Source organism: Theropithecus gelada, chromosome 14 (assembly GCF_003255815.1).
Source record: "Theropithecus gelada isolate Dixy chromosome 14, Tgel_1.0, whole genome shotgun sequence".
NCBI classification, from domain to species: domain Eukaryota; kingdom Metazoa; phylum Chordata; class Mammalia; order Primates; family Cercopithecidae; genus Theropithecus; species Theropithecus gelada.
The window spans coordinates 10,284,975-10,348,987 of NC_037682.1; the positions used below are offsets into that span (position 1 = coordinate 10,284,975).

The 64,013-nt window shown below is 56.6% G+C and overlaps 8 protein-coding genes across 19 annotated transcripts in view; 2 read left to right on the forward strand and 6 right to left on the reverse strand.

The window, feature by feature from the left end:
• Positions 1–8,778: 8,778 nt before the first annotated feature.
• On the reverse strand, positions 8,779–12,867 carry PRDX5 (peroxiredoxin 5). 4 transcript variants are annotated; one of them, XM_025355609.1, is made up of 6 exons: positions 12,569–12,867; positions 11,097–11,231; positions 10,196–10,327; positions 10,085–10,123; positions 9,920–9,981; positions 8,779–9,005 (listed from the first exon to the last, which is right to left on the reverse strand). In XM_025355609.1, exons 1-6 carry the CDS (start codon positions 12,740–12,742, stop codon positions 8,900–8,902), a joined length of 648 nt encoding a protein of 215 aa, XP_025211394.1. In that variant the 5' UTR covers positions 12,743–12,867; the 3' UTR covers positions 8,779–8,899. The 4 variants fall into 4 exon arrangements, with proteins under 4 accessions (XP_025211394.1, XP_025211395.1, XP_025211396.1 ...); XM_025355610.1 differs by lacking the exon at positions 10,196–10,327 and having other exon boundaries at positions 8,780–9,005; XM_025355611.1 differs by lacking the exon at positions 11,097–11,231 and having other exon boundaries at positions 8,780–9,005; positions 12,569–12,864.
• A 6-nt stretch (positions 12,868–12,873) lies between these two features.
• On the forward strand, positions 12,874–14,401 carry TRMT112 (tRNA methyltransferase subunit 11-2). Of its 2 annotated transcripts, none has more exons than XM_025355614.1 (4): positions 12,874–13,515; positions 13,595–13,696; positions 13,827–13,901; positions 13,991–14,401. In XM_025355614.1, exons 1-4 carry the CDS (start codon positions 13,438–13,440, stop codon positions 14,096–14,098), a joined length of 363 nt encoding a protein of 120 aa, XP_025211399.1. In that variant the 5' UTR covers positions 12,874–13,437; the 3' UTR covers positions 14,099–14,401. The 2 variants fall into 2 exon arrangements, with proteins under 2 accessions (XP_025211399.1, XP_025211398.1); XM_025355613.1 differs by having other exon boundaries at positions 13,812–13,901; positions 13,991–14,269.
• Positions 14,220–24,611, reverse strand: ESRRA (estrogen related receptor alpha). The gene is made up of 7 exons (XM_025355607.1): positions 24,395–24,611; positions 22,614–22,950; positions 16,872–16,988; positions 16,571–16,699; positions 16,049–16,216; positions 15,690–15,959; positions 14,220–15,253 (listed from the first exon to the last, which is right to left on the reverse strand). Exons 2-7 carry the CDS (start codon positions 22,936–22,938, stop codon positions 14,994–14,996), a joined length of 1,269 nt encoding a protein of 422 aa, XP_025211392.1. The 5' UTR covers positions 22,939–22,950; positions 24,395–24,611; the 3' UTR covers positions 14,220–14,993.
• Positions 24,612–25,349: 738 nt separating this feature from the next.
• CATSPERZ (catsper channel auxiliary subunit zeta) lies at positions 25,350–29,408 on the reverse strand. The gene is made up of 5 exons (XM_025356447.1): positions 29,360–29,408; positions 28,802–29,129; positions 26,538–26,617; positions 26,252–26,318; positions 25,350–25,579 (listed from the first exon to the last, which is right to left on the reverse strand). The coding sequence occupies exons 1-5, from the start codon at positions 29,378–29,380 to the stop codon at positions 25,476–25,478; spliced, it is 600 nt and encodes a 199-aa protein (XP_025212232.1). The 5' UTR covers positions 29,381–29,408; the 3' UTR covers positions 25,350–25,475.
• On the reverse strand, positions 25,353–38,419 carry KCNK4 (potassium two pore domain channel subfamily K member 4). Of its 4 annotated transcripts, XR_003115619.1 has the most exons (11): positions 37,736–37,793; positions 36,333–36,598; positions 32,837–32,960; positions 32,541–32,701; positions 32,154–32,340; positions 31,559–31,698; positions 29,360–30,448; positions 28,802–29,129; positions 26,538–26,617; positions 26,252–26,318; positions 25,353–25,579 (listed from the first exon to the last, which is right to left on the reverse strand). XR_003115619.1 is itself a non-coding variant. In XM_025356444.1 (7 exons), the coding sequence occupies exons 1-7, from the start codon at positions 37,487–37,489 to the stop codon at positions 30,068–30,070; spliced, it is 1,341 nt and encodes a 446-aa protein (XP_025212229.1). In that variant the 5' UTR covers positions 37,490–37,503; the 3' UTR covers positions 29,701–30,067. The 4 variants fall into 4 exon arrangements, 3 of the variants coding, with proteins under 3 accessions (XP_025212229.1, XP_025212231.1, XP_025212230.1); XM_025356444.1 differs by lacking the exons at positions 25,353–25,579; positions 26,252–26,318; positions 26,538–26,617; positions 28,802–29,129; positions 37,736–37,793 and adding an exon at positions 37,408–37,503 and having other exon boundaries at positions 29,701–30,448; XM_025356446.1 differs by lacking the exons at positions 25,353–25,579; positions 26,252–26,318; positions 26,538–26,617; positions 28,802–29,129; positions 37,736–37,793 and adding an exon at positions 37,956–38,419 and having other exon boundaries at positions 29,770–30,448.
• A 1,875-nt stretch (positions 38,420–40,294) lies between these two features.
• On the reverse strand, positions 40,295–45,005 carry GPR137 (G protein-coupled receptor 137). 3 transcript variants are annotated; one of them, XM_025357012.1, is made up of 8 exons: positions 44,397–45,005; positions 42,907–43,278; positions 42,774–42,823; positions 41,842–42,067; positions 41,573–41,722; positions 41,319–41,447; positions 41,066–41,184; positions 40,295–40,752 (listed from the first exon to the last, which is right to left on the reverse strand). In XM_025357012.1, the coding sequence occupies exons 2-8, from the start codon at positions 43,261–43,263 to the stop codon at positions 40,593–40,595; spliced, it is 1,191 nt and encodes a 396-aa protein (XP_025212797.1). In that variant the 5' UTR covers positions 43,264–43,278; positions 44,397–45,005; the 3' UTR covers positions 40,295–40,592. The 3 variants fall into 3 exon arrangements, with proteins under 3 accessions (XP_025212797.1, XP_025212800.1, XP_025212798.1); XM_025357015.1 differs by lacking the exon at positions 41,573–41,722; XM_025357013.1 differs by lacking the exon at positions 44,397–45,005 and having other exon boundaries at positions 42,907–44,289.
• A 61-nt stretch (positions 45,006–45,066) lies between these two features.
• BAD (BCL2 associated agonist of cell death) lies at positions 45,067–59,799 on the forward strand. Of its 2 annotated transcripts, none has more exons than XM_025357016.1 (4): positions 45,067–45,146; positions 45,413–45,607; positions 58,283–58,477; positions 59,294–59,799. In XM_025357016.1, exons 2-4 carry the CDS (start codon positions 45,421–45,423, stop codon positions 59,575–59,577), a joined length of 666 nt encoding a protein of 221 aa, XP_025212801.1. In that variant the 5' UTR covers positions 45,067–45,146; positions 45,413–45,420; the 3' UTR covers positions 59,578–59,799. The 2 variants fall into 2 exon arrangements, with proteins under 2 accessions (XP_025212801.1, XP_025212802.1); XM_025357017.1 differs by having other exon boundaries at positions 58,283–58,473.
• Positions 59,800–61,636: 1,837 nt separating this feature from the next.
• Positions 61,637–64,013, reverse strand: part of PLCB3 (phospholipase C beta 3) — a 17,137-nt gene continuing 14,760 nt past the window's right edge. For both annotated transcript variants that reach the window (XM_025358454.1, XM_025358455.1), the window contains 6 exons: positions 63,515–63,668; positions 63,352–63,428; positions 63,151–63,240; positions 63,003–63,060; positions 62,274–62,360; positions 61,637–62,192 (listed from right to left, as the gene is read on the reverse strand). In XM_025358454.1, coding sequence (XP_025214239.1) covers positions 61,989–62,192; positions 62,274–62,360; positions 63,003–63,060; positions 63,151–63,240; positions 63,352–63,428; positions 63,515–63,668 — 670 coding nt within the window. In that variant the 3' untranslated portion in view covers positions 61,637–61,988. The remainder of the gene's footprint in view (positions 62,193–62,273; positions 62,361–63,002; positions 63,061–63,150; positions 63,241–63,351; positions 63,429–63,514; positions 63,669–64,013) is intronic.

Here is a 64,013-nt window from a genome sequence, read left to right on the forward strand (position 1 = left end):
GCAGCTTCTTTTGGTGAGAAGTCACTGAGATTAAAGATCTGTCTTAGGGTCGGGCATAGTGTCTCATGCCTGTAATCCCAGCACTTTGGGAGGCCAAGGCAGGAGGATCACTTGAGGTCAGGAGTTCGAGTCAGCCTGGCCAACATGGCAAAACCCCATCTCTACTAAAAATACAAAAAATCAGCTGGGCGTGGTGGCGGGTGCCTATAATCCCAGCTACTTGAGAGACTGAGGCAGGAGAACCACTTGAACCCGGGAGGAGGAGGTTTCAGTGACCCAAGATTGCGCCACTGCACTCCAGCCTGGGCAACAGAGAGAGATTTCGTCTCAAAAAAAAAAAAAAGACAAAACAAAGATCTGTCTTAGGGCCAGGACTAGTGTCTCATGCCTGTAATCCCAGCGCTTTGGGAAGCCAAGGCAGGAGGATCACTTGAGCAGAGGAGTTTCAGACCAGCCCGAGCAACAGAGAGAGACTTTGTCTCTACAAAAAAAAAAAAAAATCAGAAATTATCTGAGCATGGTGGTTCATGCCTGTAGTCCCAGTTACTAGGGAGACTGAGGCAGGAAGATCACTTGAACCCAGGAGGTAGAGGCTGGTAGTGAGCCAAGATCATGCCACTGCACTCCAGCCTGGGTGACAGAGTGAGACCCTATGTCAAAAAAAAAAAAAGATCCGCCTTTGCCTTAGTGGTGATGGTTGCATAACTTGGTGAATATGTTAAAAACCACCAACTTGTATACTTTTAAAAAGAAAATAGAGACAAGGTCTCGTTATATTGCCCAGACTGGTCTCAAACTCCTGGACTCAAGTAAGTACCCCCCTTGCCCTCACAAAGTGCTAGGATTACAGGCATGAGCCACCATGCCTTGCCTTTGTACAATTTTACAGGCTGAATTTTATGTGAATTGTATGTCAATTTGGCAAATCTATCTTTGATGAAGCCTAACCGTGTCACTCAGTTCCCACAGAAACTAATTCAAGAAAGGGACAGGGAACCAGGAAAGAGGGCTGTTGTCCTCAGCAGTGAAACTTGGGACCCCGAAGGCTAGAGTGTCTTGGGCAGGGGCATCCCAGCGGGGAACATTGTCTGGTAGATGCTGAAGAGGGAAGCAATTGGAGGACCCACAACTGGGAATCAGGGTGATGTTGGTGACCCAGGTTGCAGGGAATGGGAACAGAGGCTTGGAGAGAAGTCACTGGGGAGATGAGGGGACCACACAGGGATCTGGGCCAGTTTCATATTAACCATGCCCTTCCAAGGCTGATGGGAAAGGCAGGGAAGTGAACATCTCCTGGGAGGCATGGAGCCTTCAAAGGTTCCTCTTCTCAGAGGTGATCCCCGTGTGGCCCACACTGCTTGCTGTCCACCCAATATCCTTTCTCTCTCTCTCCCTGACTAACAAAACTCATAATTTTTAATTTAGACACATGGCACCCTGGAATGAAGTTGATACTTCTCAGCTTCCCTTGCAGCTAGTATGACCATGTGACTAAGTTCTGTCCAGTGAGATGTAAGTGATATACAGCAGCTTCCAGAAAAAGCTTCTTTTTTTTTTTTTTTTTTTTTTTTTTTTTTGAGACGGAGTCTCGCTCTGTCACCCAGGCTGGAGTGCAGTGGCCGGATCTCAGCTCACTGCAAGCTCCGCCTCCCGGGTTCACGCCATTCTCCTGCCTCAGCCTCCCGAGTAGCTGGGACTACAGGCGCCTGCCACCTCGCCCGGCTAAGTTTTTTTTGTATTTTTTAGTAGAGACGGGGTTTCACTGTGTTAGCCAGGATAGTCTCGATCTCCTGACCTCGTGATCCGCCCGTCTCGGCCTCCCAAAGTGCTGGGATTACAGGCTTGAGCCACCGCGCCCGGCCCTGGAAAAAGCTTCTTGACAGACAGCTGGCATGGGCCTTTTATCTTCTGTTCTTCATTTCCTCTTTCCTGCATACTGGATGATGAATGTGATGGCTGGAACTCAAGCAGCCACAGTGGATCATAAGGTAAAGACACATGTTTAAAAATGGCAGAGCAGCAAGACAGAAGGAATAATCACACAGCTAGCATACTAGCTCAACCTCTCTAGTGCATACCTGTGAGCTAAGCCTTTGTTTTTTTTGTTGTTGTTGTGTTGTTTTGTTTTGTTTTGAGACAGAGTTTTGCTCTTGTTGCCCAGGCTGGAGTGCAATGGCACAATCTCGGCTCACTGCAACCTCCGCCTCCCAGGTTCAAGCAATTCTCCTGCCTCAGCCTCCTGAGTAGCTGGGATTACAAGCATGCACCACCACGCCCTGCTAATTTTGTATTTTTAGTAGAGGGATTTCTCCATGTTGGTCAGGTTGGTCTCGAACTCCAGACTTAGGGTGACCTGCCCACCTCTGCCTCCCAAAGTGCTGGCATTATAGGTGTGAGCTACCATGCCTGGACTTCACTTCTTTACTCCTTCCCAAAACATGTGTTGGGTATTATCTGTGTTCCCCACCCTGAGCAGGGCTCCTTACCTGTGTTAAGTAAAAAGACATGGTTCCCAACTCCAGGAGTGAGAGCTGATGACACAAATATAATCACCTGGCAGGCCAGTATGCATGCTCGTTAACACCAAGAATCTATGCCTTCACATAGATGTTACCCGAACTTCTCCAGAAGTTATACCCATGCACACATTGCACTCTCTGCTGTCACTTCTCAATGCCTGTGTCACCAAACCCCAACCACGCCCAGTAGAGTGTGTCCCTTTGAGGCTAGCAGCCTCCACTCCCCCGATCACAGCACCTTCATGGCTGTAGCCCAAGCCTGATCTAGGCCAGGAACACCAGGACCCCTCCAACCTTTTCTTCGTCTCAGAAACCCAGACTTGGCTCCCTTAGGGCCTATTGACACCCCCCGATAGGCCAGGCTCGGTGGCTCACACCTATAATCCCAGCACTTGGGGAGGCCGAGGCGGGCGGATCACGATGCCAGGAGTTTGAGACCAGCCTGGCCAACATAGTGAAACCCTGTCTCTATTAAAAAATACAAAAATTAGCTGGGCATGGTGGCGTGCACCTGGTCCCAGCTACTCAGGAGGCTGAGGCACGAAAATCGCTTGAACCCAGGAAGCGGAGGTTGTAGTGAGCCGAGATCCACTGCACTCCAGCCTGGGCAACAGACCGAGACTCTGTCTCTTTTTTTTTTTTTTTTTTTGAGATGGAGTCTTGCTCTGTAGCTCAGGCTGAAATGCAATGGTGCCATCTCGGCTCACTGCAAGCTCCGCCTCCCAGATTCGCACCATTCTCCTGCCTCAGCCTCCCGGACTCTGTCTCAAAAAAAAAAAAAAAGAAAGAAAGAAAAAAAGAAAACTTCCCCTGGTGACGTCTTCCCAGCTCCTTAACCTGTGAGGCTTCAGGCACCAGACAATGTATGGAGAACCCCTGGGGTCTGCAGACAACAGGTAATAGCAGGGTCATTATCCCCATGCTACTGATGAGGAAACTGAGACTCGGAGAGGCACAGTCACAGGAATCATGAATGACAGGACTGGGATTTGACCTGTCTTAACTCCCAGCTCCTTCCCTACAGACAGACAGGCTGCATGGTAGAGAATGGAGATCTTTATCGTTCTTTTTTCTTTCTTTCTTTCTTTTTTTTTTTGAGACAGGGTCTCACTCTGTCGCCCAGGCTGAACCGCAATGGCACAATCTTGGCTCACTGCAACCTCTGTCTCCCAGGTTCAAGTGATTCTCCTGCCTCAGCCTCCCAAGTAGCTGGGACTACAGGCATGGCGTCACCATGCCTGGCTAATTTTGTATTTTTAGTAGAGAGGGGTTTCACCATGTTGGTCAGGCTGGTCTTGAACTCCTGACTTCAGGTGATCCGCCCGCCTCATCCTCCCAAAGTGCTGGGATTACAGGCGTAAGCCACCATGCTCGGCCTGATTTTTATCTTTCAAATAACCTTTTATTGAGCTTTTCTTTTTTTTTTTTTTTTTGTGGCAGGGTCTTGCTGTATTACCCAGGCTGGAGTGCAGTGGCGTCATCATAGCTCACTGCAGTCTTGGCCTCCTCGGCTCAAGTGATTTTCCCACCTCAGCCTCTAGAGTAGCTAGAACTACAGACATGTGCCACCACACCCGCCTATTTATTTTATTTTTTTGGTAGAGACGGGGTGTTATTTATTCATTTATTTATTTATTTATTTATTTATTTATTTATTTTGAGACAGAGTTTGGCTCTTGCTGCCCAGGCTGGAGTGCAATGGTGCGATCTTGGCTCACCGAAACCTCCACCTCTTGGGTTCAAGCGATACTCCTGCCTCAGCCTCCCACATAGCTGGGATTACAGGCATGAGCCACTACGCCTGGCTAATTTTGTATTTTTAGTAGAGACAGGGTTTCTCCATGTTGGTCAGGCTGGTCTCGAACTCCCAACCTCAGGTGATCCACCGACCTCAGCCTCCCAAAGTGCTGGGATTATAGGCTTGAGCCACCACACCTGGCCTATTTTTATTTTTTTAGAGATAAGGTCTCGCTCTGTCACCCAGGCTGGAGGGCAGTGGCACAATTATAGCTCACTACAGTGTCCAACTCCTGGTGTCAAGCGATCCTCCCGCCTCAGCCTCTTGAGTAGCCAGGACCACAGGTACGCACTACAACTTATTTATTTATTCATTTATTTAGTAGGGACGGTGTCTTGCTATGTTGTCCAAGCTGGTCTCAAACTGGCCTAAAGCAACGCTTCCACCTCAGCTGCCAGAGGAACTGGCATTATAGGCCTGAGCCACTGCAGCCAGCCAGTTTGTTATTTTAATGTAAATTCTCAATAAACAACTCAAGAACTCTCTTGTCCTTTTAAAATCCATTTCTACTGCTGCTAATCCGAGTGTATATTCAGGGCAACTTGCATGTGTGCTCCTGGGATGCAATCCTCAAGCTTGGCCCAAATAAAGTCTCTGCTGATATTAATTTTGCCTAGGCTTCTTCCTATGAGGTCAACACTCTTTTTTTTTTTCTTTTTTTTTTTGAGACGGAGTCTCGCTCTGTCACCCAGGCTGGAGTGCAGTGGCCAGATCTCAGCTCACTGCAAGCTCCGCCTCCCTGGTTCACGCCATTCTCCTGCCTCAGCCTCCCGAGTAGCTGGGACTACAGGCGCCCGCCAACTCACCCGGCTAGTTTTTTGTCTTTTTTAGTAGAGACGGGGTTTCACCGTGTTAGCCAGGATGGTCTTGATCTCCTGACCTCGTGATCCACCCGTCTCGGCCTCCCAAAGTGCTGGGATTACAGGCTTGAGCCGCCGCGCCCGGCTTAGGTCAACACTCTTTTTTTCATTTTTTTTTTTTTTTTTTTTGAGACGGAGTCTCGCTGTGTCTCCCAGGCTGGAGTGCAGTGGCGTGATCTCAGCTCACTGCAAGCTCCGCCTCCCGGGTTCACGCCATTCTCCCGCCTCAGCCTCCCAAGTAGCTGGGACTACAGGCGCCCGCCACCACACCCGGCTAGTTTTTTGTATTTTTAGTAGAGACGGGGTTTCACCATGTTAGCCAGGATAGTCTCGATCTCCTGACCTCGTGATCCACCCGCCTCGGCCTCCCAAAGTGCTGGGATTACAGGCTTGAGCCACCGCGCCCGGCCAGGTCAACACTCTTAAGGCTCATGTGGGGGTCTGTTCAGCTGCGTTTCAAAGGGACTTTAGACCCAGGAAGGCCCAGAACCACTGATGCTGAGTAACACCCTTGGCCTTCTGGGTCTGAGTTGCTATGGCCTTGGGCATGCTAGGACAGGCAAGTGAGTTTCACTGGGGCATGTGCTGGGTGGATGTTTCAGGTTCTTTTCTTTTTTTTTTTTTTTTCTCCGAGACAGAGTCTTGCTCTGTCTCCCAGGCTGGCATGCAGTGGCGCAATCTTGGCTCACTGCAACTTCCACTTCCCAGGTTCAAGCAATTATCCTGCCTCAGCCTCCCTCTTCAGTAGCCAGGATTATAGACATGCGTCACCATGCCCTGGTAATTTTTGTATTTTTAGTAGAGATGGGATTTCACCATGTTGGACAGGCTGGTCTTGAACTCCTGACCTAAAATGATCCACCCGCCTTGATCCCAAAGTGCTGGGATTACAGGTGTAAGCCACCGTGCCTGGCCTATTATGTTTTTTTAACTTTGGTCTTTCGGCCACCAAGAGCCCAGGAAGGCCACACGCACAGCTCTGCCAGATGCAGCCCAGGTGTCCAGGGCTCTCTGGTCCAGGACACCATGGCCTGGTCTGCCCTTATCCCAGGCCTGAAGCCGCACCTGTCCACCCTGGAGACAGCTATGCAAGATTCTCTTGCCAGGTGCTGTTTAATCTTGGGCCCTCCAGGGCCTGGAACAGCTCCCAGGGCCAGTCCTCCCTGCCCCCACCCAAGGACGTCCTCACCCCAGCAAGCTCAGCCGCATGCTCAGCAGTCAGGGCCACTGAGGCCACAGCCCCGCCGCGACCCACACCAGGCTGTCCTAGAGGGCCACCCCAGCCCTGGAAGCCCCCTCAACCCTTCCTAGAGGCCCAGCCAGTGGCAATGGACCCTGGAGGGGACACTTCCTCTAGAGGCCTTTCTTGGCCTCAGCCAGCCCAGATAAAAACCCAGGAGCAGAGGAAACAGAGGCAGCGGAGTGACAGAGATGGAGCTGGGCTTCCCCGATAGCAGGGAGCTGCCTGGGTAGCACGAGGCTGCAGGAACGAGGAACGGGGTGCACAGCCCATGGGGTGAGCTATTTGCCACCACCGCCCCCTGTTTACTGATGGAGACACTCACTAGCTCACAGGCAGCTCCACGTCTGTTTTCGCATTTGTATGATGAGAGAGAATAAAGAGGTGGTATCAGGGAATGATAGGGGCTCTGTGCCATGCGTGTCCACGAGGACAACACTGTACCCCCGAGTTTAGCAGGAAAGGAGAGGCAGGCAGGTTACCAGGGTGGCTGGAGGTGCAGTCAGCCTCCTTCCCTGCCCCTACCCGGGACCCCTGAAGGGGTGGCAGGTTGTGGGAGAGAACCATGGTGACAGAGGTTGGTGGGCAGTGCGACTCGGGCAGGCTGGGCACCTGCAACCCTGGGCAGGGAGGCCAGCTCCCCTCCTACTGTCTGTTCTCACAGACGTGACCATAAGCACCCATCCCCTCCACCTTCAGCAAGCGGCTGCCTGGATGCACCCTCCCTCCCAACACGTCCCCACCCCCACCTCCTGGGCATTGCTCTCATCATGGGTCCTGCTCTCTGCTGCCCACCTGGTGCCTCTCCCAGCCTCCCCGCTTGGGGGCTGCACCCGGTAGCCCATGGCCAAGGTGACTGTAGGGTGGAAGGCAAGCTGCTCGTCAGCTTCAGGGGCCCCACTGACCTCCAGGCATCCTCTCTTGTCCCCGACATTCCCCCTACTCCCACTACCCATCTTGCTGTGGCAGCATGGGACTGTCCCACCCTCCACCCCTAGGGCTATGGGGCTCACCCCTAGGATGACGGGACTCCCTCCGACTCCCACTTGAGGTGCCACTCCCACTGCCTCAAGGGTCATTTGCTCTGAGGCCCCGCTTTGACCTTCTCCCTGACCTCCCGAGTGTGGCCTGCCCGAGTCAGCAGTGGGGGCTGACCCCTGGGGACCACTAAGCACGAAGTGCCCAGGAGCCAGGTACTGATGTGGCTCATGGCAGGGCAGCTCCACACGGTGATGGAATCCGGACTCCCTGTAGGTGGCTGAGAGGCAGCAGCAGTCCATACCTCACTGATTCTTGTGAAGGCTGTTACGACACCTGGGGCAGGCAGGCAGCATCGCGCAGGGCACAGAGGCGCCCTAGACTCCACGCAGCGGGGCCTCACCATCACACATGTGGCTTTCCAGCACCAAGGGACAGAGGCCCAGGAGCAGGGCCTGCGATGGCAATGGCCCCCATCCCCACACCGTGCTGGCATCCCCTCTCAAGGCCCCTCATACCCAGCCACCACTGGTCAGACCTCACCAGCATCTTCTCCCCTCCACAGCTCACCTAGACTCTTCCCCCAGGGAGCCCCCCTGGACTGAGCAAGTGCTGTGCCAGAGCCCCTCTCCCTGTTCATCAGACAGTCCTAAGGTGACCTGAGCTCTCCCTGGGATGAGGGTGCACCCAGGAGGGGTTCAAGTTTGAAAGGATGGTGGGGCTGAGCCCCGGCAGGAATGCTGGGAGCCAGGGTTCCCACCATGGGGTTTCCAGACAAAATGGCATGAGTCAGCACCCAGAGAGCAGGTACAAAGGCCACACTGTGCGCCACGCGGCATAGGCTGGGCCTTGCCCTCTGTGCTGCCTCTGTGGGGACCGCTGCTTCCCTTCCTCTTCAGATTGCTGGCTCCTTCTCAGTGCTCAGTAACACCTCCCTCGAGGCCGGGTGCCGTGGCTCACACCTGTAATCCCAGAACTTTGGGAGGTGGAGGCGGGTGATCACCTGAGGTCAGGAGTTCGAGACCAGCCTGGCCAACATGGTAAAACCCTACGTCTACCAAAAATACAAAAACTTAGTCGGGCGTGGTGGCAGATACTGTAATCCCACCTACTGAGGAGTCTGAGGCAGGAAAATCGCTTGAACTTGGGAGGCGGAGGTTGTGGTAAGCCGAGATCATGCCACTGCACTCCAGCCTGGGTGACAGAGTGAAACTGTCTCAAAAAAAAAAAAAAACCCTAGGCCCTCCCTAGCTTCCCCTTAATTAAGCCAGGACCCCCTACATTCTCCCTTTCAGCCCATCTGTACCCTCACCACTCTCACCCAGTCTGTGATGATGCCAGAATGCCTGGCACTCAGCAAAACAGCCATTCATAACCAAGGAGATAGACACAAACTGCAAGTGTTTATTGCAGAAATCTGGCCAAGATTCCAACTGCAGGGCCCCGGCACAGGGCTGGACAGGTGAGATAGGGAGAGGTGGAGGAAGTGATCTGGCCCAGGGCCTCAGAGCTGTGAGATGATGCTGGGTGCCAGACTGCAGGTGAGGCCTGTGCCATCTGGTTCCACATTCAGGGCCTTCACTATGCCATCCTGTACCACCATGGAGAACCTGCCGGAAAGAAGGGCCCAGACAGCTGCCTCAGCCTGGGCTTGGAGGCTGGGCATAGAGCAGGCGGTGAAGAGCCAGGGGCCCAAGAGAACTCCAGAGAGGACTCCCCAACAGAGGACTCTCCCCACAGAGGACTCTCCCCACAGAGGACTCTCTCCCACAGAGGACTGTCCCCCACAGAGGACTCTCCCCAACAGAGGACTCTCCCACAGAGGACTCTCCCCCACAGAGGACTCTCCCCCACAGAGGACTCTCTCCCCACAGAGGACTCTCCCCACAGAGGACTCTCCCCACAGAGGACTCTCCCCCACAGAGGACTCTCCCCCACAGAGGACTCTCTCCCCACAGAGGACTCTCCCCGACAGAGGACTCTCCCCACAGAGGACTCTCCCCCACAGAGGACTCTCCCCACAGAGGACTCTCCCCCACAGAGGACTCTCCCACAGAGGACTCTCCCCCACAGAGGACTCTCCCACAGAGGACTCTCCCCCACAGGGAACTCTCCCCCACAGAGGACTCTCTCCACAGAGGACTCTCTCCACAGAGGACTCTCCACAGAGGACTCTCCCCCACAGAGGACTCTCCCCACAGAGGACTCTCCCCCACAGAGGACTCTCCCACAGAGGACTCTCCCCCACAGGGAACTCTCCCCCACAGAGGACTCTCCACAGAGGACTCTCTCCACAGAGGACTCTCCCCCACAGGGAACTCTCCCCCACAGAGGACTCTCCCCCACAGAGGACTCTCCACAGAGGACTCTCTCCACAGAGGACTCTCCACAGAGGACTCTCCCCCACAGAGGACTCTCCCCACAGAGGACTCTCTCCACAGAGGACTCTCCCCACAGAGGACTCTCCCCCACAGAGGACTCTCCCCACAGGGGACTCTCTCCACAGAGGACTCTCCACTTTTACCTCTTGAGACGTCGATTCCCAAAGATGGACACTAACGAATCATCTAGTAATAAGTCTGTCTCCTAAGAAGAGACAGAGAAAAGTATCAGAAATCCCTGAAGAGGCCAAGGGCCCCCACTGCTCCCCACACGACCATGTTCCTGTGGTGGTCAGGGGAACACTCACCTTCCCAAAGGCCCCAGTGGGATCAGCCAGGAGCCGAACCTGCAGAGAAAGTAAAGGTCACAAGAAGAATATCCTACCTGGCCCTGACTCCCTGCAGGCCCCACACCTCACCTTGCCTTCCACCTTGTGGGCTCGGCCCCACTCGCCAGTCACAAAGGCATCATTAACACTCAGACAGGCCAACACCTGGACTCCCTTGGCCTTCAGAGCCTCAGCCTGCTCCACAAACCCTGGTAGGTGGGTCTGGGGAAGGGGAACAAAGGGTTGGCAAAGTGATAACTGCATCTGCCCCCTAGCCCACCCTTCATCTCCAGGCGCTCCTCACTGCTCTGCCTCAACACCTTTGATCAGACAATGAGAGCTGTCTAAACCACTCTATTTCCTTTTTGCCTTGGCCACTAGGAAGCTCAGAATGAAACCTAATGCCTTATGGTCCAGACGTGAACTTTCCATGGGCAGAACTATGTCTTAGTTATCTGAGTTCCAAGCACCTTCCAAAGTGCCTGTCATTTAGCAGGACGAACAGGGGTGTTGGATTTAATTGCAATATGTTTTTCTTCAACATTCCTGGTACTGTTCCCTTTTTGCAGTCTCTATTTTTTTTTTTTTTTTGAGACGTAGTCTCACTGTTTCGCCCAGGCTGGAGTGCAGTAGCACGATCTCCACTCACTGCAACCTCCGCCTCCTGGGTTCAAGCAATTCTCTGCCTCAGCCTCCCCAGTAGCTGGGATTACAGGCACTCACCACCACGCCTGGCTGATTTTTTTGTATTTTTAGTAGAGACAGGGTTTCATCATCTTGGCCAGGTTGCTTTTGAACTCCCAACCTCGTGACCCACCAGCCTTGGCCTCCCAAAGTGCTGGGATTACAGGCGTGAGCCACCGCGTCCAGCTCTACTTGTTTTCTGATGGCACTGAAATGCTTTTTAGGAGTCCTGTCAGGACTATGTGGAGGACTTAAGAACAACACAAGAGATCCCAGGTCCTGATCTTCAGAAGGGGAAGGGCCTCACCTTGGAACATCCAGGCGTGAAGGCCCCGGGAACTCCAAACAGCACACCCTTCTTGCCCTTGAACAGCTCTGCCAGGTTCACCTTGTTCCCTGGCTCCCCTTCAAACACCTCCACTGCAGGGATGGCATCTCCCACCTAGAGGGAAGGACTCCAAGGTAAGGGAGGTGAGGGAGCGGGGCAAACCATAGGCAGGAAGGTGAACAGAGCGCCTGGCAGCCGGGCCTTCAGGAGCCGGGGCTGAAACCCAGCAGGATGCTCCAGCCCTGTCAGAGTTTCCAAGGGCCCTCCCTGCCCGCTCACACCGGGTTACCCCATATCCTCTAGGTTTCAAGATGGCCCTGCTCCTTTTAAGGGGCCATTGGTGACAACAGAGAAAGGGAGGGAAGGCTTCCCCTAGTGTCACAAAGGGTTACATAACATGCTGTCTGTTACAGGAAAGGAGTGGGATAAAATGGGCAGGGGCTAGAGGGCTGTATTTGGGGGTGAGGAGGAGTCCCTGACAACATGGAGGGAGAGGATCTTGGCCAGGTCTAAGGGTCCCACCCTCAAGAGGAGGAAGAGGGAGGGCAGCGGCAGGTGGAACGCTGGGGGAGGTTGTCCAGGCCCCTACACCCAGGAGGGGTAGAACAAAAGAAGGAATCTTTTGAAGGGGAAGGATCCGCCCCTGGAGTATGTGAGGGCTTCATGGGGCCAGAGTGGGTAGGGAGAGAGAGTCTGAGGTGGTGGAGTCTCTGAGGAGCCCAAAGGTTGGCAGCAGGATGAAGTAGAAAGGGAATGGGGTCTCACAGGGTTTGGGAGGAGAAGGGGGAAGGTCCAAGACCCCGGGGACGGTTCCAGGAGGTGAGTGAAAGACGAGCAGAAAGGTGGGAATTCGCCATGGGAGGAGGGGAGGGCGGAGCGGGATGCGGGAAGCCCCGGCGGGGGCACTAAGGGACAGCTGTTTCAGAAGATACGGGAAATCAGGCCAGGAGCGGTGGCTCACACCTGTAATCCTAGCACTTCGGGAGGCCGAGGCGGGCGGTTCACCTGAGGTCAGGAGTTCCAGACCAGTCTGAACAACAGGGTGAAACCCCGTCCGTCTCTACTAAAAATACAGTAGCCGGCCGTGGTGGCTCCCACCTGTAGTCCCACCTACTCAGGAGGCTGAGGCAGTAGAATCGCTTCAACCCGGGAGGCGGAGATTGCAGTAAGCATGGATTGCGACACTGCACTCCAGCCTGGGCGACACAGAGGGACTCCATCTCAAAAAAAAAAAAAGAAAGAAACAATGCCTCGGAACTGCCCCGGGAGGTGAGGTCCCCACGACTGGCGAGAAGGGTGGGCAGCCACGAGGGCCTTCTGAAGGGATGAGCTGGGCGGCCGGCGGGGAGGGGTCTGGCAGGCAGGAAATAAGGCGATATTCCCAGACCAGCGCGACGGGGGTTGGCATGGGGGTAGTGGGGGATGTCAGGCCCGGCCGGGCCAGCGGTCACCTTGATCGGGGCCATGGCTGCAGCGGCTCTGCTGAAACTGCGGACCCCGCCAGACGCCCACCCTCCTTCACTTCGCCGTCTTGCTGCTGCTGTCGCTGCCACAGACTGACCGGCGGCCCCACCGAGTATATAGCCCGCTGAGCGTCTCAGGACGCACACGCCGGCTAGTCCCATACCCGCCCTAAGACCACTTTCACTCCGCCCCCTAGCTGGGGCCACCGCAGCAGGCGGGGCACGGCTGGAGGCACTGCTGCGACACCCTGCGGAAGGCGGGCCTGGGCCGCCTCCACTGCGCAGGCGCGAGCGGCCACGCGTGTAACAGAGCTTCCGGGACCCTCGCCTTATTTGCATCGGGGGCTGGCTGGACAGCAGACGCAATTACAAATTGGGCAGAGCTTTCGGCAATGGGGCAGCTAATTTGCATATAAGAATGAGGTGCCGCTCGGCTTCCACGGGTCTAATTTACAGATAGGGCAGTATTTCTCCCCCTTAGCCGAAAGCGGGGTACCGAAGACGACGGTGTTAGGCGCCTGTGTAGGAGTAAAACATGTTTGTTTTGCATTCAACGAGAGCCCCTGCATTGCAGCTATTTTGCATATGATTTGCATGTTACGACGGATTTGTGCCAAAAAAAAAAGCTGGGCGTGCGCTGTAGGAACCTCCTGCTGAGACGCTTCCGGTAGTGGCGCGTGACCCGACAGGTCTTTCACCTACCTAGCTCAGCTCCCGCAAGCACGAGAATTTCCAGTAAGTTCGCCACTTCCGGTTCTCCTGGCCAGCCAATAGCATCGAGTGGAGCATCCCCGGAAGTGACGAAGCGGAGGACGCCCTCTTTCCGGTTCCGGCCTGACGAGCGCTTGTTCGGCGATATGAAACTGCTCACCCACAATCTGCTGAGCTCGCATGTGCGGGGGGTGGGGTCCCGTGGCTTCCCCCTGCGCCTCCAGGTACCACGGCGGGCTTCCCTTTTCGGGTGGGATGGTGGGCCGGGGTCCAGTGCTTGCCTAAACTCCTCCGCCCTGCCAGGCCACTGAGGTCCGTATCTGCCCTGTGGAGTTCAACCCCAACTTCGTGGCGCGTATGATACCTAAGGTGGAGTGGGCGGCGTTCCTGGAAGCGGCCGATAATGTGAGGATCCTTACCCCGCCCGAGCATATCCCGGAGAGTGCGGGGCGGGCACACCTCAGCCGGGCTGAGGCGGGAGTTCGGGATGCCCGGAGATAATTTCGCCTCTTGCCCACAGTTGAGCCTGATCCAGGTGCCTAAAGGGCCGGTTGAGGGATATGAGGAGAATGAAGAGTTTCTGAGGACCATGCACCATCTGCTGCTGGAGGTGAGAAGCGGCCCATCACTTGCTTCCTGGGCCACCTGCCTCCCTCACTGAGGCTGCCAGTGCTCAGCTCTGTCCCTCCCCGCCCGCAGGTGGAAGTGATAGAGGGCACCCTGCAGTGCCCGGAGTCTGGACGTATGTTCCCCATCAGCCGCGGGATCCCCAACATGCTGCTGAGTGAAGAGGAAACTGAGAGTTGATTGTGCCAGGCGCCAGTTTTTCCTGTTATGACTAATGTTTTTGTTGATGTATACCCTGTTTCCAAATTCTGCCGTGTATATCCCCAACCCTTGACCCAATGACACCAAACACACAGTGTTCTTGAGCTCGACATTATATATTTTTTTCTCGTTAAAGGTTCAAAACCAAAAGCGGTTTCTCTTTGCAGCAAATATACATTAAAATAGAGTCTCTGTACAGCCAAGGGCTCTGGGCCCTGGCTTGCCCCATGTCCCTGCGCCTCCCTGGCCAAACCCAAAAATAAATATAGTGTTATTGCTCTGCAGGGCATAGAGGCATTGCTCTCCTACCCCCTGAGGAGGCTGGGTGGGAGCTGATGGGGAAGCCCTGGCCACCCCAGGGGTCCAGGGGCTGGAGCCTGCTTGGAGTTATTGCTTCAAGGGGGGGCACTAATGCCCAATGCAAATGATGAGAGGAGGAGCGAAGGGGTATGGGCCTTTGCTCTCCAAGTCCCACTCTGCTCTGAAGAGGGGGTAGGATTAAGCAGCAGCAAAAGCATCACCCACTGGGAGACTGTGGCCTCCATCCCCTTCCCTCCCTGAGATAGGCTTCTGCCTCCCACACATCCCCTGCAGCCCCCTATGGCTTCCGCAAGGCCCCCTACACTCTGGGGGCACGTTATGGCTTGCAAGGGGCAGCACTGTGCCCAGAGCTTGGACACACGTTCCCAGCTTCTGACACCCCCTAGGAGGGGGGAGGGGAGGGCGTGGGGCCTGTTCCCAGGGGCTGATGGCATTGCCCTGGCCTTGCCAGCAGGCTGTGGCACTGCCCAGACCCCAGCTCCGCCCCAGCCCTTGGGGCTGACCCCATGCTAGGCAGGTCCTGCCAGAACCCCCACCAGGACCACCCCTTGCCTCAGTCCATCATGGCCTCGAGCATTTCCAAGAAGAGCTTGTGCATGGGCACCTTGCCTTCCAGCTTCACCCCATAGAAATGGGCCAGCACTTTGCCCGCTGTCTGGCGGAGGAGCGGTAGCGTGAGCAGCAGCCTGCCCGCCCTCCGCCGCTCAGCACCCCCTCCGGGGCCAGCCCGGCCGGCTTCGTACTCCAGCAGGGCCTCGTGCAGAGCTTCTCGCAGCTGCTCCACAGCCTCGGCATCTTCGATGTGCACAGAGTCTGCAAGAAGAGAGGAGCATGGTATTGGCCTGGGCTATCTCTGGCAAGGGCACTCCCCACATCTTGAACACTGATGGATGGGGTCTAAGGAGGAGCCAAATGAGGATTTGTTGATTGGCTGATTGAGGGGCACCACTCACTGCTCCAGCACGTGGGCCAGAACCCCACCTTTTCTCCCTGAACTATGGCCACCTTGTACCGTCCCCATCTTCCCTCCCACTAAACTTGACCTTTCTGCATTAGCATGGCACTAGGGCTCAAAATCCTGTGTGCAGTTTGGAGCCTGCACTTGGCTTGCTTTTTGAGTTTGAGCAAATCATTGTTCTTCCCTAAGCCTCAGTTTTCCTTATCTGCAAAATGGGACTGTGTCACCATCACTGAGTTAAAAACCTGAAGACCTTACGGAGACACCTGTCCGTGCCTGCTCCAGACTCACCTGAATTGGCAAGGGCCAGGGCCTTCAGTAGAACATACTCCTCTCGCTCCAGCCGCAGGGCCTGCAGCCGCCGCACCAGTTGCAGCAGGGCAGCCCCCAGTTCCCCTAGGCCAGCTGCCCGTGCCCCCTCTTCATCCAGGACTAAGTCCTCAGCAAAGGCCAGCTCATCCTGCAGTGGCAGTGAGCGCTGGGCCACACCCAGCACCAGCACCTCCATCCATACGCTCTGCAGTACTGACATCTGGTCAGACAGCGACAGCGATGAGAAACCTAGGGGGCAGTGGGAAGCGGGCCTGGCTGAGCAAGCGCACCAGAGCCGGGCCTGTTCAGGGCAGCCCCAGGTCACCTGGGCCCTTTACCTGGGATGCTCTTGGCCCAGCTGATGGTGACCACAATCTCTCGGTCAAAGAGGTCACAGAGGGTAGCCACGGCTGGGAGGTGCCCATCAGGGCCCGCGGGGTCGGGCATGGCATAGAGCTTCTCAGGCTCAACCACCAGCAGATGAGACACCAGTGCATTCACTGGGGCTGCGGTGACAATTAGAGGACAAGAGTCAAGCCTCAAGGGGTCAAGCATCTTCCCAGAGTCGCTCCCCCTGTGGCCTGCCTCAGTAGCAGCTGGCCAGCGACTTCCCTCCGCGAAGAGCGCAGTCTCCCAGGGAAGGCCCGTGTGTTTGTGGACAGGCTGTGAGTGTTGGAAAATCGTCCCTGTTCCCCGTCCTACTACTTTTCCCAATGCAGGGAAAGGCATTTTCACATGTCTTGGGGAAATGAGTGAGTGAAGAGACGAAGGGGAAATACAGGTCCCAGTGCCAAAGGTTAACTATGATGCCACACATAGGCCTCCCGTGTCCTAGTCCCAGGGACCCACAGTGCTCTCACCTGTCTTCCGGGGGCCGCCAGCGACTGCCAGGGGCCCAGCAGGGAAGGGGCCCGGGAAGGGCAGTGGGTCCACCTCTGGTCGCCGCTTGTACTTCTGCCGCCCACCCCGGACACGGTCCAGGCGCACTCCTTGAATTGTAGGACAGATAGGACTGTGACTGCGGTGCTGTGGGCGGGGTGGGGCTTGCTCTCCAGAGTTGTCCTCCCCCAGTCCACTCACCAGAACTCCCAGGCCTCGCGCCCATCCGGCCCGGGCCCCCCCACTCCCCCAGCCCTCACCCAGCCCCTGCCCAGCGCTCACCCTCCTTGAGCATGCCCACCCGCAGGCACTTGGTGAAGCGACAGGCCTGGCAGGCCTTGCGTCTCCGCTTGGTGATCTCACACTCGTTGGAGGCCGGACAGCTGTACTCGATGCTCCCTGCCAAGAAGAGGCAGGGCTCCAGAGGCAGCCTCCCAGGGTCGGGAGGGGACCCAGCTGACAGGAGAACCCTGACTCTCCCCGGGCAAACACAGGTCTGGGGGTACGGGGAGGAAAGGGAGAGCAGGCAGCCATGAGCGGGCAGGGAGGGGAGTGGTTGCTGGGCGGGGAGACCCTGCCTGGATGAGGGAGGAGCTGGAACAGGCAGAGGGGCTGCATCTCGGCCCCAAGCCTCATCTCTGGCCCACAGCCCTCATCTGCTGATGAGGCCACAAAGACCTCTGCGTTGCTAAATCCAGTTGTCAATTCTCAGTCCTCATGTTACTTGGCCTAAAAGAAGGATCTAAGGCCGTTGATCACTTCCTGCTCCTAGAAACACTTAAACACTTTCTTCTTTTGCTTCTAGGACACCATACACTGTGGTTTTCCTCCCACCGCACCAGCCACTTTGTGGTTTCTGTGCATCTTCCCAAGCTCTTCCATCCAGACTGCCAGGGTTGTCCTTGGAGTTCATCTCCAATCCTATGGCGATCTTCTCCAGCTGTGGGGCTCTCATGTTTCTATCTCTAGCCTGGACCTGCTGTGAGCTCCAGACCCATCTCTCCAGCTGCCTCCTCGACATCCTGCATGTCTAGAAGGCATCTCAGACCGAACACAGCCTACGTGGACTCCACGTGTTCACTTGCCCAAAAAGAAACCTGGGCAGAATCTCTGGTTCCTCTCACACCCCACATCCAAGCCACCGACACATTCTGGTGGGCTTTACCTCCCCCTAGGTCCAGAATCCACCTCCTGCTCCTGGCAACTACTTCCACCTTTGACCCGATAGTCACTGTCACCCCACCCCTCGCTGGCCTCCTGCTCTGTCCCTGCTTGCTCCAGTCTGTTCTCAACACAGCAGCCAAGAGGGTTCTATTAAGCCTCCATCACATCCTGTACCTCCTCTTCTCAAAACCCTCCAGGGATTTCCCTTCTCTGAGTCCAAGCCCAAGCAAACCCACGTCCTCCCAGGCCTATGCCCCTGCTCCTTGCCACCTTCTGACCTCTGCTCCTTGCTCTCGCCTCCTCCATGTTCCTCCAACAGGCCCTGCCTGGAGCTCTGGTCCTGAAGTTCACACAGGCTCCCTCACCTCCCTCTGCTCACTGTCACTTTGGAGGTCCTCAGCACTAGTAACGTGGTGCTGGTGGTCCTCCCGGCCTCACAGGGCGTCACAAGGACCAAATGACACAGCTAGACAGCAGGCCAGCAGCGCATTTCTCCTCGCAGTGCGTTTTCTCCTACCCCCTACTTGGGCTTCTACACTCAGCTCAAGACACCATGGCCGGGCGCAGTGGCTCACACCTGTAATCCCAGCACTTTGGGAGGCCAAGGCAGGAGTTCGAGACCTGCCTGAGGTCAGGAGTTCGAGACCAGCCTGGCCAACATGGTAAAACCCCGTCTCTACTAAAAGTACAAAAATTAGCCTGGCATGGTAGTGGACGCCTGTAATCCCAGCTACTCAAGAGGCTGAGGCAGGAGAATCGCTTGAATCTGGGAGGCAGAGGTTGCAGTGAGCCAAGATCATGCCACTGCACTCCAGCCTGGGTGACACAGCGAGACTCCATCTCAGAAAAAAAAAACTAGCTGGGCATGGTGGTGCATGTCTGTAATCCCAGTTACTCGGGAGGCTGAGGCAGGAGAATTGCTTGAACCTGGGAGGTGGAGGGCGCAGTGAGCTGAGATCGTGCCATTGCACTCCAGCCTGGGCAACCAGAGCAAAACTCTGTCTCAAAAAAAAGGCCGGACGCAGCGGCTTACGCTTATAATCCCAGCACTTGGGGAGGCCAAGTCAGGCAGATCACAAAGTCAGGAGTTCGAGACCAGCCTGACCAACGTGTCTACTAAAAATACAAAAATTAGCCAGGCGTGGTGGCGTGTGCTTGTAGTCCCAGCTACTTGGGAGGCTGAGGCAGAAGAATCGCTTGAACCTGGGAGGCAGAGGTTGCAGTGAGCTGACATCGCACCACTGCACTCCAGCCTGGGCAACAGAGCGAGACTCCGTCTAAAAAAAAAAAAAAGAGGCCGGGCGCGGTGGCTCACGCCTGTAATCCCAGCACTTTGGGAGGCCGAGGTGGGTGGATCACGAGGTCAGGAGATCGAGACCATCCTGGCTAACATGGTGAAACCCCGTCTCTACTAAAAATACACGAAAATTAGCCAGGCGTGGTGGTGGGCGCCTGTAGTCCCAGTTACTCCAGGAGTGTGAGTCAGGAGAATGGCGTGAACCTGGGGGGCGGAGCTTGCAGTGAGCCGAGATCACGCCACTGGACTCCAGCCTGGGCGACAGAGCGAGACTTCGTCTCAGAAAAAAAAAAAAAAAGACAAGCCCTCTGGAGCCTCAGAACCAGCAACTCCCTTTCCTGCACATACCACAGCTGTAATAAGACAAGTCTGTGCCACTCACTGTTGCCCAGCTCTCCCCTCTGCCAGGAGGAAAAGTGCCTGAGGGCAGAAACAGCCCTGCTTCAGCCCCAGCTGTGTCCCCAAGGCCTGGAACACTGGCCAGGACAGAAAAGCATAGGTCTGTGCCGAGCAGGGACTCTGGCTACCACATACATTTATGACCTTGGGCAAGTCCCATACCTAACCCCTTGAACCCTCAGTTTCCCAGCTGTAAAAGTGCCCCGAATTAAAGGGGATAATGTGGGCAAAACATCTAGCATGGTTCATAACACCTAAGTGCTCAATATACAATTCCTATTCACAGCCAGCACGCAATAAATATTTGTCAAGAGTCAACATACAGTGAGGGGCCCCAGGGTAGGTAGGAGACATCTGCACCCTGGCCTGCTGGCTCACTGGTCTTCAGAGCGGGAAAGGTGCACAAAGTTTTAGATCAGTGAATTTTGGCCAAGTTAAAACTTGCTGGATTGGCTGGGCCCAGTGGCTCACACCTATAATCCCAGCACTTTTGGAGTGTGAGGAGGACAGATCACCTGAGGGCAGGAGTTTGAGACCAGCTTGGCCAACATGGTGAAACCCCATCCCTACTAAAAACACAAAAATTAGCCAGGCATGGTGGCAGGTGCCTGTAATCCCAGCTACTTCGGAGACTGAGGCAGGCGAATGGCTTGAAGCCGGGAGGCAGAGGTTGCAGTGAGCCACGACCGCAGGCACTCCAGCCTGGACAAGAGCAAAACTCCATCTCAAATAAAAAAAAAAAAAAAAAAAAAACTTGCTGGAATGTCACAATCAGTCATTTGGCGTCTGTCCAAAGTTTCGTGTTACTAGTAATAAGCAGAGGCAGCAGTCTAACATTGAAGAGCTCAGCTCTGGACCTATACTGACCCAAGTTCAAATCCTGGTTCTGCCATTTCCTAGTTGTGAGACTTCAACAAAGTTTCAAATGCCTCTCTTAGTCTCACTTATAACAGTACTGACACCTTAGAGGGTTGCTATGGGGACTAACTGAGATCATAAAAGAACACAGTACCTAGCACAAGGTAAGCACTCAAGACTTTTTTTTTTTTTGAGACGGACTCTCACCCTGTCGCCCAGGCTGGGAGTGCAGTGACACGATCTTGGCTCACTCCAACCTCCGCCTCCTGGGTTCCAGCGATTATCCTGCCTCAGCCTCCTGAGTAGCTGGGACTACAGGTACCCACCACCACGCCTGGCTAATTTTTGTATTTTTAGTAGAGACAGGGTTTCACCGTGTTGGCCAGGCTGGTCTCAAACTCCCGACCTTATTATCCTCCCATCTCAGCCTCTGAAAGTGCTGGGATTAAAGGTGGGAGCCACCATGCCTGGCCTTTTTTTTTTTTTTTAATTATATGTATTATGGCCCCCAAAGTAACCAATGGTTACATAAAAGCAGAAATAATGGAAATAATAGGCGCTTCCCAGGCAATGTTTACGTCAGCATCTTGCTCATTCCCCCGAATTCTGATAAGCTTTCCTGAGTGAGAAAAAAATTAGTGACTTTTAAGAGCAGAGATGCCTGTCTTTTTTTTTTTTTCTTTTTTGAGACGTGAGTCTCACTCTGTTGCCCAGGCTAGAGTGCTGTAGCACAATCTCAGCTCACTGCAACCTCTGCCTCCCAGGTTCAAGTGATTCTCCCGCCTCAGCCTCCCAAGTAGCTGGGATTACAGGCACTCACCACCACACCCGGCTAATTTTTGTATTTTTAGTAGAGACGGGGTTTCACCATGTTGGTCAGACTGGTCTCGAACTCCTGACCTCGTGATCTGCCCGCCTTGGCCTCCCAAAGTGCTGGAAGTGCTGGGATTACAGACCATGAGCCACCAAGCCCAACTTTTTTTTTTTTTTTCGAGACGGAATCTCGCTCTGTCACCCAGGCTGGAGTGCAGTGGTGTGATCTCGGCTCACTGCAACCTCCGCCTCCTGGGTTCAAGCAATTATCCTGCCTCAGCCTCTCAAGTAGCTGGGATTACAGGTGGGAGCCACCATGCCTAGCTAATTTTTTGCATTTTTAGTAGAGATGGGGTTTCACCACGCTGGCCAGGCTGGTCTCAATCTCCTGACCTCAGGTGATCCACCCACCTTGGCCTCCCAAAGTGCTGGGATTATAGGTGTGAGCAACCATGTCCAGCCTCGCCTCTTAGTCTTTTTAAAGTTGGGTGCTAAACTATGATGTAGTCCCTCTCAAGCACTGATAAAAATCTGCCTTGTTTTGGGAGGCCAAGGTAGGTGGATCATTTGAGGTCAGGAGTTCAAGACCAGCCTGGCCAACATAGTTAAACGTTGTCTCTCCGAAAAATACAAAAATTGGCTGGGCGCGGTGGCTCACATCTGTAATCCCAGCACTTTGGGAGGCCAAGGCAGGCGGATCACAAGGTCAGGAGATCGAGACCATCCTGGCTAACATAGTGAAACCCCATGTCTACTACAAATACAAAAAAAAAAAAATTAGCCGGGCATGGTGGTGGGCGCCTGTAGTCCCAGCTACTCGGGAGGCTGAGGCAGGAGAATGGCATGAACTCGGGAGGCGGAGCTTGCAGTGAGCCGAGATTGCGACACTGCACTCCAGCCTGGGTGACAGAGCAAGACTGTGTCTCAAAAAAAAAAAAAGTACAAAAATTAGCTGGGCGTGGTGGTGCACACCTGTAGTACCAGCTACTCAGGAGGCTGAGGCAGGAGAATCTCTTGAACCCAGAGGCAGAGGTTGCAGTGAGCAGAGATCGTGCCACTGCACTCTAGCCTAAGCAACAGAGTGAGACTCTGTCTAAAAAAAAAAAAAAAAAAAATTTAAAATCTGCCTTGTGTTGGTGCTGCTTTGGGAAAATTAAGAAAAAGGGGACATGTTCTATGCTGGGGAGAGGTCAAAAGCTGCCAGAAGCAAGAACAAAGCTTAGGAACAGAGGCTGCCTTGGACTCTTTCAGAGCCACTGTAGAAGGTGCTGGGCCTAGAGTACCCAGGTGGTACCCTGAGCTCACTCACATCCACTGCAATGCATCAGTACACCCAGTGCGTTTACCATACTTCTCAGGGAAAGGGTGTCTCTGGGAGGTAGAGACCCTGGAAACACCAGATTGCCAGCCTCAAGCGGTGCCACAGCCATCTGGGGGCCTATTGCACCCAGAGGGTGCAGGGCAAAGGGCAGGGGAGTGGGCTGGGGGCTCACCCTGGATGGTCCTCTTGAAGAAGGCTTTGCAGGCCTCACAGGATGCCACACCATAGTGATAGCCAGAGGCCACGTCCCCACAGACCAGGCAGAGGCGCTTGGGCAGGGAGCTGAGCACCAGCTTCCCACCGCCCTGCTCGCCAGGCCCAGCCCCCTCCCCATCCTCCTCTTCCTTATGGCCTGGGAGGCAGCGGGTGGGAGCTGGACCAGGGGCCAGTGCCACAGGAGGCTCGGTCTCCGTCTCTGAAGAACCCTTTGGACTGTCAGGGCTGGCCGGCTCTGCCTTGATGTAGAGAGGCTCAATGCCCACCACCTGGCTGGACATGGTGCTGGTCACCTGCAGGGAGAGACCCGTGGGTTCGTAGGGAGGCACTGGGATGGGGGATGGGAGACACCCTGCCACACGGGTTGCCCAACCTCGGGCCTAGGGCCAGGCTTCCAGGCCCAGCAAGGGGGGAGGAATGGGGGCAGAGTCCAAGGAAGGACTGCCCAGTAACACTGCCCCCCTCCCAGCTGTTGCCATGGAAACAGAGTCTTCAGGGCCAGTAACTGACAGCTGGTCTCTCCCTTGGGAACCTGGGGGAGGCTTAGAAAGGCCCTACTCCCACCCAGTCCAGGGAGCAGGGTAACCGTAGCCCCCAGGCAACCTTCAACCCCACCTGGAATCCCTAGACAGGGGCAGGATACTTCCCAGTTTTCTCCAGATGTTGGGGGTACCTCTGAGACCCTGCCCTCATGTGGATATTCTGCATTGGAGAGCGTGCACTGAAGCCCAGACCCAAGGCCAGTGGACGTGCTCACACCGAGTTCACACACTCCACTCACCGAGGTGCTCAGGGGCCCCACAAGCCCACGCAGGCTCGCTCTCTGCTGGGGGTTTTCACATTCGCACCGGCCTTCCCAAACCCGTGCTCACTCCTGCTCACACCTGTGCTCACATACTTCTCCTGGAGCGCACACCCCATCTGCGAACTCAATCAAGGCTCATGATCACACACACTCTCACTAGGTCCCCACATCCACAAGCACAGGCACGGACTCATGAAAACACCTCCAGAGCTTTTCACACCTGACACGCGGCTGCCCTCCTGCCCCAGCATGCCGATTCCAGGCACACGGCGGGTGCCGCTCCACCTCCTCGAGACCGGCCTGCAGGTCCACTCTTATACTCCCGCTGTCGCAGAGGCCGCCACCTCCCGGGGCGCCGCGTACCACCCCCCCAACCTGCGCACACCTTTGGGAAGTTGCCTAAAGTTGCTATGCCTCCCCACCCCGCCCGCGGGAGACCTCTACCAGGTTATCAGGAAGTAAGTGGGGAGAGCCAAGGAGGAGGAAGTTCTCCCCTGCCGGTGCGATGACCTTTGACCCAGAGAGGAGGGTGGCCCCAGGCCCCTTCGAGCGCCCCCACGTGGTCTTCAGAGCCCCTTCCCCGACACAGAGCCCTCCCCGTCTTCCACCCGGGCCAGCCCCAGGGACTTCGTCAAGTGGGGGATTGAACCCTGCCCCGGGGCGGGCCGGATCGGAGGCCCAACCCTGACCCGGGTCAGGACCCGTAGCCAGAGCCAGATCCTGCCCCAGGCCGGCCCACCAGGACTCAGACGCCGGATCCCGCGTCTGAGGGACCAGTCCGACCGTCGACTGGGTCCCAACCATGGCCCGGACTGGCCCCAGAGCTGGACCCCGCCTGCAGCCCGCCCCGCCCGCCTCCCTGTCGCGCTCGCACATGGCCCCCGCGCCCCGCCCGCCCACCCCCGCGGCAGCGCTCCCCTCCGCCCCCGGACCTGGGGCTCCGACAGGGCGTTCGGGCAGGCATGGGGGCCGAGCGGCCCGGAGTGCCGGGGTGAGCCGGGGGCCGCGGGCGGCCCCTCCTCCGCCGCCTCCTCGGGTCGTGCCGCCCCACCGCGCCGCGTCCCCTCACTCGGCGGCGCCGCCGGCTGCTTGTAGGACACAAAAGGACATCGCGGCCGCTTCCTACTCCGCTTCCTCCAGCTGACAGCGGGGGCGGGGCCGGCCGTGCGCATGCAAAACAGGGGGCGGGGCCCGGGGTCCTATGCTAATCAGACCAGCGGGGCGGGCGGCGCCTGCGCGCCCGTACGAGTCGGGGCGGAGCCGGCAGCGCCAGTGGGCGGGCCTTCGCGCAAGTCCCGCCCCGCAGCCTGCCGAGCCACTGCGGCGCACATGCGTACGCGGCCCCTGGGAGGGGCGGGGCCGGAGACGCGGAGGGTTGGGGGATTAGAGTCGGGAGCTAGTGGGGCCAGAAGCGCGCTTTCGTAACGGAGGAGGTGGGGTGCGCTGCGCGCGCGAGGAGTGGGAGAGGCGGTGCAGGCTGCAACCGCGGAGCCGAGAGACCACTTACATATGAAAACGCAAGGGCGGGACGGGTGGAGAGGCTGGACCTGCTACCTATGCTTGAGGGGCGGAGCCTAGCGCGCCGTCGCGAAGGGGGAGGTGCTGCCCCCTTCCCCCTTCTCTCTTCCCCCTAGCCACTTCCCCCAAAGCGACACCAACTGGGCACTCGAACCATAGACCCAGTATCCCCACAGAGCTGCGGAACTCGGGGTGGGTGAAGCCGACTTAAAACATGCAAGAAGCCCTGGATTGCGAGTCCCGGAAGGTAGGGCCGATAGGGCCCGGACGGAGAAAGCTCAAGGTCACTGCGGTGACCGAATGAAGGTCACGGGGAAGGGCGGGGCCACGTGCGTCCGCCTCACGCGGGCTGCCATGCACTGACTCACGGACCATGCATAGACTCTTTTATTTCTTTAGGACTCAAATTCCACTCGGATGGGTTCGGGCTTGGGTCTGGGGACCGGGCAGGCACAGGGCTGGTTCGGGTCGCTGCTCGAGCCCAAGGTGGCGTTTTTAATTCACGTACAGCCTCTTGCTCCGGCGCTTCTTGAGCCCCTCGATGTATCGCTGCAGCTCCTTAGTCAGGAAGTGGTCCCTGCCGATCCCTAACTGGTAGCCTAGGAGGAGGGCAGAGCTCGGCTCAGGGCAGTGAGCAACCGAAAGGCCTCCCCACCAGCGGGCGCCCCATATGTAGTTCGAGGAACCGCAGATGATTCGGGGTAGCAGCAGCGCAGGGCACTCAGGTCTCTGTTAGCCTGGGGAACTTTGCATCTCTAAGGGTGCTGAGTGTTAAGGTCAAGGCTAGGGAAGACGTTGCAGGCCTGAACTAGGGCAGTGGTAGCGAGCAGTTTGGCCACCTTCTGGACCAGCCACCCGCTCTAAGCCATCAGCCGGCCCTTTATCACCACTGGGCTTTCCTACCCCAGCAGCAGAAATTCACCCACATAATCCACTGTCCAAAGGCTCCCCAACCAGAGGGAGTCGAGGCCATACCAAGGCTGTTATCCCACTGGGCAGGTGGAGAAACAGCCACAGAAAAGCCTCCCTCAGCTAGAGAGGGCCTGCACTCAGCCTGGAGCCCAGGCCTCTGCCCATCACATGTCCCCCACTGGTTCTTCCTGTGCCCAGTCCCTCAGCTTTTAACTTTTATGGGGCCCTTGGAATACTTGTGAGTGCCAAGGGCATCTGACAAGACTAAGGCACCCTGAAACCCCAACCCTTGGGCCCCAGCCCTGCAAGATCCACCAAAATCTGTCGTGGTAGCTCTTGGGGGTTGGCGGGGAGCTCACTCCGGTGGGCTTTGGTGAGGATTTCCAGAGCTTCATTCTCCATGAGTTCCATCAGGGGCAGCGGCAGCTGGAGAAGCAGCAAGAGGCTTAGGCGTCCAGGGGACTTCATCTCTGCCCACAGCTGAAATGCCCCCACCTGCTCCCTGTGGCCCCCAAACCCCCAACCAGCCTGCCTGCCTGCCCCTCCACCCTGCCAACCACCCCCAACTTTCATGTCCTATCAGCAACCCCCAACTTGCCTATCCCCTATCCCACTGAAACTCCCAGTCTCCCCAGCCCCTCCAACCCTGCTCTGCTGCTCTGCCCAGTAGGCTCGATGGGGCGTGTGCTTCGCAATATTGAGCGATGACATTGAGGAAGACTTTTCTGGGAGAAGAGAAGAAAGGGTCAGTCATCTGCAGACTCCTGGGCCTTCCCTGGGGCAGAGGAGATGGGTAGGCACCTTGTGAGAGGGAATGGCCTTCAGAGACCAGCTCCTGGTGCAACCGAAAGGTCTCCCCACCAGCGGGCGCCACATATGTGGGGTCAGCATGGGACAGAGGTTACAACCCTGGGCTTTAGAGCCCCACCCACCTGGTTCCAGTTCTGACTGCCCCACAGTGTGACACTTAGGACTAGTGACTGACACTCTCTGACCCTCAAGTTCTTCATCAGTAAAATGGGGTAATAAAAATAGCTCTTGGCTAAGTGGTGGGTCATGCCTGTAATCCCAAAACTTTGGGAGGCCAAGGTGGGCAGATCACAAGGTCAGGAGTTTAAGACCAGCCAGGCCAATCTGGTGAAACACCATCTCTATTAAAAATACAAAAATTAGCTGGGCATAGTGGCAGGCGCCTGTAATCCCAGCTACTCAGGAGGCTGAGGCAGGAGAATTGCTTGAACCGGGGAGGCGGAAGTTGCAGTAAGCCGAGATCACGCCATTGCACTCCAGCAAGGGCAACAGAGTGAGACCCCAACTCAAAAAAAAAAAAGAAGAAAATAGCTCTTTATGCAGGTTGTGAAGTTTGAAGGTGACAATCCAGTTTGAAGGTGACAATCCGGGGGAAGCCCCGTGCCTGGCACACAGCAAGTGCTCAATATGTGACCATTGTTATACTGTTATTGGTTCTGACTCTGATGAAGTGGTTTGAGGGGGTGCCAGACAGTGTCCAGCGTGTAGTAGAGGCTTAGAAATTGTGGCCGGGCGCGGTGGCTCAAGCCTGTAATCCCAGCACTTTGGGAGGCCGAGGCGGGTGGATCACGAGGTCAGGAGATCGAGACCATCCTGGCTAACATGGTGAAACCCCGTCTCTACTAAAAATACAAAAAACTAGCCGGGCGTGGTGGCGGGCGCCTGTAGTCCCAGCTACTCGGAGGCTGAGGCAGGAGAATGGCGTGAACCTGAGAGGCAGAGCTTGCAGTGAGCCGAGATCGCGCCACTGCACTCCAGCCTGGGTGACACAGCGCGAGACTCTGTCTCAAAAAAAAAAAAAAAAAAAAAAAAAAGAAATTGTAACCAGCAACTGACTAATGGAAAGACATACACCTCCTCAACCAGCGCAAATCATAAGACAAGGCGGGATGATTCCATTAAAAACGCAGGTCTTGCTGGGCACGGTGGCTCACACTTGTAATCCCAATACTTTGGGAATCCGAGGCAGGAGGATCACTTGAGCCCAGGAGTTTGAGACCAGCCAGGGCAACATGGCGAAATTTTCTCTACAAAAAAATAAAAAATTAGCTGAGCAGGGTGGTGCCGGCCTGTCCTCCCAGCTCAGGGTGGTGGGGGTGGCTGAGGTTGGAGGATCCCTTGAGCCTAGGAGTTTGAGGCTGCAGTGAGCTATGATCACAACACTGCACTCCAGCCTGGGCGACAAAGCAGGACGCCGTCTCTAAAAAACAAAGGCCGGGTGCAGTGACTCAAGCCTGTAATTCCAGCACTTTGGGAGGCCGAGGCTGGCGGATCACTTGAAGTCAGGAGTTTGAGACCAGCCTGGCCAACATGGTGAAACTTCGTCTCTACTAAAAATACAAAAATTAGCCGCACGTGGTGGCGCACGCCTGTAATCGCAGCTATTCGGGAGGCGGCGGTTGCAGTAAGCAGAGATCGTGCCATTGCACTCCAGTCTGGGGGACACAGCGAGACTCCGTCTCAAAAAAAAAGAAAAAAAAAAAGGCGGGAGGCGGGAGGATCACTTGAACTGCAGTGAGCTATAATCGCACCACTGCACTCCATCCAACCTGGGCGACAGAGCGAGATCCTGTCTCCAAAACAAAACAAGAAAACCCCGCAGGTCCTACCGCGGGATCTTTGCGCAATTTATTTGGTGCGTCCTTCGCCGGACTCTGCGCGCTACGACTGAAAGGCCTATTACAACGCCTGCCCGGGAGGGGGCGCTCCAAGAATGCCTGGCGGATTTAAAGGGCGAAAGATTCGCGCTGGCGCCTCTCCCAGGGAATCCTAGAAACTTGGATCCCATCAGCTTCCCCCCATTTTACAGCTCCAGAAATTGAGTCCCCGGCTAGCTTATTGCCCCGCGGGCGCCCACGGCCTGGCGAGGCCACACTGACCGGCCTCGATCTGGGATGCGGTGTCCTCCCCCGGATTGATTTCCATGGAGCTGCCGCGGTGCAACTCTAGCTCCACCAGCGCGTGCTCGTCCATTTCCTCCGGCTTGTGGCTGGCCTTGTCCCCTTCGTCCAACGAGCGGCTCCCCGGGCTGTACCACCCGCGGGTCTTGCTAATGCTGCGGCCCTCCGCGTCGAAGCCCTCGCAGACCTCGGACAGCGGCATGTTCAGCTGTGCCTGGGACAGCGTGGTCGTGGTCCACAGGTCCCGAATGTCGCTGTGCACGCTCTCCTTGTCCGAGTCATGGCGGTCGGAAGACTTGAGCGACACCTGTGGGCCACATACAAGGAGGGAGCCAAGGGTCGCGGGTGGCTGGAGCCGGAAGGAAGAGCAGGCTGGGGATCTGAGCCGGGTCCGGGCGGGGATCCCGTAGAGCGTGGGGTTGGTTGGGTGGGGGCTGCGGGAAGCCAAGGCTGAGTAAGAAATCGCGCCGGGGACCCGAGTCGGACCAAAGGTGGGTTGGGAGCGGACAGAGTAAGGGGTCCGGGGAGAGGTCTTACTTTCGAAGGCTTTTCCTCCATGGTTCTGCCCCAACGGACCCAGACGCCACAGGCCTCAGGACGAGAAGGGGGTCAACGCTCCAGGAAGGGGGCGGGGCAGGGCCTCTCGCGCCGGGAGAGTTCAAACGACAGCCCGCCACGCGAGATGCCATCCTCTCTCCCCTGCCTCTCCACCCCCGCACCCCACCCCCCAAAGTGTGTGCAGAGGCTGGAGACGCACAGCCCATCCCGGCTGATCCCCACGCCGGACCCTACCCAGCAGCCTCCAGGCAGAGACGCGGGCCTGAGCCCAGCCGAGAGGGCGGAGAATTGACCGACCTGGGTGCCCGGGGACCCTCGGCCTGGGGGCCACGGGAGGCCAGATGTGCCCCCACGGTGGCCCGAGGAAAGCACTTCCACACTCACTAGCGTCCGGGAGCGTCATGCCCGCAGTGGTGCAGACCGTTTTCATTTATTGATGCAGGCTTTCAGGCACAGTCGTGAGGTGCTGTGAGGGACACGCCCGCCCGGGGCAGCGACACAGAAAGCCGTGGGGGGTCTGGAGATGGATGGAAGTGAGGAAAGGGCCGGGGGACGGCGGAGAGGCAGCCGTAGCCTCCTCCCCAGACTTCAGTCTCGTGGAAAGAGGGCTCTTTGGTCAAACAAGCCAAGCATGCCGGGGAGAGCAGGAACGAAGCCCTTGAGAGGCCCGGGCCGGGGATCCTGCCCCTACACCGGCACGTCTTTGTCTCGGGGACGCCCGGGGCCGCGGGGCCGCACGGGCTTCCTGGGGGGATTGGGGCGGCGGCGACCTCGCGGCGCGCGGGGCAGCGGGCAGCCGCGCTCGCTCTGCGTGTCCGAGGACTCGTCGATGAAGGCCAGGTTCTCGCTGGGATAATCCAGGGCCGAGGCCGTGGGCGGGGAAGGCGGCTGAGCCTTCTTCGGGGGCGAAGGGGATCGGGGCCTGCCCAGCGGCTGCGCTGGACAGGGCGGTGGAGGCAGCAGTGGCCGCTCCTTCTCTGGCGGCGGGGCAGCGGGCCCGGCTCGCTGGGTCACGCGCGCCGTCACCGTGCCAGTCCAGCTGGCAGCCTGCGCCGTGAGGCCGCCCATCTGCACGGAGAGGGAAAGCAGCCCTCGACTAGAGGTCCTGGATCCCCTCCGCGACCCCCCAGGAACCTGCCCCTTCACCAGCAGGGATCAACCCCCAACCCTCTTTTCTGCCTGGTCCTCTAGCCTCAGCCAGCCCGGAGGATGGAAGGGCTCCTCCGCTGGGTGCTCCCAGAAAGGTGGCAAAATACAAATTGCCCAGCTAAATGTGAATTTCCGAGAAACAACAAATAAATTTTAGTATAACTATATCTCGTGCAATATTTGGGACATGCTTTTATATATACATACATACATATATATATATATATTTTTTTTTTTTTTTTTTTTTTTTTGAGAGGAGTCTAGCTCAGTCATCCAGGCTGGAGTGCAGTGGCGGATCTTGGCTCACTGCAACCTCTGCCTTCCCAGTTCAAGCAGTTCTCCTGCCTCAACCTTCCAAGTAGCTGGGATTACAGGAGCCTGCCACCACCCCCAGCTAATTTTTGTATTTTTAGCAGGGTTTTACTGTGTTGGCCAGGCTGGTCTCGAGCTCCTGACCTCGTGATCCACCCGCCTCAGCCTCCCAAAGTGCTGGGATTACAAGCATGAGCCACCGCGCCCGGCCAAATTAAAATTTCATTTATTTGAAATTCAAATTTAACTGAGTTTTGGGTTTTTTTGTTTTGTTTATTTGTTTGTTTGTTTGTGAGACCAGGGCTTACTCTGTTGCCCAGGCTGGAGTGCAGCGGTGCAATCATGACCCACTGCAGCCTCGACCTCCCCTGGCTCAAGTGATCCTCCCATCTCAGCCTCCCGAGTAACTGGGCACACACCACCACGCAGGGCTAATTTTTGTGTATTTTCTAGAGGCGGGGTCTCACCATGTTGTCCCAGCTGGCTTTCTGCATTTTTATTTGCTAAATCTGGCAATCCTACCCATGAGGGCAGGGGTGGTGAAGTTACCCACAAACATATACCCCTCTGTTCCCTGCGAGGCACACACAGAGGCTCACTCAGCCCCTGCCTCAGGAGCCCACACCCTGGATAGGAGACAACCTGCTCAACCCCCTGCTAGGGAACAGCACATTTGCACCACAGTGCACAGACGCAGTGCCAACCCTGGGCGCCTACCTCTGCCCGAGTGCGGCGGGACACTACTCGCAGCCAGTTCCCGATGGTGGTGAGCACTGAGGCGAAGTAAGCCAGGCCGAGCAGGATCCAGAACCACACCAGCGGCTGATAGGCTGGGGAGTCCTGCCTGGGGTCCGCGCCTGGGATACCACCAGGAAAGGCAGAAAGAACTGGATTGTGGGGCAAGCCTGTGAGCTCTGGTTCAGTGTCCCCCTCCCAGCTCCTGGAGAGGACCTGTGCTCCCTACGGCAATGGGTATGTGCTTGAGTGTGTGAGTGGAGGCAGGAAAATGAGTGGTGTGCATGAGTTGAAAGTGTGCAAGATCAAAGCATGCAAGAAGGGGCGCTCCTGTGCAAGAATGTGACACATGCGAGGGGTGTGTTTAATATATGTGTGAGCATGCATGGGACTCAAGCATACAAGAATGTGAGTATGCATAAGGCGCTGGTGTGTGTGCAAGGCTGTGATGGTGCATTCCATGATGGAGGCAGGCATTAGAGCAACCACATGGATTTGGAGGGAAAGGTGGGAGTGCAGAGCCCCTGATCAGGAATAAAGTAGATGGGAAAGTGCAGCACAAGAAGGGCGGCCTCACCGGCCACATAGTCACCAAAGCCCACGGTGGTAAGCGTCACTATGACAAAGTAGATGGCCTCCAGCTTGCTCCAGTCCTCCATATAGCAGAACACGAACGTGGGCGTGAGGACAAAGAGCAGGCAGCCGATCAGTAGGAAGAGCATCGCTGACAGCACTCTTACTAGCTCCGGTGGCACGTGCCACTTCTGCGGGGAGGGGCAGTAGACAGGACCCAGGAGACACCAACAATCCCCACTCCCATACTGTCCACTCCCGCCCCCAGGAGCCTGTGGGGAGAGGCTTAGGGTCGGCGGGCGGTGGGGGTGGGGGGCACTCATGTGCCAGGGACATGGGGAAGGGTAGCTGGAGGCCAGCACAAGGGCAGGCAGGGCATGGAGCAGCTCACCAAGAAGATGGCTTCAATGTGACCGATGCCACGGCGCAGGGAGGAGCCCAGTCGGTCCCCAACCCCTGCCAGTAGGATCCCAAACAGCGGAATCCCCACCAGTGCATAAAAGATGCAGAAGAGGCGCCCAGCATCTGTGCGCAGGGCCACATTGCCATAGCCTGGGCAGAGGGGCGATGCAGGAAGTCTAGGGGCTGCCTGGGACCCCTCCGTCTCCCTGCACCTTCCCCCATGAGGAAGCTCCTTGCCCGTCCCCCACATGCCACCGTCCCCCACATGCCAATCCCCTCCCCCACCGATGGTGGTGATGATGGTCCCTGAGAAAAAGAAGGCGCTGCCCAGGTCCCAGGCTGAGTGGCTGCTGTTACTGGTCGAGTTGGTTTCTGGGTCCGCACCCCCTCCCAGGGCATCAGCCACCTCCTGCAGGATAAGGTATAGAAGGAGGAGCTTCAGTTCTTCCCTCCTGTCTAGGCCAACTTGTGGCCCCTCCAGTCTGTAGGGTGGCTCCCCCCCCTGCTCCTCCCTGTTCTCCCCTTCTCTCTGGTCTCCCAGGAGGCAGTCCCTTACAGCAGAAGATGCAAACTGGGTCTAGTCTACCTGCAGGCAAGTTTGTTTGACCTCTGCAATGTCTGAGAAACATTTTTGGTATCTGGCCCCTAACTTCAGACAACAAATTTCCACTTTTACCATGGTCAGGAGCAGACCTGGGACCAGATTGCCTGGCTTCAAATGTTTATGCTGTGGGACCTTGGGCAAGTTAACTGTCTGGCCTCGGCTTCTACATGTCTCAAGTGGGGATGATAATGACAGCATCTGCCTCCCAGATTTTTTGTGAACTTGCAACAAAGTAAGCACTGACTGTTAAGTTCTCAAGCAGTGACCACACCCTGTGTTTCTAGCTTTCCAAACCCACCCTCCCATTGCACCTATGGAAGCTGAATTTGAGTCCGTTTCCTTAGAAAATCTCATGAAAGCTAGGGCCTTTCTCTCCAGGAAGGTTTATGTGCCACAAAATTTTGCTTCCAATTTTTAGAAGGTTTATACGCACACACAAAAACACACACATCCCAACCCTGCCGAAGTCCAAGCCAAACCCTGTGCTGCAGTGTAAGTAATGTTGATTGAGCACCTCTCAATAAGTATTACTATTTTTTTAAGGCTAGTCAAGTGAAGCAGTGGGAGTGGAGAAGGAACCAAGAAATCTGTAACTGGTTGTGATCAATTAGTTGTAAACAACATCACTGTACTCAGACCAGCCAATACATATTATTAAATGAACGTAATGTCCCTATTTGGATGTCTCCCTCTCGCCAGCATGCAGCTCCCACGGGCAGGGACTATTTTGAGAGTGCTTGCCCCAGGTGAGAGGAAGCCAAAGAGACTCTTCCCCAAGCAGCAGTGCCAAGGCACAAGAAGGGTGTCTGTGGGGCACATCGTAAAGCACTTCTTCTCTCCCTGACTGCAGTCCTCATTAGCAAGACTCAGTCCCAACTGATCTTCCTAAAATGACTGCTCAGCGCCCTCCATGGCTCCCCACTCCTTGCAGGCCTAAACTCCCCAGCCCAGCATTGAAGCCCTTTTTTCAAACTGGTCCCCACCTCCCTTCCCCTAGTCTTGTCCCTGGGACTCCAATTTGGCACCCCATGTTACAGCAACCTTCCCCCCAGATTTTCTGACATGATTGCATTTCCTGTAATAATTTTTAATAAAAGCAAGAAGTGAAAGAGCTAATTAAAAGTGATTTAATGTGTATTTTGCAACCCTTTTCCAATAAATTCACGACTTAAGGGGAAAATCCTGTGTCATCCTGTGTGTTCTAATTTTTGCTTCAAATGACTAGGCATCTGCTAACTCCAGGTTCTGCAAAATGCTCCGGAACTTTCTAGCTTCCACGCCTTTGCCCATGCTGTCTTTCCACATGGGCATCTCTTGCCCCTCGTCTCTACTCTCTATCCCTCTCACCTGGTGTGTTTCAATCACCAGGTCATCCCTCAGGCCGCTGCCATCTCCCTCCTGGTCCCCAGCACCTAGCTCAAGGCCTAGCACAATTGGTGCTTCACAGAAGGAAGGAAACTTCCTTTCCACTGAATCCTACAGTGATCTGTCTGACCATGGATCTCTCCCCTCCCTAGATGTGACACCCTCCAAGGCAGACCCTGTGTCTGATCCACCCCAATATCCCCTTGGCGTATAACACTACAGCACCTAGCACACAGTAGGTGCACAATAGCTGCACAACTAATTCAGGGAGTGAATCCTACTGTGAAAGAGAAATAAAGTGGTTGTCACCCACCCTTCTCAGTCCTGCCTCTCCTTTTCTTCCTTTTTCTTATCCAGGAAAAAAGCAGTTCCATCGTGAAGACAAACTAGGTCAGATTCCCTCCCTCCCTCCCTCTGCCCTGTGGTCTGGCCAGACACATTCTTCCCAGGCCTCTCTGAGCCTCCACTGGCATTCTGGAAGTGTCAGAGATGATGTCAGGTGGTCTGTGTCCTGACCCCACCCCACACACATCTCTGCTCTGAGTCCTGCTGCCTTGAGAATCAGCTGGAACACTGAGGCCTCCGTGCCAATGGTCCCTCCCTCCACAAAGAACAGGCAGGGAACAAAGGGTACTCTTCAATTTCAAGTAATAGACATTAATTTATTAAAGCTAGGTCTTCATTTTTTTGTATGACAGTGACTCGGAAATCAGAGAAAGCAACAGAGGTGCCTGGCTGACTGTACCCCAGAAAGCTGCAGCCCAAAACTTTCTTGAGTCTATGGTTGGAGTCTGACCAGAAGTGCCTCAGGGAACCCTGACGTACCCCCCTTCTCCCCACATGGTAAGCATGCATCCTAGGGGGAAGGGGCACCTGACCTGGCATCCCTGGTGGCATGGATCCTGGAACCCTCCCAAATCACCTGCACACGCTCATATGCACACTTTTCCAGGGGGAGGGGGTGTGTTCACTGTGTTCTTGGGTTTTTCTAAGACACATGACTCCAAAAAATGTATGGGAATCGGTGTAGGTAGGGTTGCCAGATTTTAGCAAACAAAAATATTGCACGGGATGGACTTGTATTAAAAAGGCATTTGTGGGCCAGGCGTGGTGGCTCATGCCTGCAATCCCAGCACTTTGGGAGGCTGGGGTGGGTGAATCACTTGAGGTCAGGAGTTTGAGACCAGCCTGGCCAACATGGTGAAACTCCATCTCTACTAAAAATACAAAAATTAGCCAGGCGTGGTGATGCATTGCATCTCTGTAATCCCAGCTGCTTGGGAGACTGAGGCAGGAGAATCAGTTGAATCTGGGAGGCCGAGGTTGCTGTGAGCTGAGATCACACCACTGTACTCCAGCCTGGGCGACACAGGGAGACTCAGTCTCAAAAAAAAAAAAAAAAAAAAAAAAAAGGGCATTTGTGGTTTAACTGTAATTCACATTTAAATGAGAGTCTTGGATTTTATGTGGCAACTAGACCGGTGAGTGAGACCTGTGCAAATGTAACATAGCCCTTGTGCTATGGCCATTCATTCATTCATTTTCCCCTCATCCCACCACCATCACACCCTGAAGGACACAATCTAGGTTCACAGTTCTGTGCCAGGCTCTCCAAGGAAAACAAATGACCCCATTGCTGCCCTATTGAAAACACAGAGACCTAGACCCCAGCCTCTGTCCCACAGCCTCTGGCTGCACCCCGTCCTCAGGGATACTGATCTGAAAGCAGCACCGGCACAGGGCCTCACTGGCACGCAGCTAGTGCCAGGGGTGATGGGTGACAGCTGAAAGGGCTGAGGCCCACCCACGCACCTTGATGAGAAGGCCCAGCTCCTGGTCGCTCACACACGGATGGGCCCTCAGGAACTTCTCTCGGACCTCCCCCAGCTCCCTCTGGGCCTGCTGCTCGTGGGGCTGCTCCAGGGCCCGGAACACCAGGGCACCAGACACCAAGTACAGCAAGACCAGCGCCAGCAGGGCCAGGAGCGTGGTGCTGCGCATGGCGCGCCCAGGCGCCGGGCCAGCTCCACTGCCCCCCTGGAGGGGCCGGGCAGGGGGCTCCTGGGGAGCTGTCGTCACTGCGGGCAAAACCAGGGATGCTGGGGTCACTGAGCTGGCCTGACATCCACACCCTTCTCCTCGATCCCCTACACACCCAAAGATCCATGAAGTCCCCAGCCGCACTGTCCACAGATATCCCTCTGACTGAACACACCCAGTCCCCCTCCTATCTCCAGCCTTCCCCTTACCTCCGCTGCCCCTGTCGGGGACCACCGGGGGAGGAAAGAGAGGAGGGCACGGGGAAGGGAAAGGAAGGCGAGTGGGAGGCCGAAAGAGAGCCTAAGCCTGGCTAGGGGGAAGCGGGGCGAATGAGGAAATGTGGGGGGTTTGGGGGAGTGTGGGGAACTGGCCCTCGAGGAGGAGGCTGAGGGGGGCTCAGAGACGTCCGAAGGGAAACCCGGAGGAGAGGCCGGACAGCGTAGGGCGGGGACAGGGGAATGGTGGGTCCCAGCTCGCCGGCTGCGGCTGCGACAGCATCTCCGCGGCTTCTCCGTCCCCTCTCGCCTCCCCCTGCTTCCCGGCTGGCCCTCCAGGGTGCCCCCGCGCCCCGCCGGACTTTCGAGGAACCCAGGGGTGGGTCCCGCACCCAGGCGAGGAGGGGTGCGGGGGACGCCCAGTTCCCGGAAAAAGCAGGGAGGGGGTCCGCAAAGGCCACACCGGGGCGGTAGTCCCCGGGACAGCTGTCAGTCCCTGACAGCGGGCGGCGGCGCCCACGCGCACACACGCCCCGGCACGCGCCGCCACGCGCGGGCACAAAGACCCGCGCGCCCACGCTCCACCCCGAGGCTGCAGCGCCGCACCGCCCCGCTGCACGCACGCACCCCACCTGCACACTCCGCAGACGCCCGGGCACCCCCGGCCCCCATGGGCGTGCCGGCCGCGCCAGGGCACCCAGAGCCCACGCACATGTGTGCGGACACTCGCGTGCACACGCCAGACCGCAGGGCCACCGCGCAGCGCCCGCAGCTCGCTCCCACCGCCTCCCCCGCGTCCCCACAGCTACGCCTCGGAGCGTGGCGGGCGGCGGGACCGGCGGCCACACCACTCCCTGAGGCGCCCACGCGTGGGAGGTGGGCACCCCGCCTGGCCAGTCGCCCCCGGGGCGCCCCTGCCCCGGAGTCCTGCCCGCGCACCGGAGCCCGCCCCACACTTACTGTCGGCCCTGCTGCGGCTGCGGCTGAGGCCCGGGTTCCAGCACGGCCTCGCCGGTGCCGACTGGGCCGCGGAGGCGGCAGGGGCGGAGCGGGCGGCCGCTGGGGCTGGGACCCCCCCTCCCGCCGGCAGAAGCCCCCCTCCTCCCGCGGTTAACCCCTCCGGCGCCGCTCTTCCCTCCTTGCAGCGCCCTCGCCGCCGGCGCCGCCCCAAGCCCTTTACCTGCGGCCGCCCGGCTCCCCAATGCTGGCCAGCCCCGGGAGGTGGGTGGCAGAGGAGCCGGAAAGGGGTTGCAGCTGGGGCCAGCCTTCTAGCCTTGGACCGGAGCCCAATGTGGCCAGCGGCAGGGCCCCGACCTGGGCATCAGCTGGCCCACCTCTCCGGACAGGCAACACGCTAATCTGGCATCTCCCAGGCCCATTACTGGATCGGGAAGGGCCCGCAACTCTCCGCCCCTGGGGACAGCCTGGCCCTTGGGCTCAGCACTCATGAGGGAGGGGCTCCGCGGGACAAAGGAGTGGGGGAAACCCGGTGGGGTCACCTGGAATTGGCCGACATGGAGGTTGGGACCCACCTCTGGGGAGTCACTGCTGGAGCACTTCCTGCCCCCACTCCAGTTTTGGCCCTCTACCTGCTCCCGGGCTATCCCTCCAGGGTGCTCCCAGCCCCAGCTTTTGGTTCTCACTTCCATGACCAGAAATCAGCCCCAGAAGGCTGTGGCTGGAGCTGCCTGCAGATCCCAGCATGGCACTGGTGCCAGCATCCGCTCTCCCACTGCCTGAACACCCAGGCCCTGGCTGGTCCTGAACTTGCCCTGCCCTGTTCTCACCCGCTTGACAACCTGTGACCTCTCCAAAGACCCTCTGGTGCCTGCTGGGGTCCTCAGCCCTCATGCTGGATGGCTTTCAGGCTGGGCTTTGAGGCTGACCACCCCCTACTGGTAGGGAACCTGGACAGGTTTCCAAACTCTGGAGTGTCCCTGTTCTCACTTACAGAAAAGGGGTGATTAATCATCACTTCGGGGTGCTGTTCTGGGCATTAAGGAGGCCAGTGTTTAGAAATCCTCAAAACAGAGCCTAGCACACGCAATAAAGTGCCCCACAAACGTTAGGAGTTTTCCTTTCCACAAAAAGTGATTGTCCAGCTTCAAGCTGATTCTCTGAATCTCAGATGCCCTCTCTGGAGGCCCTGAGGGCCTGGTGCCCACGATGGTCCCAAGTAAAGGGTTTTGAGGCAGGCCCAGCAATAAGCCAAGGGAACTCTGAAAAGCTGGGACAACCACCTATGTGGGCAGGGGACAGACCCTCTAGTAAAGGACTCCTAGCCATCAGACAGACCTGCCAGGACCATGGGAGCAGAGAGCAGTGACTATGCTACTAAGGACAGTGGAGAAGGGGGCTACTGGGAGGGCACAGCTAGGGGACCACCTGTACATCTGCGCAAACCCACACCCTGGTAGGAAGATGGGGGCTGCTCAGTCACCACGCCAACTCCCCAGCAAGCCCTGGACTAACTCCTGGCTCCTAAAGACCAGGTTGGGGTGGTGATAGGGAAACAGGGCCTCCAGAAAGTCTAATCCATTGGGGTTAAGACTCAGTAGCTGCCAGGCATGGTACCTCATGCCTGTAATCCCAGCACTTTGGGAGGCTGAGGTGGGTGGATTGCTTGAGCCCAGGAGTTCGAGACCAGCCTGGGCAATATGGTGAAACCCCACCTCTAAAATAAAAAATTAAAAAATTAGGGCCGGGCGCGGTGGCTCAAGCCTGTAATCGCAGCACTTTGGGAGGCCGAGATGGGCGGATCACGAGGTCAGGAGATCGAGACCACCCTGGCTAACACAGTGAAACCCCGTCTCTACTAAAAAAAATACAAAAAAACTAGCTGGGCGTGGTGGCGGGCGCCTGTAGTCCCAGCTACTCGGGAGGCTGAGGCAGGAGAATGGCATAAACCCAGGAGGCGGAGCTTGCAGTGAGCTGAGATAGCGCCACTGCACTCCAGCCCTGGCGACAGAGCGAGACTCCGTCTCAAAAAAAAAAAAAAAAAAAAAAAAAAAAATTAGGCAGGCTGAGGCAGGAGGATTGCTTGAGCCTGGTTGGTTGAGGCTGCAGTGGGCCATGATCGTGCCACTGCACTCCAGTCTGAGTGACAGACCCTGTCTCAAAAAAAAAAAAAAAAAAAAAAATCCTCAGTAGCCACATAACCACAGTAATGTGGGGCTGTGGGGCCTAGCAGAGGGGCCACATCCCTTGACCATTAGACAGAAGGCTTCCTAAAGATAGTAACAGTTGACGCAGGTCTTGAGGAAAGAGTAGGAACTGTTCAAGTGGAGAGGGATCTGGAGTTAGTGGGGCAATTCTGGGCCAGCAGAGCTTTGAGAACAAAAGCCTGTGTGGTCTCCTTCCCTTGCAAACTGCAGGCCCCTCCTCTCCCAGCCCACCAGCCTTGATGGGGTAAGTGGCCCCTGCCCAGCCTAGCAGCCCACTTCAAGGGCCACTGTCTGTTCAGCCTTAGGCCAAACAGGCAAAAGTGACAGGAACACAAGGCAGATGACAGACAGGTGAACAACTGTGGGGCGCAGACACTGTTTATTGAGTGGCAGGCACAGGAGAGGTAGCTGGCTCTGGTGTGGAAGCGGAGGTGGCAGGTCATGCCAGGGTGCTGTGGGCATCTGGCAGCCAGGGCCACGCCCCCATCCTAGGGGGACGGCACAAGCTCACTATGACAGGAGCAGCAAGGAGCTGGCCAGAGGAGGGGGCAGCCACGACCCCCAGGATCCTGGGCAAGAAGTGGCAAACTTGGCACAGGGGCTTAGGGTGACGGGGACTGGGGCCTGGGTATTCTGTGGGGGAGGGAAGGGGATCACGTCTGTGGGGTGGAGTAGAGACTGTGGTGGTGGCCGCCTGGTCCTGGCACCTGGGAGAAGAGCAGAGGAGTGGTCTTCGTCTGGCTGCCCCCATACCAGCCCGGCTCACGCCCGATGGCGCCATACCAGCTCCCAGAGCCTAGACTGCCTGACATACTGCAGCAGAGAAACAGGGTCAGTCTCAGGACAGTGACCAGGGCCACAGTCACAAGAGCTGCAGGAGGAACAGAGGCTTAGAACAGAACCCCTGTGACCTAGACCTTCGGGGCCCAGGGCAAAGTACATCTCTAGGCAAGGGATGGAGGCTTTAGCCATAGGAACCCAGGGGACCTCACCTAGTACAGATGGGGAAGCAAAGGCCATGGCAGGGGTGGAAGGGCAAGACCCGGCTCTCTCAGTCCCCCATAGCTCGATGGAGCCCAGTGGGTGGAGGGGGGCAGGGGTACTGAGGCAGTGCCATGGCTCCTACCTGGTGCTCTCACCCCGGCTGTGCTCCCAGGAGCAGCCCTCATCTTCACAGTGCCCAGCCCGGTCAAAGAAGTAGGACCGGGAGGCAAAGACCTGCCCATTGAGGATGTGGCTGGTGCTCTGGAGGAGGAAGCCATCATCGATACTTACTCCTGTCCCACACTGTTCTCCCTGCCCATCCCCAGATGCTAACCCAGGATTCCCAGCATCTGCCCCTCTCCACTGGGCCCACAGGGGAGGGTGCAGACCCTTACCAGGTCCTGTGGGGGCCGGTGTACCCGGAAGAAGCCCACCAGCAGGGTGGTGGGCAGCAGCTCCCACACGAAGAGGATGAGGCCAAATACCAGGTAGCCTTTGTTCCCCAGGTCATTTACCAGGTCCGCCTGTGGGAAGGCAGGGGCTGGTGCCAGTCTGCAGTCACGCCAAGGGGGCAGTGGGACAGGGCCCAGGCCAGCTGGGGCCAAGGTGCCACGGCTACTAAGGAGGTGGCAGACATGCGTATGCCCACCTGATCAGACACATTGTACCAGTCGTAATCGAAGGTGTCCAGCCGGCTCTGGGGGGCCAAGGCCAGTGCTGTCAGGTTGTAGCAGGCCCGGCTGGCATACAGCAGGACCATGGCTCCACCCATCGCGGCCGCCTGGCACACACTGGTCCCCTGGCACAGGTAACAACAGAGGACCCTCAGGGAGAGAAGACTCCCAGCTTCCTCTACACCCTGAGAACCGCTGCCCAGAGATCCCAAAGGACACCTGGGCATCAGTGCTGCGGCCCTACCTTGGCCTCCAGGTAGATGCTAGTGGAGGGGGCCCGCCTGGCGACGAGGCAGAGGCAGGCAGCAAGAGACAGCGCACAGATGACGAACAGGGAGTCGCTCACCAGGACGCGGACAAGCAGCAGGGCCCAGGGCTGTGCCCGGCGCCGATGGGAGAGCACAGCACACAGCACGTTCACCAGCAGAAAGAGCAGCGAGGCCCCCACAAAGGCCCCTCGGACAGCCAGCCTGCAGCCACAGCACAGTCAGCCCGGGCCCTCAACAGCCCTCAGCACTCACCACCTGCCCCACCTCCTGCAGGAAACCCCAACGTCCACAGAACTCAGGGCATCCAGTCTGAGCCCTGTTCCTCCATTCTTATAGATGGAGAAACTGAGGCTCAAAGAGGTCAGAAGGTGACTGACAACCATGGTACCTCGGAAGGGGCACCAACTGGAGTCAGAAGTCCCCGTCTGAGCCCCAGCTCTGCGACCTTGATCCTGATGCCTTACCTGGCTGGGCCTCAGTTTCTTCATCTCTCAAGGGAGGAGAGTAGCCTCTCAGGGAAATTGTACAAATGAAAGATGGCTGGGAAAGCTCTTTATAAACCGTAAGACACTGTACAAATGACGAGGGCATTGCGGCCCCAGGTCACCCAGGAGTGCATATGGCTTTGGTGCTTCCATGGGCTGGAGCCTCCAGCTCACCCTCCATGGTGGATGCCACTGGGTTCCTCTCCCTCACACTACCACAACCATTCCTATTCTTGTGCCTTGCAGATCTGCAACGCCTCTGCTGAGCCATCTGCGCCAGGTGCTTTAACTTTTCCAAGCTCTTCCACAGACATTCCCTGGGTTGTCTTTGTCTCAGCCCTGAGAGGTGGGAAGGGATCTACATGGGACTGTCCCCTGCCCCTGATCTGGAGGTTGAGCCCACCAGTGTCCCGAGTACTTACAAGCCTCGGCTCATCTCCGGCCGACGCTTTGCCTTGGCCTTGAACACCACCTAGGAGCAGAGATGCCCTTCACTCCCGTGGGTCCTTAAGGCTTGCTACCTCCCACCCCCCACCCGGGACCACAGTTGGTTACCTGGGCAAAGTAGAGGTTCATAAGCGTCAAGGTGAAGAACTGCAGGCAGACGGGGCAGCAGTAGAGAAGCCAGAAGGGCAAGGGCCCCAGGCGGTTGGCGCGGGGAGTATCTCGGAAGTAGAAGGAGAAGAGAGTGGTACGCAAGGCAGCCCAGAGCAGACAGAGGGCCAGGAACACCGTCTGATAGCTGAGACGCTTGTGCCCATACAGAAGCACCAGCCAGAGCTGGGCATAGACGGAGAAGAAGAGCAGGGCATACAGGGTGGTGTAGGCAGCCGTCAGCCCCAGGGTCACAGCAGGTGGCAGTGCAGGCACCAGCCCGGCAGCAGGCACCAGGCCAGACAGGTTACTCTCCATGTCAGGGAGGGAGGCCTGAATCCCGGAGACAGAGAAGGAGGGGCTGTCGGCAGGGCCAGGGAAATAAATACGGAGGGGTGGGAATTGCAGGGTGCAGAGAGGGAGATGGGGCGCTGAGGAGGAAAGAAGTTGTGGCTGACAGGCCCCTCCTCCTCAACAGAGAGACCCTTGCCCTTGGGGAACACGGGCAGCCTGGGCCCCAGGCCCCTCACTCAGGGGCATGGAAGGGCAGTCTCTTCTCTCCAGGGCAGACCGGGTGGGGGTTGGGGGTGTCTCCTCCCTGGGCCTACCCCAGAGCCAGGGATGGGGGGATGCAGAGGCCCAAGGAGAGGAGTCCCTGGCCTCGGTCGCTCGTGTCGTCCTGGCTGGAGGGGGAGAGCCAGCCGATGCCCGTCGGGTCAGGGCAGCGGCCGCTGCAGGGGGCGCCCAATGCCCCGCTCTCCCCCTCCCCAAGCTGGGGGAGGCTCTCCTCCAATAATGCGGATGGGGAGGGCCTCTGCCTTCTGTCCTCGTAATTCTCGAAAGCTGCCCCCTGCCCCACCCCCCCCACCGCGTCCACTCTCCAGCCTCAAGGGGCGGGAGGAGGCGGATGCCAGGTCCTCAGGCCGCTGATGGGAGAGCCGGCTTAGGTCGTGGGGACCCGGGGCTCCGGCTCCCCGGCTCCCGCTGCTCCGCCCCCTCCTGCGCCTGCGCGGGCGCTGTTCGCTACGCAAATTGCGCAGGGGCCCGACCGGCTCCGCAGTCCAGCGCCGCACCCGGCGTGAAACCGTACGAGAATTGGCGCGAGCTGCGCCGCTGGCGGGCGCCCGGGGTTACGGGAGGCGGCTGGAGGGCGGCCGAATTGCGGGGGCCGTGCCGCATCCAGGGGGTCCCCGGGTGGGCTGTGCCTGGGCGGTCCGCCTTAACTTGTATGGGGGGCCGCCAGTTCCCACGCTCCTCTCTCCTATACCCAAATCGGGGTCGTGCCACCCAGCCGGGGGCGGCAACGGATTCCCGTCTCTCGGCCTCTGAAGAAAACTTCCGCCCATAGCCAAGATGGCCCCCGGGCCCCGCCCCCGGGCCTGAACCCGCGGAGCCCCGAATCCCCAGCGCTGGCCCACCCCCCGCCCCGGCGCGCCCGCGGCCCTGCTCACCTGGCCGGCCGCCTGCCAGGCGTGAAGCCCCCACGGACCCTACGGTCCACCCTCACCGGGTCCCCGGCCCTCCTCCCGCGCCCGGGCAGCCATCCCAGCCAGGGAGGAGGTTCCTCTCCTTATCTCCAGTGCCCCCGAGGTGGCGCGGGAGGTGTCCCCCGAGGCGGGCGGCGCGAAGCTTCCACGCCTGGGAGGAGGAGCGGGGAGCGGGACTTTCCGACCGGGCACCCAGTCCAGGCGGAGCGGTAACAATAGCAACAATAATCGCATCCGACGGCTGAGCTTCAGTTGTGGCTGTGCCAAGCGCCTTCGCCCGCAGTAATCACTCCCTTCACAAAGTTTTCACTGGCTCCTGGGGGAGCTGTCACTATCCCCACTTCACTGGGGGGAAACTAAGGTCCAGAGGGGCTGAAGGACTTGTTGGCAGAAGTGGGTCTCCAGGTTCCAAATGGGGACCCCAGAGAATCCCTCTCCTGCTCCCACACACGTCCAAGGTGTGAGGCAGCGAGGATGTGAGCACCAGGGCCGCAGGAGGGAGAAAAAAGGCTGCGGGCGAGTAGCCGTAGGTCCGGCGGGGGGGCGGGGCCGGGCCGGGTTGACCCCGCCTCTGGACCTACCCGAGTGACGTTCCGAGAGGTGATTGGGCCAGGTCGCTGACAGTTCCCGTTGCCCAAGCAACTAGGGCCGGGAGCCCGGGGTGCAGGAGGGAGGCGGCAGGCCCGGGTCAGGGGCCTCGAGATCGGGCTTGGGGTGAGACCTGTGCGCCGTCACCACGGGCGGGGCGGGGGCTGGGTAGGGGCCTGGGTCCACCAGGGTTCTGAGGGGAGATTGAGGCCCTGAGCCGACAGCATCAGCTCCCTGCCAGGCCAGACCCAGCAGACAAATGAGGGCCCGGGAGGCCTGGCGGGCCTGGGGGCCCTAGGGTGGGAGAGGGAGCCAAGGGTACCTGCCTCTGCCTTCCAGGGCCACCGTTGGCCCCAGCTGTGCCTTGACTACCTAACATCTTGTCCTCATAGCCCAGAGCATGTTCCAGATCCCAGAGTTTGAGCCTAGTGAGCAGGAAGACTCCAGCTCTGCAGAGAGGGGCCTGGGCCCCAGCCCCGCGGGGGACAAGCCCTCAGACTCCGGCAAGCATCATCGCCAGGCCCCAGGCCTCCTGTGGGACGCCAGTCACCAGCAGGAGCAGCCAACCAGCAGCAGCCATCATGGAGGTAAGTACCCCACCACCTCCACCTGCCGGGTCACCTCACCCCCAGCCCACTGGCTCCCTGCATCCCAGTTGTATCCACGGGCACTGAAGGCTTTGGGTCGGTCCCTAACCTCTCAGAGCCTCAGTTTCCTCTTTTGTAAAACAGAGCAATTAATAACCACCATTGTAGGACTATTGAGTTAATTAGCAGGAACATATAGGATGCACTTGATTACAGAGCTGGTGCACATTAAAGCTAAAAAATGGTAGCTGCCAGGCATGACGGATCACACCTGTAATCCCAGCACTTTGGAAGGCCAAGGCAGGAGGATCGCTTGAGCCCAGAAGTTCAAAGCCAGCCTGGGTGACTTAGGGAGACTCCATCTCTTAAAATATATATATATATATATATATGGCAGCTATTAGTGTGGGGCCAGGACAGAAATTAGTGACAGGCAGGCAGGCAGTGATCCGAAAAGGAAAAGGGGCCTACCTAAGGCCATACCTGCCTGGCATTTCTTTCCTTAGAAGGTGGGGGCTGGAAGACTCCTTGGTGCCCTGCCCCAGGCTCCATGCTTTCCCTGGGATTGGGCCTTCCAGCTCCCAGATGTGTTCTTTCTTGCCCCGAGGCTTGCACCCACAGCAGGCCTGTCCTGGCACAAAGGCCAGGGGCAGGTGACCTCAAGGGGCAGACGGTCCTCCCAGACAGCAGGGCTGTGTGGGGTGGGAAGCACAGGCTCCAAGATGGAAGGATAGACACTGGGGTTCAGTGTCCATTTCTCAGTAGGCTCCACCACCCCTGTGCCCAGCACTGGCCTTGGCACCTGGAACAACAACATATATCTTCTGAACACAAAAACCAGGTCAAGCCAGGTGGGGTGGCCCATGTCTGTAGTCCCAGCAACTCAGGAGGCTGGCTTGAGCCCAGGAATTCAAGACCAACCTGGGCAACATAGCCAGACCCCATCTCTAAAAATAGAAAACTAGGTCATGTCACTCTGGCACTGAAGCTTAAACGACCTCCTTCCCATTTTCAGGATTAAGAAGGCTTAAGAGGCCTCCTTCCCCTCCCTCTCTTACGCACAAACACACACACTCGATTCTCTCAGATTGGATCCCATAGCTTGCTTTCTTTTTTTGTTGTTGTTGTTTTGTTTGTTTTGAGACAGGGTCTCGCTCTATCACCTAGGAGGGAGTACAGAGGTGTGGAGTACAGAGGTGTGATCTCAGCTCACTGCAGCCTAGAACTTCTGGGCTTAAGCGATCCTCCCACCTTACCCTCCCAAGTAACTGGGAATACAGGTGTGTGGACTACACCTAGTTAATTTATTTTTAACTTTTTCTTTTTTTTTTTTTTTTGAGACAGAGTCTCACTCTGCCACCCAGGCTGGAGTGCAGTGGTGCAATCTCAGCTCACTGCAACTTCCGCCTCCTGGGTTCCAGCAATTCTCCTGCCTCAGTCTTTCAGGTAGCTGGGACTACAGGCATGTGTCACCATGCCCGGCTAATTTTTTGTATTTTTAGTAGACATAGGGTTTCACCATGTTAGCCAGGGTGGTCTCTATCTCCTGACCTTGTGATCCGCCCGCCTCGGCCTCCCAAGGTGTTGGAATTACAGGCGTGAGCCACCACGCCCGACATTTTTCATGTTTTCATTAGAGACGAGGGCAGGGGCGGGTCTCCTTTTGTTGCCCAGGCAGGTCTCAAACTCCTGGGCTCAAACAATCCTCCTGCCTCAGCCTCCAGAACAGCTGGGACCACAGGTACATGCTGCCACACCAGCTCATTTTTTATTTTTTGTAGAGGTGGGGTCTTGCTTTGTTGCCCAGCCTGGTCTCGAATTCCTGGGCCCAAGCGATCCTCTCATCTTGGCCTCCCAGAGTGTTGGGATTACTGGCGTGAGCCACCATGCTCGGCCTCCACAGCTTTCTTTAACTTCCTGAGCTTGCACTTGGCTGTTTTTCTGCTCACAAACTCCCCCTGCTTTCTGCCCCCCGCCACACACACTCAGCATTGACTCGTGTCTCAGAGTGAGTGTTCACCATGTGACACAGGTTGTTCCAGTTGCTAGGGGGACCTCGGTGAACCCAAGCATCAGGAATCCTTGCCCTCGTGGAGCTTACATTCTAGTGACGTGGTGGGTCCATAAGCAAACAAGCACAAAAGTGCATCCTATCATGGATGAGAAGATTTGTATGGGGGCAGCATGTAAGAGTTAAGAGAAGCTGGGCGCGGAGGCTTACACCTGTAATTTCAACACTTTGGGAGGCTGAGGCGAGCGGATCACAAGGTCAAGACATGGAGACCAGCCTGGCCAACATGGTGAAACCCCATCTCTACTAAAAATACAAAAAGTAGCCAAGCATGGTGGCACGCACCTATAGTCCCAGCTACTCAGGAGGCTGAGGCAGGAGAATCACTTGAACCCGGGAGGCGGAGGTTGCAATGAGCCAAGATCACACCACTGCATTCTAGCCTGGCAACAGAGTGAGACTCCGTCTCAAAAAAAAAAAAAAAAAAAGAGAGAAAGAGTTAAGAGAATCCAGAGTCACGGGGCTGGGGGAGTGATGGTAGCAGAGGTGGTCAGCACTCACTTGGTGAGAAGCACCACTGGAACCAAGGCCACAGGGATGATGGGAAGAGAGTTCCAGGCAGAGGGAAGGGCAGGTGCTAAGGCCCTGAGGGCAACACCTGCTCCCAGCTAGGGTGGGCCTTGGGGAGGGGGTTAGGAAAGGGTCTTTGGAGACCTAAAGTTGGAGGTCATTGTAAGGACTCTGACTTTGCCTTTGGGTGAAAACCTGGAAAGGCTTTGAACAGAGGCAGCATGGTCAGATTTAGACATTCAGAAAGTCACCAGGGAGGTGGTGAGAAGTAGCTGGCCTCTGGATTTATTTTTAAAGCAGAACTGGCAGGATCTGCTGATGGACTGGATGAACCCAGGAGGTGGAGGTTGCAGTGAGCTGAAATTGTGCCACTGCACTCCAGCCTGGGTGACAGAGCAAGATTCCATCTCAAAAAACAAAAAATAAATAAAAATAAAATAAATTATTATTAATTTTAGAGATAAGGTCTTGCTATGTTGGCCAGGCTGGTCTTGAACTCCTGGCCCCAAGTGATCTTGGCCTCCCAAAGTGCTGGGATTACAGGCATGAGCCACAGAGCCCAGCCAACACCAAGGAATCTGGCTTGAGCATCCAGTAAGATGAAGTTGCGTTTAATAGAGAAGAAACACTGAAGGGTGGGGAAGGATCTGGAAGCCACCCTAGAGGGTGGGCTAGAGGTGGCTTTTTTTTTTTTTTTTGGAATGGAGTCTTGCTGGGATTACAGGCATGTGCCACCATGCCCAGCTAATTTTTGTATTTTTAGTAGAGACAGGGTTTCACCATGTTGACCAGGCTGGTCTCGAACTCCTGACCTCGTGATCCACCTGCCTCGGCCTCCCAAAGTGCTGGGATTACAGGCATGAGCCACCACGCCTGGCCACTAGAGGTGGATTTTAAGCATCTGGTGGGATTTTTAGCAGGGTGCGAGTGGGAGCTGGCCGGGAGTTGGAGTCAGAGTCGTGCTTGTCTCAGCCCAGTTAGGGGTAGGGGCTTCAAGTGTGTGCAAAGGAAGGAAGGGTAGGTGTGGGGTCCAAGCTGGCTGAGCTTCAGGGAAAGTAGCAAGCCCTGGGAAGCCGCAGCATGGTTGGAGTTGGGGTCCCAGGGGTATGATCCACACAGGTCGGGTCAGCTGGTGGGAAGCTTGGGATGGAGTTATTTGATGGTGACAAGGCCTAGGTTATGTCCCTGGGAATGAGTCTGAGGGGAGAGTGGGACAAGATCATGATAGAAGGAGTAGCAAGGTACAGAAAGGAGATGGGGTGCTGGTGGAGTGGCAGAGGACAGGAGTAACATTCTGCACTGGCCAGGGACTTGACCCAGGAGCAGGGCATGGGAGGGGCCTGCGAGGTAATAAGGAGCAAAGCGGGCGACACCTCCCCCCACCCCCAGCTGCAGACCCGAAGGAAAGAGGGCTGCGGGAGAAGACAGCTGCTAGGTGAGGACAGAGCTGGATTTCTGAACCTTTTGATGTAGTTTTCAGTGTCTCCAAAGCAAGTGATTTCCCAAAAGAGATCAGCAAGTGCCAGTGCCCTTCCAGAGCCACGGGGCGTCTGCCCCTCTACCTGCGCAGAGTAGCTCACACTTGGTTCGGTCACTCTTCACAGCCCCTGCCACCAGGCCCCTGCTGGAGGCTAAGGTGCCCCAGGGCAGGGACCGCAGCCACCTTGTGCTGTGACAGCCCACACAGCCCAGTGTCTGAAACAGGTGTGGACAGTGGAGAGGCAGAGAGAAGCAGCCCAGTGCTAGCCCCTGGGCCAGACTGCAGGTTCAAATGTGGCTCTGCCCTTCCTAGCAGGTTGAGCTTGAGCAGGTTAATGAACTCCATCTACCTGAGTTTCCTCATCTGTAAGCGGGAATAGAACTAGTCCAACCTCGCAGGGGTATAGCAAGGACCTGATGAGTTAATACAGGAAAAGTGCTTGGAAACAGTGCCTGGCACAGAGGAGGGGCTAAGTGTTTGCTGCTCTTATTATTAGTACTGACATTGTTATTACTTTATGTATATATTTTTATTATATATGTATTTATATATATGTAAATATATATATAATTTTTTTTTCCCCAAGATGGAGTCTCGCTCTGTTGCCCAGGCTGGAGTGCAGTGGTGCAATCTCGCCTCGCAGCAACTTCTACCTTCCAGGTTCAGGTGATTTTCTTTTTTTTTTTGAGACAGAGTCTCGCTGTGTCTCCCAGACTGGAGTGCAGTGGCACGATCTCAGCTCACTGCAAGCTCCACCTCCCGGGTTCACGCCATTCTCCTGCCTCAGCCTCCCCAGTAGCTGGGACTACAGACGCCCGCCACCACGCCCGGTTAATTTTTTGTGTTTTTAGCAGAGACGGGGTTTCACCGTGTTAGCCAGGATGGTCTCGATCTCCTGACCTCGTGATCCACCCGCCTCGGCCTCCCAAAGTGCTGGGATTACAGGCGTGAGCCACCACGTCCGGCCGGTTCAGGTGATTTTCTTGCCTCAGCCTCCCGAGTAGCTGAGACTACAGGCACACACCACCACACCCAGCTAATTTTTTTGTGTATTTTATTAGAGATGAGGTTTTGCCACCTTGGCCAGGCTGGTGTCTCACTCTTGACCTCAACTGATCCTCCTGCCTTGGCCTCCCAAAGTGCTAGCCACCACACCCAGTCAGTAATTTTTTTTTTTTTTTTTTTTTGAGACTGAGTTGAGCTCTGTTGCCCAGGCTGGAGAGTGCAGTGACATAATCTCGGCTCACTGCAGCCTCCACCTCCTGGGTTCAAGCAATTCTCCTGCCTCAGCCTCCCGAGTAGCTGGGATTACAGGCGCCCGCCACCACGCCTGGCTAATTTTTTGTATTTTTTTTAGTACAGACGGGGTTTCACCGTGTTAGCCAGGATGGTCTTGATCTCCTGACCTCGTGATCCACCCGCCTCGGCCTCCCAAAGTGCTGGAATTACAGGCATGAGCCATCGCGCCTGGCCCAGTATTTTATATATTTATAAAGCCTTGAATTTCTGGGCTCCAGCCATCCTCCCACCTCAGCTTCCTAAGTAGCTGGGACTACAGGTGCATGGCACAATGCCTGGCTAATTTTTTATTTTAATTTTCATAGAAACAAGGGTCTTTCTATGTTGCTCAGGCTGGTCTCAAACTCCTGGCCTCAAGCAGTCCTTTTGCCTTGGCCTCCCAAAGTGTTGGGATTACAGGCATGAGCCACCACATTGGGCCTACATTTTAAAATTGTGGACAAAAATCCAAAGAACTATATTTTGTAACGTGAACATTCTATGAAATTCAAATTTCCAGGTCCCTAAAGAAAGTGTTAGTGGAACACAGCAAGGTGCAGTGTATTCATTTACACATTGATTATGGTTTCCTTTCAGCTCTGGCCACAAAGCTGAGTGGTTGTCACAGAGACCATGTGGCCCACTGAACCCCCTTTATAGAAAACATTTCCAGCTAACGGGAAAAGGGAAAAGAAAGTGAACAAACATTTACCAGCCGGCCTTAGTAGCTCATGCCTGTAATCCCAGCACTTCAGGAGGCCGAGGCAGGAGGATCACTTGAGCTCAGGAGTTCAAGACCAGCCTGGGAAAGATGGCAAGACCCTGTCTCTAAAAATTTTTTTAAATTAAAAAATTAGCTGGGCATGGTGGTGCCTGTAGTCCAAGCTACTCGGGAGGCTGAGGTGGGAAGATTAATTGAGCTTAGGATTTTGAGGCTGCAGTGAGCTGAGATCGTGCCACTGCACTCCAGACTGGGTGACAGAGACCCTGTCACTGTTTTTTAAAAAGAAAAAGGAAACATTTGCCAACTTTAGAGTGCTTTCTGATTTTATCAGCTCTGAGCAAGACTGGGGATTGTTCTCTGCAGGCCTGAAGGGGCGTCTGTCCTGGAAGGCTAACGTCAAGGCCGAAGCCTGCAGGTGCCAGAGGCTGACAGGCTGCAAGTGTCTGCCCAGGGTGGGGTGGCAGCACTGGCCACCGTGACGTCAGCCTCCCCCGGCAGCAGATTGTGTGTGGTTGGTATGTGGTTGGGGCAGGATCCAAACCCAGCCCTGCCTGATGGCAGAGCTTGACTGCTCCAAACGGTCTAGAACACCACTGTTTTAATTAAGTGTGCAATTCAGTGTGCAAGAGTGTTGTAATTAAGGTGCCCCTGTTTCCTCATCTGTAAAACAGGGAGAGCTTGGTATTCTCCTTCTTGGGAATCTGAGGACTCTGAAAATCCCAGTGCAAGGATGCTCGCGGAAGCATCAGCACGGATGTCTGCCCCAGCCACTGACTCAGAAGCCCAACACGCAGAGAATGTAAAGCTGAAGGTGCCATGCTGGGGCCTGGGGCACTTCTAGCCACAGCCACCATCCCCCGCTTCCACACCCCAGCCCCGGGCCAGGCTCTAGACGGATGGCAAGAGTGGGCAGGCCTGGGCACCCACCCACGCTCGCACCCAAGGAGGAGCCACACCCCCTTCCTTCCCCAGAGGAGGGAGAGGCTGGCCCAGGCCCTGCCCCAGCCCTCCCCTTCCCCCAAGGAATTCACAGGCTTTTTTTCCCCGTAAATAGGACACTTTTTAAAAATTCAGTTTAGGGCTGGGCATGGTGGCTCAGGCCTGTAATCCCAGCACTTTGGGGGGCCGAGGCACATGAATCACCTGAGGTCAGGAGTTCAAGACCAGCCCCACCAACATGGTGAAACCCCGTCTCTACTAAAAATACAAAAATTACCCAGGCATGGTAGCAGGCGCCTGTAATCCCAGCTACTCGGGAGGCTGAGGCAGGAGAATCATTTGAACCCGGTGAGCAGGGGTTGCAGTGAGCCAAGATCACATCACTGCACTCTAGCCTGGGTGACAAAGCAAGATTCCCTCTAAAGAAAAAATACATACATATATATATACACACACACACACAGAAATATATACACACACACATATATATACACACACAAATATATATATATATTTGTACTTACATGTATATAATTCAATTTACACAAATGGGTGTCATCTTGATAACAACTGGCTTGGCGTTGCTAAGTGCACGAATTTGGTGAGAAACTCCCACCCCATAGGACAGGCTCCTGGCAGAACTGGTGCTAGCAGAACGCCCAAGGGAGCCTTCCCCAGCCTAGACCTCCAAGGCAGCCCACGGTACAGCTGAGAGGAGCCTGGGGCATGACAGCCAAGCACACAGCCCCTGAAGCCACATTGGTTGGGTTGGGATCCCAGCTCTGCTACCTACTAGCTCTGTGACCTTGGGCAAGTTACTTAGGCTCTCTGCCTTAGTTTCTTCCTCTGTAAAGTGGCAACCATGAGGAAGCTCCCTGATAGGGTGTGGCGAGGGTCAAATGAATGAATCCACAGGGAGGGCTTCCGACCATCCACCGTACCTGGCCAGTGTCTTCTGCTTGTTCTGATCCCTGGGCAAGGGGCGGTGCCCAGGCCAAGTGCCTGGGTGCAAGTCACTCACCTTCCACCTGTGGGGCCTTGTGTCCGGCAAGCGCAGTGGTCCTGTGGCCCCACTCAGAGCTAGTGGAGGAGAACAGCTACTGTTTCCTGCGTATTTAGGTGGCTAAGCAGGCTGTCCCAGTCACATGGCCTCAGGCAAATTCCTAACCTCTGCCTCTGTTTCCTCATCTATACAATGGGGAGAGCTGGGTATTCCCCTCGCTGGGACTCTCAGAGCCCTCAGGCTGTGAGGGGCAGGTAGGGGCTCTCCTGCTCTCATTTGTTGTCACGGTGGTCCTGGCAGATAGGGAACTGCCTCCATTTCACAGAAGACACTGGGGCCCCAAAGGGTTGGAGAATGGGCCAAGGTCAGAGCAGGAATTTGACCAGGGCCCAGCCCACCTAGCTGACCCCTGCTCCACATCCACCACCCCACAGAACTGGAAATTACTCTGCGGACAGGCCTGTTCCGTCAGTGTCCCTTCTGTTCCTGGCTCTCCTGCCCCTATCCAAAATCCTTCAGCCTTCCAAAGTGCTGAGATTACAGGCATGAGCCGCCACATCCAGCTCTCATCTGTCATCTTTACTCCTGACCTAGTATGCCTCTCCCTACTGCCACCTCACTCCTCTGGGGTCTTAAGGAATCCCCACCTGACCTGGGGGCAGCTCCGGGCTTTGGTGGTGCTCAGAATGGCCAGGCACTCTGATCACACCTTATCTTACCCTAGGCCTTTCCGGATTCCATCCTCTTGTTCCCTTCCTTGCTTTTTTTGTTGTTGTTGTTGAGACAAAGTCTCACTGTGACTCCCAGGCTGGAATGCAATGGCGAGATCTCAGCTCACTGCAACCTCTGCCTCCCAGGTTCAAGCGATTCTTGTGCCTCAACCTCCCTAGTAGCTGGGAATATAGGCCCACGCCACCATGCCTGGCTAATTTCTTTTTTTCTTTTTTTTTTTTGAAACAGAGTCTTGCTCTACCACCCAGGCTGGAATGCAGTGGTACAATCTCAGCTCACTGCAACCTCTGCCTCCCAGGTTCAAGTGATTCTCCTGCCTCAGCCTCCTAAGTAGCTGAGATTACAGGCTCGCGCCACCACACCCGGCTTATTTTTGTATTTTTAATAGAGACGGGGTTTCACCATGTTGGTCAGGCTGGTCTTGAACTCCTGACCTCGTGATCCACCTGCCTCAGGCTCCCAAAGTGCTGGGATTACAGGCGTGAGCCACCACGCCCGGCCTTTTTTTTTTTTTTTGTATTTTTAGTAGAGATGGGGTTTTACCATGTTGGTCAGGCTGATCTCGAACTCCTGGCCTCAAGTGATCCACCTGCCTCAGCCTCCCAAACTGTTGGGATTACTGGCGTGAGCCACTACGCCCACTTGCTTGCTTTCTTTTTCTTTTTCTTTTTTTTTTTTGGCGATGGAGTTTCGCTCTTGTTGCCCAGGCTGGAGTGCAGTGGCTCGATCTCGGATCACTGCAAGCTCCGCCTCCCGAGTTCACACTATTCTCCTGCCTCGGCCTCCCAAGTAGCTGGGACTACAGGCGCCCGCCACCAAGCCCAGCTAATTGTTTTGTTTGTTTGTTTTTTGTTTTTTGTTTTTGAGACGGAGTTTCACTCTTGTTGCCCAGGCTGGAGTGCAATGGCACGATCTCGGCTCACCGCAACCTCCGCCTCCCAGGTTCAAGCGATTCTCCTGCCTCAGCCTCCCTAGTAGCTGGGATTATAGTCATGTGCCACCACGCCCAGCCAATTTTGTATTTTTAGTAAAGACAGGGTTTCTCCATGTTGGTTAGGCTGGTCTCGAACTCCCAACCTCAGGTGATCCACCCACCTCAGCCTCCCAAAGTGCTGGGATTACAGGCGTGAACCACCATACCCGGCCAATTTTTTTGTATTTTTAGTAGAGATGGGGTTTTGCCGTGTTAGCTAGGATGGTCTCGATCTCCTGACCTTGTGATACACCCGCCTCGGCCTCCCAAAGTGCTGGGATTAAACACGTGAGCCACTGCGCCCAGCCGCCTACCTGCTTTCTTAGTCATGTGTCTCATTTATGTGTCCTAGCTGGGACCCCTGGAGGCCCTGCACTGGCCCACAGGCCTTGCCTCAGGTCCTCTGAGGGGAGAAGAGACATTCTGATGGTTATCCCCCGCTTTCAGTTCCTGGCCTGTAATTTACCATCTCCAAAGAGCTCCCTGACAGACATACTTTTCCATAAACACCAAGTATGTTCCCTACCTGCCTCTATTTTTTTTTTTTTTGAGACGGGTGCAGTGGCGTGATCTCGGCTCACTGTAACCTCTGCTGCCCAGGTTCAAGCGATTCTCCTGCCTCAGCCTCCCGAGTAGCTGGGATTACAGGCACCTGCCACCCCGCCTGGCTAATTTTTTTGTATCTTTAGTAGAGATGGGGTATACCATCTTGGTCAGGCTGGTCTTGAACTCCTGACCTCGTGATCCCCCCACCTCGGTCTCCCAAAGTGTTGGGATTACAGGCGTGAGCCGCCGCGCCCAGCCCCCCACCTGCTTCTCACTCTATCATTGTGCTCTGAGTGTTTGCTCCAGGGCGTGGTTCCAAGTCTTTATCAGTCTGGGTAGAAGAGTGGAGTTGGCAGCAGTCGTGAGATGGCATGGAGCACAGTTCAAACACAGTTCAAACAGTAGGCGGGCCTCTGAATAATAACCCATAGTGTATTTGCGGCCTACAAAGCACTTTCTTTTTTCCTTTTGTCATTATTATTATTATTATTATTATTATTATTATTATTAGAGACAGAGTCTCGCTTTGCCGCCCAGGCTGGAGTGCAGTGGCACAATCTCGGCTCACTGCAACCTCCACCTGCTGGGTTCAAGCGATTCTCCTGCTTCAGCCTCCTGTGGAGCTGGGACTATAGGCGTGAACCACCACACCTAACTAATTTTTGTATTTTTAGTAGAGACAGGATTTCACCAGTTTGAGGCCAGGATGGTCTCGAACTCCTGACCTCAGGTGATCCACCTGCCTTGGCCTCCCAAAGTGCTCAGATTACTGGCATGAGCCACTGCCCATCTGGCCTTCTTTTATTATTATTTATTTATTTATTTATTTATTTATTTATTTATTTACTTATTTTGAGACAGAGTCTTGCTCTGTCGCCCAGGCTGGAGTGCAGTGGCGTGATCTCCGCTCACTGCAAGCTCCACCTCCAGGGTTCACGCCATTCTCCTGCCTCAGCCTCCCGCATAGCTGGGACTACAGGCACCCACCACTATGCTCGGCTAATTTTTTGTTTTGTTTTGTTTTTTTATTTTTAGTAGAGAACGGGGTTTCACCATGTTAGCCAGGGTGGTTTTGATCTGACCTTGTGATCCGCCCGCCTCGACCTCCCAAAGTGCTGGGATTACAGGCGTGAGCCACCGCACCCGGCCTATAATTTTTTAAAATTAGTAGAGATGGGGTTTTGCGATGTTGCCTAGGCTGGTCTCAAACTCCTGAACTCAAGCAATCTGCCTGCCTCGGCCTCCCAAAGTGCTGGGATTACAGGCGTGAGGAATCACACCCAGCCACAAAGCACTTTCACATTTTTTTATTTTATGTGACCTTTACACAATCACTGGGAGTCAGGTCTAGGATTATCCCCTCATAAAGGTGAGGACACAGGCTCAGAGAGTCAAAGGCTGAATAGACAAGGGGAGAGACACAGAGCTCCACTGATAATCACTGGACTCTGGATTCCACCAAGCCTTTGGAACCTTCCAGCCTCAGGCCTCCACAGCTTCACAGAAACTGGGCAAGTCTTAACTCTCTAAGCTTCTGTCTTCTCACCTAAGCATGTTTAGTACTCACCTCCCAGGGTGGTTAGGAGGATAATGAGGGAATGTCTTGGCCTACACATAAGTGCACCATCAATGGTACCTAAAAACGTCAACAGTTCCAGACACTGTCTCCAAAGAAGGCTCTGGGGGGGATGCAGACATGTAGCGGACAGGTTCTTGTTCTCCAGGGGCTTTGCAGGTCCCTTGCAGAGGCAGCGTTCAATCCTGCCAGCTGTGGCAGGACACTTTCCTGTCCAAGGGATTGGCTTCTGCTGATGTAGAATAGACGCTATAAAATAGCTACCAACCCAGGGCTTGCCACGAAGCCCCATGAAGGTTTTGCACTAATAATATGCCTTTCTTTTTTTTTTTTTTTCTTCTGAGACGGATTCTTACTCTGTCACCCAGGCTGGAGTGCAGTGGCACGATCTCAGCTCACTGCAACCTCTGCCTCCCGGGCTCAAGCGATTCTCCTGCCTCAGCCTCCCAAGTAGCTGGGACTACAGGCGTGCGCCACTATGCCCAGCTAATTTTTGTGTTTTGAGTAGAGATGGGGTTTCACCATGTTGGCCGGATGGTCTCGATCCCCTGACCTCGTGATGTAACTAGTATTTCTTATGCCCTTATTTTGTGCCGGGCACAGGGCCTCACCCATTATTGGCACTCACTAAGGATTCGTGGGATTAATGAAAAGTTAACCTGAATCTTCAACAAAGGCCCCAGAGCTTTCCTGGAAGGGACTGGGGCTCCGAGAGGTGGACTGTGATGCGCCCCTGGAAGACCTACGAGTGGGCCTGCAGAGCTGATGGGGAGGGTTCAGGCAGGGCCAGGGACTTAGAGGAGCTGAGATTAACGTCGCCCCCTACCCACTGACCCTCTCCAGGCGCTGGGGCTGTGGAGACGCGGAGTCGCCACAGCTCCTACCCCGCGGGGACGGAGGAGGACGAAGGGATGGAGGAGGAGCCCAGCCCCTTTCGGGGCCGCTCGCGCTCCGCGCCCCCCAACCTCTGGGCAGCACAGCGTTATGGCCGCGAGCTCCGGAGGATGAGTGACGAGTTTGTGGACTCCTTTAAGGTGAGCGCCGGTCCCCCGCGTGCCAGGACCTGCAGTCCCAGGCCGCCCCGCGCCGGTCTGTCCCTTCCTAGTCCCAAGGCACGTCCGGATCTGATGTCCCACGATCCCTCCCCAACGCCGTCCTGCCCCTTCCTAGCTCCATAGCATTATGGGATTTGTAGTCACAAGACCTCCCCCTAACCCCCCGCCCCGCCAGCTCTTCCCTTCCAAGTCCCAGAATTTCCCCCTCCTGGTGGTTGGATGTGGGGGTGTGTGTGTCACAGGGCATGCTGGGACGTGTAGTCTAGCTCCCACTCCAGGCCAAAGCTCTTGGATTCCCCGAATTCTTGGAAGACTAGGCATGCTGGTATTTGTGCTCCTTGCTGGCACCTGTGCGCTCTGTCGCCCAGGCTGGAGTGCAGTGGTGCGATGACGCCTCATCGCATCCTGGAACTCCTGGCCTCAAAGGATCCTCCCGCCTCAACCTCCCAAAGTGCTGGGATTACAGGCGCTCACCACCACTCCCGGCCTTGATTCTTGAATTGCGGTCCCATCTTCTGGGTGCTAGGTCTCCAGCTCTGGCCTTTCCATTTAGGGCCCTAGGCATCCTCTCTTCCCGTCCCCGGCACGGAATTCCTGGGATCTAACCAGTTCCCATTCCTGGGGGCCCATGCGTCCTCCCGAGCGTCCCTGACCACCCGGCGTGGAGCCTCCTGGGAGTTGTGGCCTTCATTATCTCCCCCCGATCTCACTTAGAGGAAGGCTCACGGAAGTGGAGAGCCTGGCACCAGCTGCCATGGTAATCTAACTCATGTAACCCTTTTCTCCCACAATCCGGAAGGGACTTCCTCGCCCGAAGAGCGCGGGCACAGCGACGCAGATGCGGCAAAGCTCCAGCTGGACGCGAGTCTTCCAGTCCTGGTGGGATCGGAACTTGGGCAGGGGAAGCTCCGCCCCCTCCCAGTGACCTTCGCTCCACGCCCCGAAACTCCACCCGCTCTCACTGTCCTGGTCGGCCATCTTGGATATGGGCGGAAGTGCTTCCCTCAGGCCTTATGCAAAAGAGGATCCGTGCTCCCTCTTTCGGTGGGAGGGCTGACCCAGATTCCCTTCCGGTGCATGTGAAGCCGCAGAAGGCTTGGTCCCATCGGAAGTTTTGGGTTTTCCGCCCATAGCCGCCAGAAGTGGCTCGTGGGCCCGCCCTCCGGCTCCGGGCTACCCTCCAAGTGCCTGCGCCAAGTCGTGAACCAGGCTTAACCGTTGCGTCACCCGGACCCGAGTCCCCGCGATGTCCCGCGGGCCGCGCTCACTACTAAATGTTAATAAAGCCCGCGTCTGTGCCGCCGAGCCTTTTCTGTGCGTCGACTGGGGCTCCGCAGGCCGGGTAGTGCTCTCACGGATACTTTCAAAAGAGGCCGCTGTCTTACGAGGGATATAGGCTTTGCCTGACATCCGCGACAGAGACGGAAGGGGTCGCGGCGGCTCGCGGGCCAGGGCTGTGAGGCCCAGGTCCAAGTCCCCAGCACGCGCATTGGGACCGCAGCGCTGCCGGCCGCCGAATCTCGCGCTTTGTAAACCGCGCCGCGGCCCCCCAGGGAGGGTCACTCGCTCCTATTTGGGTCAGCCCTTATAGGACTGACCTAGCTGGGTCAGCTGCTGTATGGCCGGCCCGGGGGCCTGGCAGACCGCGCGGGGCGGGAGGGAGCGGCGGAGCCAGGCTGGCAGCAGCCCGGTCGCTGGAAACCGAGGCTTCACGCAGGGACCCGAACAGAGCGGGGGCTCCGTTCCAGAAAGATTTATTGGCGCCCCCTGTAACCCGGCCCGGTGCTTCGTGCTGGGCACAGAGATCCGTTGCGCGACGACCCTGCTCTCGGAAGCTCCCGAGGGCCCGAAGTCGGCAGGGCAGTCAGAGGGCTTCAGGGAGGAGGCGGCTAGAGCCGCTACCTGAAGGTGAGGGGGAGGGTCATCCCTCCCGGCGCAGGGAGGAGTGGACCCGTGGAAGGACAGGGGAGCAGTAGAGGCCAGGCTTCCGAGGGGCTGGAATGTCACACCCAGGAGTTAGCAATTTAGCTGGTGTCCCTCAGTGGACACCAGCTAGAGTCAGGAAGATGGGAGTTGGCTGCTGAGGAGCCTGGATACGGAATACACTGGAGTGAGCAGAACTAGGGGATAGGGCAGGGCCCCACAGCAGAAGTGAAGAAGTCTGGGGCCACTGCACTGACCCTGAGGGAGGAGGGCCCTACTCCGGAGCCTATTTCCCCGGCCTCCCCACCCCATCTGTTTGCCTGAGGCTGCAGCAAAAACAAAGCGAAGAAGATACTCAATTGGCAGGAGATAAGCCCAGATAAGAGGCCTCCTTCCCCTGGAGGAGGGATGCAGGCGGGCAGCCTGGGAAGAGCCAGGAAGCTGGGAGAGGCCTTGAAGAGGTGCCAAGCCGACCCTGCTGCGAGCCCAGCCCCGCCCTCGAGCCCGCACTGTGGGCTCTCCGCCACTTTTCGCTGGTCTTGAGGCATAGGACAGGTCCAGGCTGGCTGAAGACAGTCCACCACGGAGGGTCCAGGCCCGCCCTGCCTCCAGGTCAGGACATCTTGATTTAGCTGTGGCCTGGCACATGAGAGATGGCTCCGGGCCTCAGTCTCCTCATCTGTAAAACAGGCATAATATCTCCCTCACAGGGATGAGGGTATGCTGGGTGGCCCAGCCCCTGCATGTCTGTGACTGTCCACTTCCCTTCCCTCAGGGTCACAGGCAGGCCTACTGCCCACCTCTCTCTGAAGACCCCCGTCCCCTGGTGTTGGGCGGGTTCTGAGCTGCCCTGCTCCACCCTGGCTGATCCATCACCCGATAGAGTCAACTGCCTGTCGGGGGCCCAGAGCAGCCTGGGCGGAAGATGCTAGGCGTTTGGGTCATATCAGGCCACAGGAAGCGGGGCAGGGAAGGCTTCCTGAAGCAGAGGCCTGAGCCTCAGCGAAGAGAGAATAGGGAGAGCCTCGGAGAGATGAAAGTCGTGGGGATGGAGGAACAGGAACAGGGAAGCTCAGCAGACTCGGCAGGGCAGGCTCAGGTTCAACCCAGCAGTCCTTGGCTGGAGGCGTGCCCTCAACCCCACCAAACGCCCAAAGCCCATTTTACAGATGAGGAAACGTACAGAGTCCTCTCACCCCAAATCACACTGCACACAGGGTCCCTGAAATCCACTTTTATTCATGTAAAAAAAATCCCCAAAGAATAGAGAAAAAATGTGACACCTACTTCCTGAAGCTCCAGCAGCTCTCCCAGGGAAGGGAGGAGACACTGCTACCTCGAGGGTGTGGGTGTCACGGGGAGCAAAGCCCTGACCAGGGCCCTAACCTAAGACTGAGGGCAGGAAGGAGGGGCCCCAGGAGGATGAAGGGAGTTAGCTCAGGTACTTGCCCCAGGTTTAAAAAAATAAAATTTCTAGATAAAAAGTTAAAAAAAAAAAGCATTAGTGTCGTTGCCTCCTGCCCTCCACCCAGCGCCCACCTGGCCCTGTGGCCACCTCTTGCTCAGCCAGTTCAGAGCTGCGTGTTCTCCTCCTGGCTCTCCGAGTCAGCGCCCGACAGGTGCCCGCTGCTCCCAGGTGCGTGACCGTTGCTGGCACAGGCCACCAGAAGCCCATCCCCCAGCCCCTCCGGCATCTCGCCCAGCAGGCTCCTGCGGATCTCCTGGGGGAGCCTCGCCCGCTGCTCCTGACACTCCTGGGCCAGCTGGGCCAGCAGCTGTGGGAGGAGGACGGGCATCACAGGCGAGGCCTGGCTGCCTTGCACCCCATCTGCCCGCCTGTTCGCCCATGGCCTCACCTTGGGCTCCTCTTCTGCCAGCTGTTGCAGGACCTGCTGCTGCCCAGCCACAAGACGGTCATGCCGCTGCTTCTGGGCCTCCTCCAGCTACAGGGGTGGGCAAGGGCTCAGCTGAGGGGCCCTGAGGGGCTAGGGCCTCGAGGCTCTGGCTGGGTATAGTAGTCAGGTGGGCGAGGCCAGGCGCAGTGGCTCACACCTGTAATCCCAGCACTTTGGGAGGCCGAGGTGGGCAGATCACCTGAGGTCAGGAGTTCCAGACCAGCCTGGCCAACATGGTGAAACCCCCATCTCTACTAAAAATACAAAAATTAGCCAGGTGTAGTGGCGGACGCCACAGTAATCCCAGCTACTTGGGAGGCTGAGGCAAGAGAATTGCTTGAACCCAAGAGGCAGAGGTTGCAGTGAGCCAAGATTGCACCACTGCACTCCAGCCTGGGTGACAAAGTGAGACTCTGTCTCAAAGAAAAATAAAGGAAGTTAGGTGGGTGAAGGCTCCCAGGGTGATGTATCAGGTTTGTGAAAGGACCAGGCCCAAGGACACCAAAGCCAGGGGCACTGGTGCAGACAGTTGGCTTTGGGTATGATGCGGGTACCCTGGAGCTGTTGGGCACTCGAGAAAGGCTCTAGAAGAACTTTGAGGGCAACGTGGCACCAGGCCAGGCACGGAGAAGGGTGTCTGATGAGTGAAGGAAGGGACGTGGGGTAGGGTGGCCCAGGAGCCCAACTCACCCGACGGATGGAGTTGACTGATTCAGTGATGTGCCGACGGTTAATCTCCGTCAGTTCCCTGCACAGGAGCAATGCAGGATGGCTCGGGGCCCAGACACCCGCCCTGCCTCCCCAGTACCCAGGTGGCCCCCGGCCCCGGTGCCCTTACGCTTCCTTCTTATGCTTGTCCCTCGTCTTGGCCTCCGAGATGCTGTTATGGCGCTTTCTGTCCAGGATCTTCTGCAGTTCCTTCTTCTCCCTTGAGAAGCCAGCAGGGAAAAAGGAGGGGTCAGCGGCAGAAGCACAGACTCTGCCTTCCTTCTGTATTAGAAGTCCTCAGCCCTTCCCATAGACCATCCTAGGCCTTCACCTCTCGTTCATCTCTTTCAGCCTCTTGAACTGAGTTGTGTTTGCATCAAGGACGACCTCCCTGAGCCGCTGCAGAGCCTATGGACACAGGGAGCCGACAGGTGATGCCGGGTTGATGACCAGTCTATCCAGGAGGCTTTCCCTGGCCACTGCAGGCCCCCTACCTGTCTCAGATGCTCCAGCCTCCGCTGGGCCTCTGCGTCCACCTGGGCCTCCCGCAGCTCCAGCAGGCTCTGCACCTGTCTGTTCTGGAACTCCTGATACCGCTTTGCCTCGTCCTCCCCCTCCTTCGTGTCCTCCACATCAGCAGCCCCGCCTCTGCGAGGAGAACCCCTCTGGGTGATGCTTGGGTCCGTCACATGAACTGGGATGGGGAGGGTGTGTGGGGGAGCACACCCCGGCAAGCGATGGCAGACACCACCCCATGGGGCCAGGTCTGTTATGCAAACCAGGAGGCCTGTTAGCTCCACACAAGTGATGGGAGCCTGTTTGGGCAACACGATCCTCATGGACTTCAAAAGAGATGTCACTCCCTGGGGGACACGGAGGTGCCTGGTGTGGAAAGCCTCCTCCATCCTTGCACCCGAACCCTCCTCCCTGGGGGTCAAGGAGCGGCTCTTGCCATCTCTCCATGCCCACCGACCCCCATGTTCACTTCAGTGC

Excerpts from the sequence above, each read along its gene's own strand:
- PRDX5 (XM_025355609.1), bottom strand. The coding sequence starts at position 12,742 with ATGGGACTAGCCGGCGTGTGCGTCCTGAGACGCTCAGCGGGCTATATA. Across the intron at positions 11,232-12,568 it reads CAGCCATGGCCCCGATCAAG|GTGGGAGATGCCATCCCTGC; the intron begins GTGACCGCTGGC and ends CCTTCCCTCTAG. Across the intron at positions 9,982-10,084 it reads CCACTGGGGCCTTTGGGAAG|GAGACAGACTTATTACTAGA; the intron begins GTGAGTGTTCCC and ends GTCTCTTCTTAG.
- KCNK4 (XM_025356444.1), bottom strand. The coding sequence starts at position 37,489 with ATGTGCGTGGGCTCTGGGTGCCCTGGCGCGGCCGGCACGCCCATGGGG. Across the intron at positions 32,961-36,332 it reads AGCTGGGCCTTCTCATCAAG|GAGGTGGCTGATGCCCTGGG; the intron begins GTGCGTGGGTGG and ends CTTATCCTGCAG. Across the intron at positions 32,341-32,540 it reads ACATTGAAGCCATCTTCTTG|AAGTGGCACGTGCCACCGGA; the intron begins GTGAGCTGCTCC and ends CCCTCCCCGCAG.
- ESRRA (XM_025355607.1), bottom strand. The coding sequence starts at position 22,938 with ATGTCCAGCCAGGTGGTGGGCATTGAGCCTCTCTACATCAAGGCAGAG. Across the intron at positions 16,700-16,871 it reads GGTGGGCATGCTCAAGGAGG|GAGTGCGCCTGGACCGTGTC; the intron begins GTGAGCGCTGGG and ends CTACAATTCAAG. Across the intron at positions 16,217-16,570 it reads TGGCGGCCCCCGGAAGACAG|CCCCAGTGAATGCACTGGTG; the intron begins GTGAGAGCACTG and ends TTGTCACCGCAG.
- TRMT112 (XM_025355613.1), top strand. The coding sequence starts at position 13,438 with ATGAAACTGCTCACCCACAATCTGCTGAGCTCGCATGTGCGGGGGGTG. Across the intron at positions 13,697-13,811 it reads TCCTGGAAGCGGCCGATAAT|TTGAGCCTGATCCAGGTGCC; the intron begins GTGAGGATCCTT and ends TCTTGCCCACAG. Across the intron at positions 13,902-13,990 it reads TGCACCATCTGCTGCTGGAG|GTGGAAGTGATAGAGGGCAC; the intron begins GTGAGAAGCGGC and ends CCCCGCCCGCAG.
- GPR137 (XM_025357012.1), bottom strand. The coding sequence starts at position 43,263 with ATGGAGAGTAACCTGTCTGGCCTGGTGCCTGCTGCCGGGCTGGTGCCT. Across the intron at positions 41,185-41,318 it reads ACCGGCCCCCACAGGACCTG|AGCACCAGCCACATCCTCAA; the intron begins GTAAGGGTCTGC and ends TTCCTCCTCCAG. Across the intron at positions 40,753-41,065 it reads AGCCGGGGTGAGAGCACCAG|TATGTCAGGCAGTCTAGGCT; the intron begins GTAGGAGCCATG and ends TCTCTGCTGCAG.
- BAD (XM_025357016.1), top strand. The coding sequence starts at position 45,421 with ATGTTCCAGATCCCAGAGTTTGAGCCTAGTGAGCAGGAAGACTCCAGC. Across the intron at positions 45,608-58,282 it reads CAGCAGCAGCCATCATGGAG|GCGCTGGGGCTGTGGAGACG; the intron begins GTAAGTACCCCA and ends GACCCTCTCCAG. Across the intron at positions 58,478-59,293 it reads TGTGGACTCCTTTAAGGTGA|GGACTTCCTCGCCCGAAGAG; the intron begins GCGCCGGTCCCC and ends ACAATCCGGAAG.
- CATSPERZ (XM_025356447.1), bottom strand. The coding sequence starts at position 29,380 with ATGGAGGAAAAGCCTTCGAAA. Across the intron at positions 29,130-29,359 it reads TGGAGGAAAAGCCTTCGAAA|GTGTCGCTCAAGTCTTCCGA; the intron begins GTAAGACCTCTC and ends TGTGGCCCACAG. Across the intron at positions 26,319-26,537 it reads GGGCAGAGCAGCAGAGCAGG|CTGCCGCTGCCCCTGATGGA; the intron begins GTTGGAGGGGCT and ends CTGCTTCTCCAG.